This window comes from Petromyzon marinus, unplaced genomic scaffold, assembly GCF_048934315.1.
Source record: "Petromyzon marinus isolate PM22_M1 ecotype Great Lakes invasive population unplaced genomic scaffold, UKy_Petmar_22M1.pri1.0 PM_G_Scaffold_30, whole genome shotgun sequence".
NCBI lineage: Eukaryota > Metazoa > Chordata > Hyperoartia > Petromyzontiformes > Petromyzontidae > Petromyzon > Petromyzon marinus.
In genome coordinates this window covers 2,431,046-2,502,223 of record NW_027422873.1, presented here as the reverse complement: position 1 = coordinate 2,502,223, position 71,178 = coordinate 2,431,046, and the positions used below count along the sequence as shown (strand labels likewise).

Below are 71,178 nucleotides of genomic sequence, written 5' to 3'. Positions count from 1 at the left end.
TAAGTGTCTGTATGTAAGTGTTTGTATGTAAGTGTCTGTATGTAGGTGTGTCAGTATCTGTATGTAAGTGTCTGTATGTAAGTGTCTGTATGTAAGTGTCTCTATGTAAGTCTCAGTGTCTGTATGTCAGTGTGTGTTTGTAAGTGTCTGTATGTAAGTGTCTCTATGTAAGTCTCAGTGTCTGTATGTCAGTGTGTGTTTGTAAGTGTCTGTAAGTAAGTGTCTAAGTAAGTGTCTGTATGTAAGTGTCTGTATGTAAGTGTCTGTATATAAGTGTCTGTATGTAAGTGTCTGTATGTAAGTGTCTAAGTGTGTGTATGTAAGGGTCTGTATGTAAGTGTCTGTATGTAAGTGTCTGAATGTAAGTGTCTGTATGTAAGTATCTGTATGTAAGTGTCTGTATGTAAGTGTCTGTATGTTCGTGTCTTAGTGTCTGTATGTAAGTGTCTGTATGTAAGTGTCTGTATGTAAGTGTCTGTATGTAAGTGTCTCAGCGTCTGTATGTGTCTGTATGTAAGTGTCTGTATGTAAGTGTCTGTATGTAAGTGGCTGTATGTAAGTGTCCGTATGTAAGTGTCTGTATGTAAGTGTCTGTATGTGTCTGTATGTAAGTGTCTGTATGTAAGTGTCTGTATGTAAGTGTCTGTATGTAAGTGTCTGTATGTTAAGTGTCTGTATGTAAGTGTCTGTATGTAAGTATCTCAGTGTCTGTATGTAAGTTTCTGTATGTAAGTGTCTGTTTGTAAGTGTCTCAGTGTCTGTATGTAAGTGTCTGTATGTAAGTGTCTGTATGTAAGTGGCTGTATGTAAGTGGCTGTATGTAAGTGTCCGTATGTAAGTGTCTGTATGTAAGTGTCTGTATGTGTCTGTATGTAAGTGTCTGTATGTAAGTGTCTGTATGTAAGTGTCTGTATGTTAAGTGTCTGTATGTAAGTGTCTGTATGTAAGTATCTCAGTGTCTGTATGTAAGTTTCTGTATGTAAGTGTCTGTATGTAAGTGTCTGTATGTAAGTGTCTCAGTGTCTGTATGTAAGTGTCTGTATGTAAGTGTCTGTATGTAAGTATCTGTATGTAAATGTCTGTGTGTAAGTGTCTGTATGTAAGTGTCTTAGTGTCTGTATGTAAGTGTCTGTATGTAAGTGTCTGTATGTGTCTGTATGTAAGTGTCTGTATGCAAGTGTCTGTATGTAAGTGTCTGTATGTAAGTGGCTGTATGTAAGTGTCTGTAAGTGTCTGTATGTAAGTATCTGTATGTAAGTGTCTGTATGTAAGTTTCTGTATGTAAGTGTATGTTTGTAAGTGTCTGTATGTAAGTGTCTGTATGTAAGTGCCTGTTTGTAAGTGTCTTATGTAAGTGTGTGTATATAAGTGCATGTATGTAAGTGTCTGTATGTAAGTGTCTCAGTGTCTGTATGTAAGTGTCTGTATGTAAGTGTCTCAGTGTCTGTATGTAAGTGTCTGTATGTAAGCTTCTGTATGTAAGTGTCTGTAAGTAGTGGCTCTATGTAAGTGTCTCAGTGTCTGTATGTAAGTGTCTGTATGTAAGTGTCTCAGTGTCTGTATGTAAGTGTCTGTATGTAAGTGTCTGTATGTAAATGTCTCAGTGTCTGTATGTAAGTGTATGTAAGCGTCTGTATGTAAGTGTCTATGTAAGTGTCTCAGTGTCTGTATGTAAGTGTCTGTATGTAAGTGTCTGTATGTAAGTGTCTTAGTGTCTGTATGTAAGTGTCTGTATGTAATTGTCTGTGTGTAAGTGTCTTTATGTAAGAGTCTGTATGTAAGTGTCTGTATGTAAGTGTCTAAGTGTCTGTATGTAAGTGTCTTTATGTAAGAGTCTGTATGTAAGTGTCTATATGTAAGTGTCTAAGTGTGTGTATGTAAGGGTCTGTATGTAAGTGTCTGTATGTAAGTGTCTGTATGTAAGTGTCTGTATGTAAGTGTTTGTATGTAAGTGTCTGTATGTAAGTGTCTCAATGTCTGTTTGTGTCAGTATGTAAGTGTCTGTATGTAAGTGTCTATGTAAGTGTCTGTATGTAAGTGCCTCTATGTAAGTGTCTGTATGTAAGTGTCTGTATGTAAGTGTGTGTATGTAAGTGTCTGTATGTAAGTGTCTGTATGTAAGTGTCTCAGTATCTGTATGTAAATGTCTTTATGTAAGTTTCTGTATGTAAGTGTCTGTACATAAGTGTCTGTATGTAAGTCTCAGTGTCTGTATGTCAGTGTGTGTTTGTAAGTGTCTGTATGTAAGTGTCTGTATGTAGGTGTGTCAGTATCTGTATGTAAGTGTCTGTATGTAAGTGTCTGTATGTAAGTGTCTCTATGTAAGTCTCAGTGTCTGTATGTCAGTGTGTGTTTGTAAGTGTCTGTATGTAAGTGTCTCTATGTAAGTCTCAGTGTCTGTATGTCAGTGTGTGTTTGTAAGTGTCTGTAAGTAAGTGTCTAAGTAAGTGTCTGTATGTAAGTGTCTGTATGTAAGTGTCTGTATATAAGTGTCTGTATGTAAGTGTCTGTATGTAAGTGTCTAAGTGTGTGTATGTAAGGGTCTGTATGTAAGTGTCTGTATGTAAGTGTCTGAATGTAAGTGTCTGTATGTAAGTATCTGTATGTAAGTGTCTGTATGTAAGTGTCTGTATGTTCGTGTCTTAGTGTCTGTATGTAAGTGTCTGTATGTAAGTGTCTGTATGTAAGTGTCTGTATGTAAGTGTCTCAGCGTCTGTATGTGTCTGTATGTAAGTGTCTGTATGTAAGTGTCTGTATGTAAGTGGCTGTATGTAAGTGTCCGTATGTAAGTGTCTGTATGTAAGTGTCTGTATGTGTCTGTATGTAAGTGTCTGTATGTAAGTGTCTGTATGTAAGTGTCTGTATGTAAGTGTCTGTATGTTAAGTGTCTGTATGTAAGTGTCTGTATGTAAGTATCTCAGTGTCTGTATGTAAGTTTCTGTATGTAAGTGTCTGTTTGTAAGTGTCTCAGTGTCTGTATGTAAGTGTCTGTATGTAAGTGTCTGTATGTAAGTGGCTGTATGTAAGTGGCTGTATGTAAGTGTCCGTATGTAAGTGTCTGTATGTAAGTGTCTGTATGTAAGTGTCTGTATGTAAGTGTCTGTATGTAAGTGTCTGTATGTTAAGTGTCTGTATGTAAGTGTCTGTATGTAAGTATCTCAGTGTCTGTATGTAAGTTTCTGTATGTAAGTGTCTGTATGTAAGTGTCTGTATGTAAGTGTCTCAGTGTCTGTATGTAAGTGTCTGTATGTAAGTGTCTGTATGTAAGTATCTGTATGTAAATGTCTGTGTGTAAGTGTCTGTATGTAAGTGTCTTAGTGTCTGTATGTAAGTGTCTGTATGTAAGTGTCTGTATGTGTCTGTATGTAAGTGTCTGTATGCAAGTGTCTGTATGTAAGTGTCTGTATGTAAGTGGCTGTATGTAAGTGTCTGTAAGTGTCTGTATGTAAGTATCTGTATGTAAGTGTCTGTATGTAAGTTTCTGTATGTAAGTGTATGTTTGTAAGTGTCTGTATGTAAGTGTCTGTATGTAAGTGCCTGTTTGTAAGTGTCTTATGTAAGTGTGTGTATATAAGTGCATGTATGTAAGTGTCTGTATGTAAGTGTCTCAGTGTCTGTATGTAAGTGTCTGTATGTAAGTGTCTCAGTGTCTGTATGTAAGTGTCTGTATGTAAGCTTCTGTATGTAAGTGTCTGTAAGTAGTGGCTCTATGTAAGTGTCTCAGTGTCTGTATGTAAGTGTCTGTATGTAAGTGTCTCAGTGTCTGTATGTAAGTGTCTGTATGTAAGTGTCTGTATGTAAATGTCTCAGTGTCTGTATGTAAGTGTATGTAAGCGTCTGTATGTAAGTGTCTATGTAAGTGTCTCAGTGTCTGTATGTAAGTGTCTGTATGTAAGTGTCTGTATGTAAGTGTCTTAGTGTCTGTATGTAAGTGTCTGTATGTAATTGTCTGTGTGTAAGTGTCTTTATGTAAGAGTCTGTATGTAAGTGTCTGTATGTAAGTGTCTAAGTGTCTGTATGTAAGTGTCTTTATGTAAGAGTCTGTATGTAAGTGTCTATATGTAAGTGTCTAAGTGTGTGTATGTAAGGGTCTGTATGTAAGTGTCTGTATGTAAGTGTCTGTATGTAAGTGTCTGTATGTAAGTGTTTGTATGTAAGTGTCTGTATGTAAGTGTCTCAATGTCTGTTTGTGTCAGTATGTAAGTGTCTGTATGTAAGTGTCTATGTAAGTGTCTGTATGTAAGTGCCTCTATGTAAGTGTCTGTATGTAAGTGTCTGTATGTAAGTGTGTGTATGTAAGTGTCTGTATGTAAGTGTCTGTATGTAAGTGTCTCAGTATCTGTATGTAAATGTCTTTATGTAAGTTTCTGTATGTAAGTGTCTGTACGTAAGTGTCTGTATGTAAGTCTCAGTGTCTGTATGTCAGTGTGTGTTTGTAAGTGTCTGTATGTAAGTGTCTGTATGAAAGTGTCTGTATTTAAGTGTCTCAGTGTCTGTAAGTAAGTGTCTAAGTAAGTGTCTGTATGTAAGTGTCTGTATGTAAGTGTCTGTATGTTAAGTGTTTGTATGTAAGTGTCTGTATGTGAATATCTCAGTGTCTGTATGTAAGTGTCTGTATGTAAGTGTCTGTATGCAAGTGTCTCAGTGTCTGTATGTAAGTGTCTTTATGTAAGAGTCTGTATGTAAGTGTCTGTATGTAAGTGTCTAAGTGTCTGTATGTAAGTGTCTCTATGTAAGAGTCTGTATGTAAGTGTCTGTATGTAAGTGTCTAAGTGTCTGTATGTAAGGGTCTGTATGTAAGTGTCTATATGTAAGTGTCTGTATGTAAGTGTCTGTATGTAAGTGTCTGTATGTAAGTGTTTATATGTAAGTGTCTGTATGTAAGTGTCTCAGTGTCTGTTTGTAAGTGTCAGTATGTAAGTGTCTGTATGTAAGTGTCTATGTAAGTGTCTGTATGAAAGTGCCTGTATGTAAGTGTCTGTATGTAAGTGTCTGTATGTAAGTGTCTGTATGTAAGTGACTGTATGTAAGTGTGTGTATGTAAGTGTCTGTATGTAAGTGTCTGTATGTAAGTGTGTCAGTATCTGTATGTAAGTGTCTGTATGTAAGTGTCTGTATTTAAGTGTCTCTATGTAAGTCTCAGTGTCTGTATGTCAGTGTCTGTTTGTAAGTGTCTGTATGTAAGTGTCTGTATGTAAGTGTCTGTATTTAAGTGTCTCAGTGTCTGTAAGTAAGTGTCTAAGTAAGTGTCTGTATGTAAGTGTCTGTATGTAAGTGTCTGTATATAAGTGTCTGTATGTAAGTGTCTGTATGTAAGTGTCTAAGTGTGTGTATGTAAGGGTCTGTATGTAAGTGTCTGTATGTAAGCGTCTGTATGTAAGTGTCTATGTAAGTGTCTCAGTGTCTTTATGTAAGTGTCTGTATGTAAGTGTCTCAGTGTCTGTATGTAAGTGTCTCAGTGTCTGTATGTAAGTGTCTGTATGTAAGTGTCTCAGTGTCTGTATGTAAGTTTCTGTATGTAAGTGTCTGTATGTAAGTGTCTCAGTGTCTGTATGTAAGTGTCTGTATGTAAGTGTCTCAGTGTCTGTATGTAAGTGTCTGTATGTAAGTGTCTGTATGTAAATGTCTCAGTGTCTGTATGTAAGTGTATGTAAGCGTCTGTATGTAAGTGTCTATGTAAGTGTCTCAGTGTCTGTATGTAAGTGTCTGTATGTAAGTGTCTGTATGTAAGTGTCTTAGTGTCTGTATGTAAGTGTCTGTATGTAATTGTCTGTGTGTAAGTGTCTTTATGTAAGAGTCTGTATGTAAGTGTCTGTATGTAAGTGTCTAAGTGTCTGTATGTAAGTGTCTTTATGTAAGAGTCTGTATGTAAGTGTCTATATGTAAGTGTCTAAGTGTGTGTATGTAAGGGTCTGTATGTAAGTGTCTGTATGTAAGTGTCTGTATGTAAGTGTCTGTATGTAAGTGTTTGTATGTAAGTGTCTGTATGTAAGTGTCTCAATGTCTGTTTGTGTCAGTATGTAAGTGTCTGTATGTAAGTGTCTATGTAAGTGTCTGTATGTAAGTGCCTCTATGTAAGTGTCTGTATGTAAGTGTCTGTATGTAAGTGTGTGTATGTAAGTGTCTGTATGTAAGTGTCTGTATGTAAGTGTCTCAGTATCTGTATGTAAATGTCTTTATGTAAGTTTCTGTATGTAAGTGTCTGTACGTAAGTGTCTGTATGTAAGTCTCAGTGTCTGTATGTCAGTGTGTGTTTGTAAGTGTCTGTATGTAAGTGTCTGTATGAAAGTGTCTGTATTTAAGTGTCTCAGTGTCTGTAAGTAAGTGTCTAAGTAAGTGTCTGTATGTAAGTGTCTGTATGTAAGTGTCTGTATGTTAAGTGTTTGTATGTAAGTGTCTGTATGTGAATATCTCAGTGTCTGTATGTAAGTGTCTGTATGTAAGTGTCTGTATGCAAGTGTCTCAGTGTCTGTATGTAAGTGTCTTTATGTAAGAGTCTGTATGTAAGTGTCTGTATGTAAGTGTCTAAGTGTCTGTATGTAAGTGTCTCTATGTAAGAGTCTGTATGTAAGTGTCTGTATGTAAGTGTCTAAGTGTCTGTATGTAAGGGTCTGTATGTAAGTGTCTATATGTAAGTGTCTGTATGTAAGTGTCTGTATGTAAGTGTCTGTATGTAAGTGTTTATATGTAAGTGTCTGTATGTAAGTGTCTCAGTGTCTGTTTGTAAGTGTCAGTATGTAAGTGTCTGTATGTAAGTGTCTATGTAAGTGTCTGTATGAAAGTGCCTGTATGTAAGTGTCTGTATGTAAGTGTCTGTATGTAAGTGTCTGTATGTAAGTGACTGTATGTAAGTGTGTGTATGTAAGTGTCTGTATGTAAGTGTCTGTATGTAAGTGTGTCAGTATCTGTATGTAAGTGTCTGTATGTAAGTGTCTGTATTTAAGTGTCTCTATGTAAGTCTCAGTGTCTGTATGTCAGTGTCTGTTTGTAAGTGTCTGTATGTAAGTGTCTGTATGTAAGTGTCTGTATTTAAGTGTCTCAGTGTCTGTAAGTAAGTGTCTAAGTAAGTGTCTGTATGTAAGTGTCTGTATGTAAGTGTCTGTATATAAGTGTCTGTATGTAAGTGTCTGTATGTAAGTGTCTAAGTGTGTGTATGTAAGGGTCTGTATGTAAGTGTCTGTATGTAAGCGTCTGTATGTAAGTGTCTATGTAAGTGTCTCAGTGTCTTTATGTAAGTGTCTGTATGTAAGTGTCTCAGTGTCTGTATGTAAGTGTCTCAGTGTCTGTATGTAAGTGTCTGTATGTAAGTGTCTCAGTGTCTGTATGTAAGTTTCTGTATGTAAGTGTCTGTATGTAAGTGTCTCAGTGTCTGTATGGAAGTGTCTGTATGTAAGTGTCTCAGTGTCTGTATGTAAGTGTCTGTTTGTAAGTGTCTCAGTGTCTGTATGTAAGTGTCTGTTTGTAAGTGTCTGTATGTAAGTGTCTGTATGTAAGTGTATGTATGTAAGTGTCTCAGTGTCTGTATGTAAGTGTATGTAAGCGTCTGTATGTAAGTGTCTATGTAAGTGTCTCAGTGTCTGTATGTAAGTGTCTGTATGTAAGTGTCTGTATGTAAGTGTCTTAGTGTCTGTATGTAAGTGTCTGTATGTAATTGTCTGTATGTAAGTGTCTTTATGTAAGAGTCTTATGTAAGTGTCTGTATGTAAGTGTCTAAGTGTCTGTATGTAAGTGTCTTTATGTAAGAGTCTGTATGTCAGTGTCTGTATGTAAGTGTCTGTATGTAAGTGTCTGTATGTAAGTGTTTGTATGTAAGTGTCTGTATGTAAGTGTCTCAGTGTCTGTTTGTGTCAGTATGTAAGTGTCTGTATGTAAGTGTCTATGTAAGTGTCTGTATGTAAGTGCCTGTATGTAAGTGTGTGTATGTAAGTGTGTGTATGTAAGTGTCTGTATGTAAGTGTCTGTATGTAAGTGTCTCAGTATCTGTATGTAAATGTCTTTATGTAAGTGTCTGTATGTAAGTGTCTGTATGTAAGTGTCTGTATGTAAGTCTCAGCGTCTGTATGTCAGTGTGTGTTTGTAAGTGTCTGTATGTAAGTGTCTGTATGTAAGTGTCTCAGTGTCTGTATGTAAATGTCTGTATGTAAGTGTCTCAGTGTCTGTATGTAAGTGTCTGTATGTAAGCTTCTGTATGTAAGTGTTTGTATTTACGTGTCTCAGTGTCTGTAAGTAAATGTCTAAGTAAGTGTCTGTATGTAAGTGTCTGCATGTAAGTGTCTGTATGTAAGTGTCTAAGTGTCTGTATGTAAGGGTCTGTATGTAAGTGTCTATATGTAAGTGTCTGTATGTAAGTGTCTGTATGTAAGTGTCTGTATGTAAGTGTTTATATGTAAGTGTCTGTATGTAAGTGTCTCAGTGTCTGTTTGTAAGTGTCAGTATGTAAGTGTCTGTATGTAAGTGTCTATGTAAGTGTCTGTATGAAAGTGCCTGTATGTAAGTGTCTGTATGTAAGTGTCTGTATGTAAGTGTCTGTATGTAAGTGACTGTATGTAAGTGTGTGTATGTAAGTGTCTGTATGTAAGTGTCGGTATGTAAGTGTGTCAGTATCTGTTTGTAAGTGTCTGTATGTAAGTGTCTGTATTTAAGTGTCTCTATGTAAGTCTCAGTGTCTGTATGTCAGTGTCTGTTTGTAAGTGTCTGTATGTAAGTGTCTGTATGTAAGTGTCTGTATTTAAGTGTCTCAGTGTCTGTAAGTAAGTGTCTAAGTAAGTGTCTGTATGTAAGTTTCTGTATGTAAGTGTCTGTATATAAGTGTCTGTATGTAAGTGTCTGTATGTAAGTGTCTAAGTGTGTGTATGTAAGGGTCTGTATGTAAGTGTCTGTATGTAAGCGTCTGTATGTAAGTGTCTATGTAAGTGTCTCAGTGTCTTTATGTAAGTGTCTGTATGTAAGTGTCTCAGTGTCTGTATGTAAGTGTCTCAGTGTCTGTATGTAAGTGTCTGTATGTAAGTGTCTCCGTGTCTGTATGTAAGTTTCTGTATGTAAGTGTCTGTATGTAAGTGTCTCAGTGTCTGTATGGAAGTGTCTGTATGTAAGTGTCTCAGTGTCTGTATGTAAGTGTCTGTTTGTAAGTGTCTGTATGTAAGTGTCTGTATGTAAGTGTATGTATGTAAGTGTCTCAGTGTCTGTATGTAAGTGTATGTAAGCGTCTGTATGTAAGTGTCTATGTAAGTGTCTCAGTGTCTGTATGTAAGTGTCTGTATGTAAGTGTCTGTATGTAAGTGTCTTAGTGTCTGTATGTAAGTGTCTGTATGTAATTGTCTGTATGTAAGTGTCTTTATGTAAGAGTCTTATGTAAGTGTCTGTATGTAAGTGTCTAAGTGTCTGTATGTAAGTGTCTTTATGTAAGAGTCTGTATGTCAGTGTCTGTATGTAAGTGTCTGTATGTAAGTGTCTGTATGTAAGTGTTTGTATGTAAGTGTCTGTATGTAAGTGTCTCAGTGTCTGTTTGTGTCAGTATGTAAGTGTCTGTATGTAAGTGTCTATGTAAGTATCTGTATGTAAGTGCCTGTATGTAAGTGTGTGTATGTAAGTGTTTGTATGTAAGTGTCTGTATGTAAGTGTCTCAGTGTCTGTTTGTGTCAGTTTGTAAGTGTCTGTATGTAAGTGTCTGTATGTAAGTGTCTCAGTGTCTGTATGTAAATGTCTGTATGTAAGTGTCTCAGTGTCTGTATGTAAGTGTCTGTATGTAAGCTTCTGTATGTAAGTGTTTGTATTTACGTGTCTCAGTGTCTGTAAGTAAATGTCTAAGTAAGTGTCTGTATGTAAGTGTCTGTATGTAAGTGTCTGTATGTTAAGTGTTTGTATGTAAATGTCTGTATGTGAATATCTCAGTGTCTGTATGTAAGTGTCTGTATGTAAGTGTCTGTATGTAAGTGTCTCAGTGTCTGTATGTAAGTGTCTGTATGTAAGTGTCTTAGTGTCTGTATGTAAGTGTCTGTATGTAATTGTCTGTATGTAAGTGTCTTTATGTAAGAGTCTTATGTAAGTGTCTGTATGTAAGTGTCTAAGTGTCTGTATGTAAGTGTCTTTATGTAAGAGTCTGTATGTCAGTGTCTGTATGTAAGTGTCTGTATGTAAGTGTCTGTATGTAAGTGTTTGTATGTAAGTGTCTGTATGTAAGTGTCTCAGTGTCTGTTTGTGTCAGTATGTAAGTGTCTGTATGTAAGTGTCTATGTAAGTATCTGTATGTAAGTGCCTGTATGTAAGTGTGTGTATGTAAGTGTTTGTATGTAAGTGTCTGTATGTAAGTGTCTCAGTGTCTGTTTGTGTCAGTTTGTAAGTGTCTGTATGTAAGTGTCTGTATGTAAGTGTCTCAGTGTCTGTATGTAAATGTCTGTATGTAAGTGTCTCAGTGTCTGTATGTAAGTGTCTGTATGTAAGCTTCTGTATGTAAGTGTTTGTATTTACGTGTCTCAGTGTCTGTAAGTAAATGTCTAAGTAAGTGTCTGTATGTAAGTGTCTGTATGTAAGTGTCTGTATGTTAAGTGTTTGTATGTAAATGTCTGTATGTGAATATCTCAGTGTCTGTATGTAAGTGTCTGTATGTAAGTGTCTGTATGTAAGTGTCTCAGTGTCTGTATGTAAGTGTCTGTATGTAAGTGTCTGTAGGAGCCATCCCTTGACCGCACCCGGGCATCGATCAGCCTCCCATTATATCTGTACCATATGGAGATTCCCCCAGTACAGCTATTGAAGGCTACACGAACTACGTGGTCAAAATAGATGTTATATAATGTGGGAGCCAGAGGACATCCCTGTCGCACCCCAAGGTGTACAGGGAATGGCTCTGACTCCCGGCCACGTAGTTTTACCCGGGCCCGCTCACCATCATGAAGGTCCTTAATGATCGTGGTCAGGTACTCCAAAAGCACGAAGAACAACCCAGAGCCCAGGCCTACTGATGGTATCATAGGCCTTGACCAGGTCAATAAAGCAGAGATGTAGGTCTTGTTGGAATTCCCTACACCTCTGCTGTAGCAGACAGACAGAAAATATGGTATCTGTGCAGGACCGCCCTTTCCTGAAACCGCATTGGGGCTCCACAAGCCTCTCCTCAGCATGCCTGGCAAGGCGATGCTGAATAATCCTTGCCAGGACCTTTCCCGGCACACTGAGGAGTGAGATGCCCCTGTAGTTGTTACAGTCTGTGCGGTCCCCCTTCTTAAAGAGGGGGACGACCAGGGCATCCTTCCAATCCTGTGGAACCCGTCCAGCGGCCCAGACCGTTGTTATGATGTCATATAGGGCAGTCTGTGCACAAACGCCACCCTCCCTCAGCATTTCGCTTGGGAGATCATCTCTGCCCGCTGCCTTTCCTGGTCTCAGACTTCGGATCGCCTTCAGTACTTCCTCAACAGATGGCACCTCAGCCAGCCACTCACGGGGGGTGACTTCTTCCAATATTTGAGGCACCACAGCCTCAGCAGGGTCATCCTCACTTTGTGCCACGATTTTTTCCTGGCTGAGGGATTTTCCCTCCCCCAGGACCTCACAGAAATGCTCAGCAAATCTGCAAACCTGTTCCTGGGGGTCGGAGATTGGATCACCGTTTTTTCCCCTAATGATGGTAATAGGTGTGGCGCTGCAGGTTACTTTTTTTATGGAGTTAAATAGAGATTTGTGATCATGGGCCACTGAGGCAGACTCCATCTCCTCAGCAACCCGCGACCACCACCCATCCTTGCAGCGCCTCACGGCTCTCCGAACCTCCGAGCGAAGGCTGCGGTAAGCCTCCTCATTCTCTGACGTGGGATTCTGTAGCCGATGACAGTGGGCCTGTCACTTTTTCTCAACCATCCTGAACACCTCCTCTGTCAGCCAGGGTCTCTGTGGAGGTCTGGACCGCGTACCCAAAGCAGCCATTGCAGCTGCATGAGTCACAGTCCTAAACCTCGCCCATTTACCCTCGACATCAGGAGCAGTCGGGGACGATGCCAATCCCAGCCGCAAGCGATGATGAAATTCTCGCTTGCAACTTTCATCAGATAACTGAGACCAGGCCACTTTAGGTCGGAATGGGGTCCTGGGTGTACACCCACCACCGGAGTGGAAGAATGGCAGGCGCATCTTACAGATGACTAGTCGATGGTCAGAGGGCAGATGAGCTCCACGGTAGGTCCTGATGTCAAGGACATAGGCTCGCATCCGCTGGTCCGTCACTATGTAGTCCAGCAGATGTTCTTGCTTGGACCCGGCATGCATCCATGATGTTGTGTGGATGCGCCGATGCCGGAACAGCGTGTTGGTAATTACAAGCCCATGGGCTGCACAAAAATCTAGCAGCCTCCTACCGTTGTTATTGAGCTGATCTGGCCCATGCCCTCCAATCACTCCAGACCAGGTTCCAGTATCATGACACACACACACAGACACACACACACAGACACACACACAGACATACACACACACAGACACACACAGACACACACAGACACACAGACACACACAGACACACACAGACACACACACAGACACACACACAGACACACACACACACAGACACACACACAGACAACAACAACAACCGCCATTCGCCACTAAGTGGCGGTGACGTCACCACGACGCTTGTGCCAGGCTATGTGCACCCTGAGGCCACGTGAAGTGTCGAACGCCCGCTGGCAGGAGGTCACGGGGCAGACCCAGGTGCCACGGGTCGACTGACTGAGATGACTGGCTGATGCACCACCTGTGCCCCCTACTGTGCCAACCTGCTGTGCTTTAGCCACCCGGCGCTCCGCTCGTTGTTCTGAGCGTCGCTCCTCCGCCCTCCGTTGTTGTTGGAGGGCGACTACCTCCAACTGCCCAGTAGCGTCCTTCACGAGCCTCCTCCACAGATACCAACCTTGACACCGCTGGTACCAGTCATCGACAAGTCCACTCAGCTCCACGTCCTTCTGTACCACATCACTCCATCTCTTCTCTAGCCGGTGCCGCGCCCGTTTAGTCCCCTCGATCCGGCCGAACAAAAGCTGTTTCGGCATGCGGTGGCTGGGCATGCGGGCTACATGACCCAGCCATCGCAGCCTTGCCCGCCGGAGGAGCTCACCGATGGGACCTTGCCCAGATCTTTCAAGGATTTGTGAGCTCCTCACACAATCTAGTCTGGTTAAACCCAGGATGGATCGTAGGCAGGCCAGCCTAACTGTTTCTAACCGGTGAAGATGTTCCATTAGGGGGGTCCACGTTTCGCAAGCGTAGAGAAGGGAGGGAATGACCGTGGCCGAGAAGACCTGAAGCTTAGTACGGAGCGATAGACCAGGTAGCTTCCACACAGCGTCACGCAACCGATGAAAAGATATTGCTGCTCGACTGATTCGGAGTGAGACCTCTGCTGTTAAACTGGAGCCGGTCATAAGCACACTGCCCAGGTATGGGAAACTCATACTCTTTGGTTCTATTCGGTGAAGTCACGTAGGTAAAAAATAAATATGGGAATCTCTCCACTCCCTCCACAACTGCCCCATCACCGATTGGGAGTTGTGGGGGTGGAGTGTCCGATGGTACAAAATACCCAGGCAGGTGCTTAGTTTTGGTGGGGGTGATGGTAAGGCCCCATCTCTTAGTGGCACGCTCCAGTCTCAGCAGCCAGCATCTCCAATTCCTCCTCTGAATGAGCAGCAATTACCAAATCATCGGCATACATAACGTGGTTGAGCAATAGGGAGCCATCCCGTGACTGCACCTGGGCATCGATCAGCCTCCCTTATATCTGTACCAAATGGAGATTCCCCCGGTACAGCTATTGAAGGCTTCACGAACTACGTGGTCAAAATAGATGTTAAATAATGTGGGAGCCAGAGGACATCACTGTCGCACCCCGGCCACGAAGTTCTACCCTGGCCCGCTCACCATCATGAAGTTTCTTAATGATCATAAGCAGAGCGTTAGGGACTCCGAAAGCACTAAGAACAACCCAGAGCCCAGGCCTACTGATGGTATCATAGGCCTTGAGCAGGTCAAAAAAGCGGAGATGTGGAATTTCCTACACTTCTGCTGTAGCAGACCGATAGAAAATATGGCATCTTTGCAGGACCGCCCTTTCCTGAAACCGCAATGGGGCTCTGCAAGCCTCGCCTCAGCGTGCCTGACAAGGCGATGTTGAATAATCCTTGCCAGGACCTTTCCCGGCACACTGAGGCATGAGATGCCCCTGTAGTTGTTACAGTCCGTGCGTTCCCCCTTCTTAAAGAGGGGGACCACCAGGGCATCCTTCCAATCCTGCGGAACCCGTCCAGTGGTCCAGACTGCTGTTATGATGTCATATAGGGCAGTCTGTGCTCAAACGCCACCCTCCCTCAGCATTTTGCTTGGGAGATCATCTCTACCCAGTGCCTTTCCTGGTCTCAGACTCCGGATCGCCTTCAGTACTTCTTCAACAGATGGCACCTCAGCCAGCCACTCACAGGGGGTGACTTCCTCTTCTATGAGGCACCGCAGCCTCAGCAGGGTCATCCTCACTTTGTGCCACGATGTTTTCCAGGTTGGGGGATTTCCCCTCCCCCAGGACCTCCCAAAAATGCTCAGCAAATCTGCAAACCTGTTCCTGGGGGTCGGAGATTGGATCACCGTTCTTTCTCCTAATGATGGTAATAGGTGTGGCGCTGCAGGTTACTTTTTTGATGGAGTTAAATAGGAATTTGTGATCACAGGCCATTGGGGCAGACTCCATCTCCTCAGCAACCTGCAACCACCAACCATCCTTAAGGCGCCTCACGGCTCTACGAACCTCCGAGCGAAGGCTTCGGTAAGCCTCCTCATTCTCTGACATGGGATGTTGTAGATGATGAGAGTGGGCCTGTCACTTTTTCTCAGCCAGCCTGAACACCTCCTTTGTCAGCCAGGGTCTCTGAGGAGGTCTGGACCGTGTACCCAAAGAAGCCATTGCAGCTGCATAAGCCACAGTCCTAAACCTCGCCCATTTCCCCTCGACATGAGGAGGTTTGGGATGATGCCAACCCCAGCTGCAAGCGATGATTAAATTCTCGCTTGAAATTTTAATCAGCTAGCTGAGACAATGCCACTATGGGTTTGAATGGGGTCCTGGGTGTACACCCACCACCGGAGTGGAAGAATGGCAGGCACATCTTAAAGATGCCAAGTCGATGGTCAGTGGGCAGATCAGCTCCTGGTGTCAAGGACATGGGCCCGCATCCACTGTTCCATCACAATGTAGTCCAGCAGATGGTCTTGCTTGTGTAGTGACTGTGATTGTCACTGTGTGGTGCCGGGCTTACGAAACCGCAGCGGATAATGTCTTGGCATTATGTGTAGTCCGCTTACTGGGCGAAGTACCAGCCCTCACGGGGCTTGGGTGAGCGCTGTGCAGCGTGGAGGCACCATGTGCGGTGTGCGGTGCGGGCTCCCGGTGAGGGAGCGAGAGGGAGTGTCAGCCAGCCAGGGTTACGTTGGGGCATGATACGCTGGTTGGCCTGCCGACACGTAACCGGATGATATTGGAGGGGGGCCTCCGGTGGACGGGGGCCGCTGGGCGGTCACGTGGTATAGCAGAGCTCTTGGGGAGCCTTCGGGAAAGAGCCGGAGAGATCTGGAAGGTGGGCGGGGCGAGGGGCGGAGCCAACCCCAGCCCAGGCCGATATAACGGGGGCCCCGGGAGGGGCTCGGGGTTCTTCGTGTTACTGGTGATGAAGATCCACGTCGGGTTGAAGAAGCCTCTAGCCACGTGGTCCGGGACCCAGCTTGTGGTCTGGGCCGGGATAGCGAACCGTGTCTAGTTCTGCCGTAGCGTGGCTAGATGAGCATTCAACACCCAAGTGTAGGTTGTGTTATGTTACGTTGAGTTTCTGAATAAAGTGTTGCTCCCAAGACAACGTCTGCGACTCAGTTGAACTCGTTACACTTGGACCTGGCATGCATCCATGATGTTGTGTGGATGTGCCGATGCCGGAACAGCGTGTTGGTAATTACAAGCCCATGGGCTGCACAAAAATCTATCAGCCTCTTACCGTTGTTATTGAGCTGATCTGGCCCATGCCCTCCAATCACTCCAGACCAGGTGCTAGCATCATGACCAACTCGGGCATTGAAGTCACCCAACAAGATGACTCTATCCCGAAGGGCCACTTTAGCCAGTATCTTTGACAGGAGGTCATAGAAGCCATCTGACTCATCGGCCTTGCCTGCATCCTTCCAGATGTTCGTCTTCAGTGGGGGCATACATAACCACGACCACCACTCCTTGCCTCTGGTTGATGGGAAGGCGAGCCCAAAGTAGCCTGGGGATTACAGCATCCCACACCTGACCGCCACACTCCCACGCCCCCTTCATTCTTTTGTTCAGAAGAAGAGCCACTCCCTGTTGTTTGGCAGTCTCCTGCCCCGAGTAAAGGACTGTCCACCCCTCATGGTGGCAGGAGCCAGAGCCGGTCCCCTGGACCTCCTGAATACCATAGAGATGCAGGCGGTACCGGTCCAGCTCCCAACAAAAGAATGGAAGCCTCTCCTCCGCAATGAGCGTTCGAACATTCCACGTGGCCATCCGTAGAGGCTTTTTGTTGTTTCTGAAGAAGCCCCGAGGATAAAGATTCAATCTCCTCGCTCCGCCAAATGGGGTTTGGCCAGGAGACGTCATAGACGCCCGTACCCCTGGTGCCTCCGGCACAAACTTAATAAATGCATTACCTCGTATTTTAGTGGTAGTTAATTGAAAGTGGAGGGGTTACCAGTCCCTCGCACCGGTCCAAAGCCCCCTTTTGGCCATTGTGGTGGTAACAAATGCCATGAAGGGAAAGGCCAATCTAAATTGGCCCTCCCCCCACGGCACTGCCCACCACAATTTTGCCGTCCGGCACCTCGAGGAGGTAGGGGGTTGTTTTTGCCGGACAATACACACACACGGACATACATACACATACACATACATCCACACACGTGTACATACATACACATACATAAACAAAGACCCTCCATATAGCCTCAACAGACTGTAGGGGCAAGTGCTGTTAGCGAGCACCTATGAAGAGACCGGAACGGTACACGAGGGGGTTGGTGGCAAGCACAATGCCCGACCACCTTTGTCTGCTCAGTGGCGATGTTTACACACCACACCAGGTACTCAATTGAGGCTGAGTACACCTAGGGGAGGCCCAGGACCATTTCAGATAATCTTCACCGGTGTTGGCCACGAGCGGGAATTGAACCCGGGTCGCCGGGTTCGTAGCGCTAACCACTACTTTACCACTACCCATCTTGGTGTGGGGGTCACCTGAGTCTCGATGTTGTGCCCTTTGAGTGCCGAGCGGATGAAGTGCAGCACGCAGTCCACCAGCCCCTCGCACTGCCGCATGCTCAGCCGCCTGTCCGGGTCTGCCAAGCTCAACTCCCTGCAACGTCACCGCCGTGACGTGAACCCTGACGTCCCCGTCACGTCAACCACGACATTCCCGTCGCGTCCACCGCAACGTCCCCGTCACGTCTGTCTCGGCGCGCCTTACCGCAGGCACGCCAAGGCGTTGCAGAACGCCGCGGAAGGCGAGGCGGGCGAGCTGAGTGAGGAGGGTGAGACGGGCGAGCTGGGTGAGGACGGTGAGGAGGGTTTGTCTCCAACGTTGCTCCTCCAGCCGCTCTCTGGCACCAGCACGAGCTCCACCAGCGCCGGGAGGCAGAGCTCCACCAGCGCAGCCCTCAGAGGCTCGTGGCACGACAGGTTCCACAGCGTGCCTGGGGTAGGGGTGGCGAGGGTGGGTGGGTGGTGAGTGTGAGTGGTGAGTGTGGGTGGTGAGCATGGCGAGAGTGGTGAGCCTGGTGAGAGTGGTGAGCCTGGTGAGAGTAGTGAGCGTGGTGAGAGTGGTGAGCGTGACGAGCGTGGCGAGCATGGGTGGTGAGTGTGGGTGGTGAGCGTGGGTGGTGAGTGTGGGTGGCGAGAGTGGGTGGTGAGTGGTGAGTGTGGGTGGCGAGAGTGGGTGGTGAGTGTGGGTGGGTTGCTACCGGTGATCTTCTCCAGGGTGTGAGGGTTGTGAGTGCGTCCCAGCAGGCTGGCGAAGGCCGCGATGCCTCCATTGTTGCAGAGGGCCAATGCGCCAACATGGTTGGAGCTGAGGACTTGCAACACCTCACATGCATATGCACGCACCTGTGGGGGCACGGGGAGATGAGGAGATGCACAAACAACAACCGCCATACGCCACCAAGTGGCGGTGATGTCACCACGACGCTTGTGCCAGGCTATGTGCACCTTGAGGCCACGTGAAGTGTCGAACGCCCGCTGGCAGGTCAAGGGACAGACCCAGGTGCCACGGGTCGACTGACTGAGATGACTGGCTGATGCACCGCCTGTGCCCCCTCCTGTGCCAACCTGCTGTGCTTTAGCCACCCGGCGCTCCGCTCGTTGTTCTGAGCGTCGCTCCTCCGCCCTCCGTTGTTGTTGGAGGGCGACTGCCTCCAACTGCCCAGTAGCGTCCTTCACGAGCCTCCTCCACAGAGGCCGATTTTTACACCGCTGGTACCAGTCATCGGGAAGTCGACTCAGCTCCACATCCTCTTGTACCACGTCACTCCATCTCTTCTCTAGCCCGTGCCGCGCACAGACAAAGATACCCCGTATAGCCTTAACAGACTGTAGGGGCAAGTGCTGTTAGCGAGCGCCTTTAAAGGCCGGCACAGCACACGAGGGGGTGGGTGGCCAGCACCATGCCCGGCCGCCTTTGTCTCCCTAGCGGCGATGTTTACACATCCCTCCAGGTACTCATTTGAGGCTGAGTCGACCTACACACACACAGACACATATCCTTGTGCGCCCCACCCGTGGTCTCACCTGGTCGTCGTCCTCACGGTCAGTGAGCAGCGTGAGGAGTGAGCGCGGCGTCCCAGCCGCCCTCACCACTGCCACCGCCCACTCCTCGGGTTGCTCGCAACCACCACTGCCACCACGGCCACCACCCCCACCAACACCACCACCACCGCCACCACCACAAACACCACCACCCCCACCACCACCACCACCGCCACCAACACCACCACCGACAACACCACCACCACCAACGCCACCAACACCACCACCAATAACACCACCACCAACACCACCACCAACACCACAGCCAGCGGCGGTGGTGTTGGTGGTGGTGCAGCAGCAGCAGCAGCGTCTGAGAGCGCCCAGGAAGCCGAGCCACCAGCGGCACAGCGGGGAGCCAAGCGGCAGTGCGGCAGTAGCAGCAGGGACAGCAGCAGGAGCAGCAGCAGGGACAGCAGGGGCAGCGGCGGCAGGGGCAGCAGGGGCAGCGGCGGCAGGGGCAGCAGCAGCAGGGACAGCAGCAGCAGGGGCAGCAACAGCAGGGGCAGCAGCAGGGACAGCAGCAGGGACAGCAGGGACAGCAGCAGCAGGGACAGCAACAGCAGGGACAGCGGGGGCAGCAGGGGCAGCAGCAGCAGCAGGGACAGCAGCAGGGGCAGCAGGGACAGCAGGGACAGCAGGGACAGCAGCAGCAGGGGCAGCAGCAGCAGGGACAGCAGGGGCAGCAACAGGGGCAGCAGGGACAGCGGGGGCAGCAGGGACAGCAGGGGCAGCAGCAGCAGGGACAGCAGGGGCAGCAACAGCAGCAGGGACAGCAGAAGGGTCAGGGCGCAGAGCGTGAGACAGGAAGGCCGCGTTGGCCATGGTGGTGACAAAGTCCTCGTCCTGGGGGGGAGGGAGGGGGAGTGGGGGAGTGGTGAGTGTACTAGTGGTGAGTGTACTAGTGGTGAGTAGTGGTGAGTGTACTAGTGGTGAGTGGTGAGTGTACTAGTGGTGAGTAGTGGTGAGTGGTGAGTGTACTAGTGGTCAGTGTACTAGTGGTGAGTGGTGGGTGTACTAGTGGTGAGTAGTGGTGAGTGGTGAGTGTACTAGTGGTGAGTGTACTAGTGGTGAGTGTACTAGTGGTGAGTGGTGAGTGTACTAGTGGTGAGTGTACTAGTGGTGAGTGGTGAGTGTACTAGTGGTAAGTGTACTAGTGGTGAGTAGTGGTGAGTGGTGAGAGTACTAGTGGTGAGTGTACTAGTGGTGAGTAGTGGTGAGTGGTGAGTGTACTAGTGGTGAGTGTACTAGTGGTGAGTGGTGAGTAGTGGTGAGTGGTGGGTGTACTAGTGGTGAGTATACTAGTGGTGAGTGTACTAGTGGTGAGTAGTGGTGAGTGTACTAGTGGTGAGTAGTGGTGAGTGTACTAGTGGTGAGTGGTGAGTAGTGGTGAGTTTTGAGTAGTGGTGAGTGTACTAGTGGTGAGTGTACTAGTGGTGAGTGGTGAGTGTACTAGTGGTGAGTAGTGGTGAGTGTACTAGTGGTGAGTAGTGGTGAGTGGTGAGTAGTGGTGAGTGGTGAGTAGTGGTGAGTGTACTAGTGGTGAGTGTACTAGTGGTGAGTGTACTAGTGGTGAGTAGTGGTGAATGTATTAGTGGTGAGTGTACTAGTGGTGAGTGGTGAGTAGTGGTGAGTAGTGGTGAGTGTACTAGTGGTGAGTGGTGAGTAGTGGTGAGTGTTGAGTGTACTAGTGGTGAGTGTACTAGTGGTGGGTAGTGGTGAGTGGAGAGTAGTGGTGAGTGTACTAGTGGTGAGTGTACTAGTGGTGAGTGGTGAGTAGTGGTGAGTGTACTAGTGGTGAGTAGTGGTGAGTGTACTAGTGGTGAGTGTACTAGTGGTGAGTAGTGGTGAGTGTACTAGTGGTGAGTGGTGAGTGTACTAGTGGTGAGTGTACTAGTGGTGAGTGTACTAGTGGTGAGTAGTGGTGAGTGGTGAGTAGTGGTGAGTGGTGAGTGTACTAGTGGTGAGTGGTGAGTGTACTAGTGGTGAGTGTACTAGTGGTGAGTAGTGGTGAGTGGTGAGTGTACTAGTGGTGAGTAGTGGTGAGTGTACTAGTGGTGAGTGGTGAGTAGTGGTGAGTGTACTAGTGGTGAGTGTACTAGTGGTGAGTAGTGGTGAGTGTTGAGTGTAAACTCACCAGGCGATGCTGAACCCCCCAAACCCGGATCCAACTCCACACGACGAACCGGTTCCAAACACAAGTCGACAAGGTATTGATTCAGACTCTAAGTCGATTCCTCATGCAATTCAATGAGCAATCGAATTCTAATACAACTCTTCAATCCGATTCCCCGTGCAAGTCAATAGGAGTCGATTCTTAATGCGTTTAAAAAGGAGTCGACTCCTCACGAAACAATGTTGAGAATCAATTTATACGGTGGAGTCACGGAGGAAAAATAAAACAAAATAAAAGAAAACAATTAAATCACGACGTTTTGGAGGCAACACAAGTCTCCTTCTTCAGGTGGAACAGACACAGCGGTGTACTAGTGGTGAGTGGTGAGTAGTGGTGAGTGGTGAGTGTACTAGTGGTGAGTGTACTAGTGGTGAGTGTTGAGTGTACTAGTGGTGAGTAGTGGTGAGTGGTGAGTAGTGGTGAGTGGTGAGTGTACTAGTGGTGAGTGTACTAGTGGTGAGTAGTGGTGAGTGGTGAGTAGTGGTGAGTGGTGAGTGTACTAGTGGTGAGTAGTGGTGAGTGGTGAGTAGTGGTGAGTGGTGAGTGTACTAGTGGTGAGTGGTGAGTGTACTAGTGGTGAGTGTACTAGTGGTGAGTGTACTAGTGGTGAGTGTACTAGTGGTGAGTAGTGGTGAGTGTACTAGTGGTGAGTGTACTAGTGGTGAGTAGTGGTGAGTGGTGAGTAGTGGTGAGTGGTGAGTGTACTAATGGTGAGTGTACTAGTGGTGAGTAGTGGTGAGTGGTGAGTAGTGGTGAGTGTACTAGTGGTGAGTGTACTAGTGGTGATTGGTGAGTGTACTAGTGGTGAGTAGTGGTGAGTGGTGAGTAGTGGTGAGTGGTGAGTGTACTAGTGGTGAGTGTACTAGTGGTGAGTAGTGGTGAGTGGTGAGTAGTGGTGAGTGGTGAGTGTACTAGTGGTGAGTAGTGGTGAGTGGTGAGTAGTGGTGAGTGGTGAGTGTACTAGTGGTGAGTGGTGAGTGTACTAATGGTGAGTGTACTAGTGGTGAGTAGTGGTGAGTGGTGGGTGTACTAGTGGTGAGTGTACTAGTGGTGAGTGTACTAGTGGTGAGTAGTGGTGAGTGTACTAGTGGTGAGTGTACTAGTGGTGAGTAGTGGTGAGTGGTGAGTAGTGGTGAGTGGTGAGTGTACTAATGGTGAGTGTACTAGTGGTGAGTAGTGGTGAGTGGTGAGTAGTGGTGCGTGGTGAGTGTACTAGTGGTGAGTGTACTAGTGGTGAGTAGTGGTGAGTGGTGAGCAGTGGTGAGTGGTGAGTGTACTAGTGGTGAGTGGTGAGTGTACTAGTGGTGAGTGTACTAGTAGTGAGTAGTGGTGAGTGGTGAGTGTACTAGTGGTGAGTGTACTAGTGGTGAGTAGTGGTGAGTGGTGAGTAGTGGTGAGTGGTGAGTGTACTAGTGGTGAGTAGTGGTGAGTGGTGAGTAGTGGTGAGTGGTGAGTGTACTAGTGGTGAGTGGTGAGTGTACTAATGGTGAGTGTACTAGTGGTGAGTAGTGGTGAGTGGTGGGTGTACTAGTGGTGAGTGTACTAGTGGTGAGTGTACTAGTGGTGAGTAGTGGTGAGTGTACTAGTGGTGAGTGTACTAGTGGTGAGTAGTGGTGAGTGGTGAGTAGTGGTGAGTGGTGAGTGTACTAATGGTGAGTGTACTAGTGGTGAGTAGTGGTGAGTGGTGAGTAGTGGTGCGTGGTGAGTGTACTAGTGGTGAGTGTACTAGTCGTGAGTAGTGGTGAGTGGTGAGCAGTGGTGAGTGGTGAGTGTACTAGTGGTGAGTGGTGAGTGTACTAGTGGTGAGTGTACTAGTAGTGAGTAGTGGTGAGTGGTGAGTGTACTAGTGGTGAGTGTACTAGTGGTGAGTGTACTAGTGATGAGTGGTGAGTGTACTAGTGGTGAGTGGTGGGTGTACTAGTGGTGAGTGTACTAGTGGTGAGTGTTGAGTAGTGGTGAGTAGTGGTGAGTGTACTACTGGTGAGTGTACTAGTGGTGAGTGGTGAGTGTACTAGTGGTGAGTGGTGAGTAGTGGTGAGTGGTGAGTAGTGGTGAGTGTACTAGTGGTGAGTAGTGGTGAGTGTACTAGTGGTGAGTGGTGAGTAGTGGTGAGTGGTGAGTAGTGGTGAGTGTACTAGTGGTGAGTGTACTAGTGGTGAGTGTACTAGTGGTGAGTAGTGGTGAGTGTACTAGTGGGGGAGTGGTGAGTGTGCTAGTGGTGAGTGTACTAGTGGTGAGTGGTGAGTGTACTAGTGGTGAGTGTACTAGTGGTGAGTGTATTAGTGGTGAGTGTACTAGTGGTGAGTGGTGAGTAGTGGTGAGTAGTGGTGAGTGTACTAGTGGTGAGTGTACTAGTGGTGAGTAGTGGTGAGTAGTGGTGAGTGTACTAGTGGTGAGTGTTGAGTAGTGGTTAGTGTACTAGTGGTGAATGTACTAGTGGTGAGTGGTGAGTGTACTAGTGGTGAGTGTACTAGTGGTGAGTAGTGGTGAGTGTACTAGTGGTGAGTGGTGAGTGTACTAGTGGTGAGTGTACTAGTGGTGAGTAGTGGTGAGTAGTGGTGAGTGTACTAGTGGTGAGTGTACTAGTGGTGAGTGGTGGGTGTACTAGTGGTGAGTGTACTAGTGGTGAGTGGTGAGTGTACTAGTGGTGAGTGTACTAGTGGTGAGTGGTGAGTAGTGGTGAGTGGTGAGTGTACTAGTGGTGAGTAGTGGTGAGTGTACTAGTGAGTAGTGGTGAGTGTACTAGTGGTGAGTGTACTAGTGGTGAGTGTACTAGTGGTGAGTGTACTAGTGGTGAGTGGTGGGTGTACTAGTGGTGAGTGTACTAGTGGTGAGTGGTGAGTAGTGGTGAGTGTACTAGTGGTGAGTGGTGAGTAGTGGTAAGTGGTGAGTGTACTAGTGGTGAGTGTACTAGTGGTAAGTGGTGAGTAGTGGTAAGTGGTGAGTGTACTAGTGGTGAGTGTACTAGTGGTGAGTAGTGGTGAGTGTACTAGTGGTGAGTAGTGGTGAGTGTACTAGTGGTGCGTAGTGGTGAGTGTACTAGTGGTGAGTGTACTAGTGGCGAGTGTACTAGTGGTGAGTAGTGGTGAGTGTACTAGTGGTGAGTGTACTAGTGGTGAGTAGTGGTGAGTGTTGAGTGTAAACTCACCAGGCGATGCTGAACCCCCCAGACCCGGATCCAACTCCACACCACGAACCGGTTCCAAACACAAGTCGACAAGGAATTGATTCAGACGCTAAGTCGATTCCTCATGCAATTCAATGAGCAATCGATTTCTAATACAATCTATAATCCGATTCCCTGTGCAAGTCAATGGGAGTCGATTCTTAATGCGATTAAAAAGGAGTCGACTCCTCACGAAACAATGAGAATCAATTTGTACGGTGGAGTCACGGAGGTAAAATAAAATAAAACAAAAGAAAACAATTAAATCACAACGTTTCGGAGGCAACACAAGTCTCCTTCTTCAGGTGGAACAGACACACCGGAACATCAGTGTCAAGTGGACAGCTCAGTGACACAGAATTAGTAAAGTTGGACTACATGTTTATTTCTCGAAAGCATTTTGGCTGTAGACCAGTGTAACAAGTCAAAAATTTAACTGGAGGCTTTATTTCTTCCAGCACAAGACGCATGATATGGTAGCTGCAGTAAGCCACCCACCGCCGACACACACACACCCACGTGTATTTGTGGATGCACTAAGCCGACACACACACACACACCTGTACTTGTGGTTGCACTAAGTCCGACACACACACACACCTGTACTTGTGGATGCACTAAGTCCGACACACAAACACACACCTGTACTTGTGGATGCACTAAGTCCGACACACACACCGACCCATCTGTACTGGTGGATGCACTAAGTCTGACACACACACACACACCGACCCACTGTACTGGTGGATGCACTAAGTCCGACACACACACACCTGTACTTGTGGATGCGTTAAGTCCGACACACACACCGACCCACCTGTACTGGTGGGTGCACTAAGTCCAACACACACACACACCTGTACTTGTGGATGCACTAAGTCTGACACACACACACACACCTGTACTTGTGGATGCACTAAGTCCGACACACACACACACACCTGTACTTGTGGATGCACTTAGTCCGACACACACACACCTGTACTTGTGGATGCACTAAGTCCGACACACACACCTGTACTTGTGGATGCACTAAGTCCGACACACACACACCTGTACTGGTGGATTCACTAAGTCCGACACACTCACACACCGACCCACCTGTACTTGTGGATGCACTAAGTCCGACACACACACACACCTGTACTTGTGGATGCGTTAAGTCCGACACACACACAACGACCCACCTGTACTGGTGGATGTCCTCGAAGGACTTGGAGTTGTTGATGGCGAAGACGCAGAGGAAGTGCTGGCGGTCGGAGACTGAAATGGTGGCGGCTGAGGAGCTTGTTCACTAGCTCACTCCTTGTTTAAAAAATGTTGCTTTGAAGGTCTCGCTCTCAAAATAACGCTCCCAAATAATCAACAGATATTGGTAGTGTGCTGCTATCGACCGCCTAGTGGGAAGGATGTTGAAGCTGCGTCTGCACTGAGAGAGCTTTTTGGGCGCCTCCCTAAAGGTGAAATAGTTTTAGTGGGTGATCTAAATTGGAATTGGCTAAACCCGCCGGCCGTGGCCACACATTTTGCAGATGAATTTAATCTGTTTCAATTAATAAATGTCCCCACAAGACCCAACCTAAAATATTCGGGACAGTCAACTCTGCTTGACGTCCTATTGACATATGCCCCTCACAATTTCACACTGACTGGTGTTCTGGGTAATAACCTTAGTGATCACTCCTTCATTTTTGGAGTGAGATCATCAGCCAGACCCAAAGCCCCCCTAAATTGGTTGAAAAGCACTCTATGAGACACTTCAGCACTCAGGCATTTGCTAATGATGTGCTTCACTCGGATATTGACAAGGTCTGTGATATCCCCAACCTGATTACGGCTTGGGAGACTTTCAGGTACACGTTTCTCCAAATTCTTAACAAGCATGCTCCGTTGGTTAGATTTAAAACTAAATGCAACCGCCCACCATGGTTTGATCATTTGATTACAAAGCTAATGAAAACTAGGGACAAGGCTTGGGCATGTGCTGAGAAAAGTAATTTGGTCAATGACTGGCTAGAATACAGGATTTTAAGGAATAGATGCGTCAAAAAAAACGGCATGCAAAAAATGCCTACTTTTCCTCCACTCTCCTGGAATCACATGCAAATGCCAGGATTTTCTTGAAAACAAATATATCGAAAAGGCATCCAAAACAGACAATCTGCCCGTTGAGCTTAACCGAAATGGGGAATATTTTTCAGATCCCAAAAAAATAGTTGACAATTTTAACCTTCATTTTTCTGAAGCTGGTAATCTTTTTTTATAATGTATTGGGAGTCACCTCTGCTCATGCAAATTCCTACACCCCTGTCCAAACATTAAACGAATTTAGTTTCCAGACAATCCACGAAAGTAATGTTCTGAAACAACTGTCTTACCTCAAAGGGTCTTCCTCTTCCGGAGCAGATAGTATTCCCGTCTTTGCTCTACTAAATGTTGGTCACCTAATATACAAACCTATAGCCCATATTTTCAACCTGTCCATCAAAGAAGCAACAGTTCCTCTAGAATGGAAACATTCCTATGTCCGTCCACTTCACAAAGGGGGCCCTAAAGATGATCCAAATAACTACTGACCTATCTCAATTTTGTCCCCGTTGATGAAAATTTTTGAAAAATTATTGACCTACCAAATTAGCAGTTTCCTGTCCACCAACAATCTACTACATCTAAAACAATCTGGGTTCGGAAAAAAATACAGCACCACATCTGCTGCATTAGACTCTCTGAATCACATTTACAGTAGCCTTGATAATAAGCAGTACTGTACCTGTCTTTTTCTAGACCTGTCCAAAGCTTTTGATACAGTAGACCACAACACCCTGCTTAGTAAATTAAGTTGCCTCGGTTTTTCCGAAAACACAGTAAAATGGTTACAAAATTACCTCTTTTCTCGCACCCAAACTGTATTCACAGATGGTTGGAGGTCAAACAGTGTTAAGATAACAAAAGGGGTTCCACAGGGTTCCATCCTCGGCCCCCTTTTCTTCTCTCTTTATGTCAATGACTTGGGCACTGACCTGGATCATTCCAGGGTAAATCTTTTTGCAGATGACACAATAGTGATTACTGCTGGCCGCTCTCCGGATGACGTGATTGCTAAGCTACAGGGTGATTTCAACAAACTACAACATCAGCTAGTTGCTCTTAAACTAGTCCTGAATACCTACAAAACCAAGGTGCTATGCTTCTCACCAGGACTAAAGCAGAAAGTCATGTTTCCCCAATTACATTCCTTAAATAATTATAAAATAGAGCAAGTCAAGATCTATAAGTATCTTGGGGTCATCCTGGATTCAAAACTGAATTTTGAAGATCACATTGATTATATTGGTAAAAAGACACAAATAAAAATTGGTTTTCTGTATCGACACAAGCACTGCTTCCCCCCAATGTTCCGTTTGGAATTGATAAAAGCTACCATACTGCCTCTACTTGACTACTGTGACATCGTGTATAAATCAGCCCCAAGTACTGTACTGAAGAAGCTTGATTCCATCTATCACTCGGCCTTAAAATTTACATTGAACTGCACATATAGGACTCACCACTGTGATCTCTACATTGGGTCAAACTTAACGTCTCTTAATGTTCGACGGCTTGTGCACCAGATCTTATTTATTCACGAAGTACTTACAAAAAAATCCACAGACTACCTGCTGGATCTCCACTCTATTTCAAATAACAAATTTGACCTCAGGTCTTCGCTCATTTACCAGCTTCACATTCCCTATTGCCGTAGGAAGGGCCTTTGCTATTGATGCCCCCAGAGTCTGGAATGCTATTGCCAATAAACTGCAACTTGAATCGCTACCAATGAGATCTTCTCTCAAAACTGCTCTCGAGGAGTTGTACACCCCTAGCTGCCACTGCTATTCATTGGCATAACATAAAATAAAATGTTTCGCTCCGGATGACGCTGCAAAGTATTATCTGTATTTTGATTTAGCGTGCTGATCTTAAAGGTACATTGAGTAATTTGATACTCAGACCGATGCATCTGTTGTTGTGGAGTAACTCATGCAGCCAACTATGGCTCTAGGATTTGGTGTTACATGTTATTTATGTAGTTCATTGTAAAAATTCGGTCACAGTCCCTGTGATCACTGTTACGCTGCAATTATGGCTTTATTTTTTGGTGATTTGGAAAACGTTTTTAGGTTTGGACATGTTTGTTTTGTTGTAGTACGGAGTTAAACTGATGGCCTTAATCTAAGTTTTTGTGGTTGTTGTTTGACTTGCATCCCACTGGGATTTTTTGCACACAGCGTTGGTGTACGGCTAATTTTCAGGAATATTTTGCTGTTTTTTTCATGGATTTTCTGTTTGCACAGTCACATAGTCACTTTAAGATGTTTTTCTTGTTCGTGTTTTTGTTTTTTTTGTTTGTTGTGGTTGCACCCGATTCAAGAGCCGAATCGCTCACAGGGCTAAAATAAACTGAAAACTGAACTGGGCCTTCAAACCGTCACGGAGAGACGTGGGTGGAGGAGGGGCGGGGTTTGAAGGGGGCGTGGTGGAAGGAGGCGGGGCGGGGTGGAAGAGGGCGGGGCGGTGCAAGGGGGCGGGGTGTAAGGGGGCGGGGTGGGGGTGTAAGGGGCGGGGTGGACGGGGGGCAGGGTGGGCGGGGTGGGGAAATGCCCCTCGGTTTAAAAAAACGCCGCGTATTTCTATTGGTCGAGAAGCATGCACGTGACCCGCTTTATATTTCATGCAGTTCACATTCCTGGTTCTTTCGGTAAAGTCACGTAGATAGAAAATAAAAATTAAATAAAAAATTACTAAAATGAAACACAAAGCAAAAAACCCACGACGTTGAGCGGAAGAGAAACAAATCCCCCTCCCCCCACAATCCCGCCCACTTGGCGCTACCCAGAGTGCATTGCAGTGCCAGTGGCGTGTCCGTGAACACGTGGGGGATACGCCGTGAGTTGTTGCCATCATCATCAACACCATCATCATCATCAACAACACCACCATCATCATCAACATCACCATCATCATCAACACCATCCTCATCAACACCATCATCATCAACATCATCAACACCACCATCATCAACAACAACACCATCATCATCATCATAAACACCACCATCATTAACACCATCATCACCATCATCAACAACACCACCATCATCATCATCAACACCATCATCAACATCACCATCATCATCAACACCATCATCATCAACACCATCATCATCAACATCATCAACACCACCATCATCATCAACATCACCATCATCATCAACACCATCATCATCAACACCATCATCATCAACATCATCAACACCACCATCATCATCAACATCACCATCAACAACAACACCATCATAAACACCACCATCATTAACACCATCATCACCATCATCAACAACACCACCATCATCATCATCAACACCATCAACATCACCATCAACAACAACACCATCATCATAAACACCACCATCATCATCAACACCACCATCATCAACACCACCATCAACACCACCACCATCAACACCACCACCATCAACACCACCACCATCAACAAGACCATCATCATCAACACCACCAACATCATCAACACCACCACCATCAACAACACCACCACCATCAACACCACCACCATCAACACCACCATCAACAACACCACCATCATCACCATCATCAACACCACCACCAACACCATCATCATCATCGTCGTCGTCTCACGATCCGGGCCAAGTTCCCCCCTCCCCCCCCTCCTCCTGCCCGGCCCCACCAAGGCGGCCCCACCAGCCCCTCTCGTCGCCCGTAGCCAGAGCCGGCGACCATGGCCACTTGGGCGGCCTGCATGGGCGTCAGGATGAGCTTGCTCTCCATGGCGGGCATCCGCTACGAGGGCATCCTCTGTGACATCAACACGGACGACTCCACCGTCGTCTTGGCGAAAGGTTACGCACTGGGGGGTGGGGGTGGGTGGTTCACGGGATGACTGTGGACACCGCGAAGCTGCGGGTTAGGGGTTTAATGAAGCCGCTTGAGTCGTCCTAACAGGCGACTCGCTCGGGCAGCAGCAGCAGCAGGAGGAGGAGGAGGCCTTGGGACTGGGGAAAGTTTGCCAGGAGGAGGTGAACGTGTCGGCGACGTTGTCGCCTTCTGGACAGATTGGTGTGGGTGTCGTGGGGTCAATGTGTGGGGGGGGGGTATTAAAGAGGGGTTTGACCCTTTTCAGGACAATCAAACAGGAGGTGTTAAGATGCTCAAACGACAAATAAGATAGTCTTTGGTTTTTTTCGGTAAAGTCACGTAGGTGAAAAAAATCAATAAAATAAATGAAAAGAAATAAATGAAATCATGATTGTATTGGATTGCTGTATGTACTTTTGCGTTTTCAATTAACCTGGATTTGTAAGAGAGTCCTTAATCTCAGTGGGAATTGCCCAGAAATGTTTAAAATAACAGCCATTGATACGTCACGTGGGGGTCAGACATTTGTGACGATGTGTGACGAGGGGCGGTGGGGAGTTGAGAAATGTGACGTCACATCAAAATTCGCAACTTTAAATATAGACAACACGTTCTACTTATCTTGGTTATTTCGGTAAAGTCACGTAGAATGGAAATAAAATAATAAAAATAAAGCAATAACATTTAATTTTCAATAAAATTTTATTATGTTTTATTATTTACTTTATTTGATTTTTTAATAAAATGTTATTTTATTATGTTTTATTTTATTTCCATTCTACGTGACTTTACCGAAAGAACCAATAAGATGGGTCCCTGCAGTCACGAAAGCTTTAAATCAAAACGTTCTACTTAATTAAATAGACTTTTTAATAAATGTTTTCACCTACAACATCAGAGTGCAGCGCCACATTAAATACGCGCTACAATGATAATAGTTTAAAGAGATTTGAAGCATGTTTTATATATTTTTTTTGGGGGGGGGTGGCAAAAATCGTCCAAAATCGCGCGACGTCATTTATGGCCGGCGCCTCTAGCTGTACTGGGGCAAAGTTCTTCAACTCGTCACCCGCTTAATCACGAATGTTCTGAGGTTGTTGTTCTTGCTGGTTCTGGGTCGCAGTGGTTTCAAGTATTTTTCAACGAAGGTTATTGGGTGCACAGCCGTTTCAATACGGGCACACATTGTTTCGTCCATCTGTTTGCGTTTCTCCCTTGGCAACGGGACCTCGTTGGCTAAACGTTGATGTTTATAAGGGCAGGGGGTGACCAATAAGGGTTTGAATCGATCTGTAACAATCTAGGGGCACTGATAAGGGGTTGACAGCTATGTCAACACGAACGCGCGATTAACCCCGTTGACCTGAAAAAGTTCGTGGTTTCGGTGCGTGCGCGTGTTCAAGTTTCAAGTTTCATTTATTAGGTATACCCCTGTGAGCCATGCGGCTCTTAAGTCGGGTGCAACCGCAACAAACAACATTTGAACACAGAACATCTTAAAGCGACAACGCGTAACAGAAACATTCTGGAATAAACCAGCAAATATTCCACACAAAAAAAACTTATTAAAACGCTGTGTGCAAAAATCAAGTGTTGAAGCCGGGTCGGTAGTCACAGGGCAATGAGACGTGGCTGGTCATAGACGGCGCGTGACCCGGCCAAAGAGCCCGGCGGTGCCACATAAGGGGCCGTCCATAAATGACGTCACGTGATTCTGAACGATTTTTTTGACCCCCCCCGCCCTCAAATATGACGTCACAAAGCTCTGCCCCCTCCCCCCTCACCCCCCCCCCCCCCGCAAAAAAAAAAACACGCTTCAAATCGCTTTAAACTATTGTTGTCATTGTAGTGCGTATTTAATGTGCCGCTGCACTCTGATCTTGTAGGAGAAAACATTAAAAAGTCTAATTAAGTGGAACGTGTTGTCTATATTTAAAGTTGCGCATTTTGATGTGACGTCACATTTATCAAACTCCCCCCCCCCCCCAGTCGTCACACATCGTCACAAATGTCTGACCCCCCCCCCCCCCAGGTGCGTGACGTCATTTCTGGACGGCCCCAAAACAGTTAATTTGGAAATGTTCCAGATTCATTTTTGTCTTCATTCACAGATTTGGGCCAACGGCACCTGTCGGGATTAAATTGGCACAATGGAGAACTTCTTCTTTGCGACGGTGATGATAGCGATTTGTGATGTTGATACCCATAAACATTCAATACCTGCAGGCATATGGCTAATGGATGACAGGCTATTGGTTTTAATACAGCTAAGACGTAATAAAATAAAATACATATAAAATAAATTTCATTTATATTTTATTTAAATAAAAATAAAATAAATTTCATTTTGAGTTTATGTTTTATTTTTATTATTTTATTATTTCCCTTCTATGTGACTTTACCGAAAGAAACCAGAATATTTAATACAGCTTGTTGCAGGAAATAAATGAATCTCAATTTTTGGCTTGCAGAGTTGAGAAATGTGTGCAGCTCGAAACCCCGCGAGCTAGATTTGATTCCTGGCTACAGACAACGTCGTCGGTGGTGGCTTTGTATCCCAACACATTCTGGGCTTCGCGTAGGTAGACTGCCTTCAAGTGAAGTTACCTGGTGCGGTGTGTAAGTGAAAAAGATGATTAAATCAGCACTGGGGAGAATGAAGGTAGCTGAACCAGCTAGAAACTATTTTAAAGAATTGTTTAGGTTGCGGGTAAGGCCCACTTACTATATCGCTCTTTCAGAAGCGACCTGCCCACAAATGGTAGGTAACGCAATGAAGTGGCTTAGCGCGTGGGAACGTTTAGCCGCCAAATACTCTAAACGGATTCACAGATTTGGGCCAACGGCACCTGTCGGGATTAAATTGGCACAATGGAGAACTTCTTCTTTGCGACAGTGATGATAGGGATTTGTGATGTTGATACCCATAAACATTCAATACCTGCAGGCATATGGCTTATGGATGATGGGCTATTGGTTTTAATACAGCTAAGACATAATAAAATAAAATACATATAAAATAAATTTCATTTTAATTTTATTTAAATAAAAATAAAATAAATTTCATTTTTATTTTATTATGTTTTATTTTTATTATTTCCCTTTTACGTGACTTTACCGAAAGAAACAAGAATATTTAATATAGCTTGTTACAGGAAATAAATGAATCTCAATTTTTGGCTTGCATGGCTTGCAGAGTTGAGAAATGTGTGCAGCTCGGAACCCCGCGAGCTAGATTTGATTCCTGGCTACAGACAACGTCGTCGGTGGTGGCCTTGTATCCCAACACATTCTGGTTTTCGCGTAGGTAGACTGCCTTCAAGTGAAGTTACCTGGTGTGGTGTGTAAGTAAAAAAGATGATTAAATCAGCACTGGGGAGGATGAAGGTAGCTGAACCAGCTAGAAACTATTTTAAAGAATTGTTTAAGTTGCGGGTAAGGCCCACTTACTATATCGCTCTTTCAGAAGCGACCTGCCCACAAATGGTAGGTAACGCAACGAAGTGGCTTATCGAAGGACCTGGAGGGGGGGGGGGGATCCGCTCGACCCATGGGAAGAGAAAACCTCGCTGACTCCAAATATACAGCAGGTGTTGTCAGGGTTGGGATGAAACGCATGACCTTCGATATATACCAGGCGAGGTAGTTAAGTTCTCACCACAGTGGCGCCCAAAACCCACAACCACGCACTTGCTCCGACCTGCATAGGTGCTCTCGACCGTAACAACGCTTGACCAAACGGGTACGTGGAGGTCTGTACCGGCGGCGGGCGTCTTTGTGTGCGCGCAGTGTGCTTGCGCGGGACGGAGGGGCGCCCCGCCGACCGTCCCATTGCCCCTCGCGAGGAGGTCTTCGAACACATCGTCTTTCGCATCAGCGAGATCAAGGACTTGACCCCGTGCGAGTACATGCTGTCCGCTCTGCACCACGACGTGGCCATGGTGCAGGTGAGAGGTGCAGCCGCTCTTTACCATTAAACTATTTATTTATTGTACCATGTGAGGCCCACCGAGCTACTTAACTCTCTTTTCAGAAGCGACCCGGCCACAAATGATTTGCTCAACGAAGCGGCTTATCGCGTGGACATTTCCAGCAGCCAAATACTCCAAATGCACGTCGGTTCTAAAACGTGGAGGTAGAAACTGGATGACCCAGAGAAATCCACGTGACCACGGGGGAGGACGTTGAAAACTCCAAAAATATGCAGGCGTCGGGGGTCTGGATCAAACCCCACGACCTATTGTACTCCAGGCGAGGTAGTTAACATCTTGCCACTGCAGCAGTGCCATGGTTTAGGGGAGTGGTGGCACAGTGGTTGATGCGCTGCACCACAAACCCGCCTACGACCCACCGGGGTTTGATTCCCACTTACGGCCAACGCCAGGTGACGATTATCTGAAACGGTCCCGGGCTTTTCCTGAGGTCTATCCAATGAGCACCTGGTGCGATGTATAAACATCGCCACTGGGGAGAAGGCGGTCGGGCGTGGGTCTGGCTTCCCCACCTCCTCCGTGTGCTTTGCCGGCCTCGTAGTTGCTCGCACTGCACTTGCCCCGAACGTCCGTTAAGCCTTTAAGGGACATCTTTGGCAACATGTTGACAAAATGTGGAAAAAAAAGTCAACGCTGATCGGCCGCATTTCGGGCAAATTTTCCCTTCACGGCACTGGAATCGAGGAAGCCAGAGATGGTGGAGAATACGAGGTTGGAGACTGCACTTCACACTCGGGGGGCTTGATGAAAGTTGCATTTGAGAGTTACAATAGTTAGCTAACAGTGGTAGCTGTGGAGGGTTTTTACAGGTTGAGGAGGAGGAGATGGAAGAGGCTACCAAGATCCGAGCCCGGGTGCCAGCGTGCCAGTGGCTGAATTGCGCAACCCTTGGCACCTGATTGGCTCTCGGGTGATGACATCGCAATTATCCCTCCTCCTAAGACCGAAACGGGAGAATCTCTCATGGTAGCCTGATGACTTACAGAGGTTCTCTGTAAGCCATCTGGCTACCATGAGAGATTCGTTCATGAGGCTATCCACATATACAAACACAGAGACAATTTCAACCGAGAGGAAGGAATTCTGGCTTAGCAATCATTGGAAGGATTTGATAAACCATTCCGGGTCTTAATTGATTGTTCACGCTTACGGTGGCTTTCAGACCGCATCCATCATTTTCGTCTCCCCCCTCCTCTTTTCCGAACATAGATGGACTTGTCCATCTGAATAACTGCCAAATCGCTCTCCGTGGTGCTAATGTAAAAAAAAAACCCGCCACTTTTTTAAAAAAAATGTCTTGCTGTGGTTTTTACACCTGATGATGATTGCTTGTCTTGCAGTCGAAACGTCGTGAGAATTTTAAAGTTTTATATTTTTATTATTTTATTGTTTCCCTTCTACGTGGTGGTGACTTTACCGAAAGAACCAAGAAGGTGCATAAGAAGTTTGACATGCGTACGTCGTCCGTCGTGATTTGTTCTAATCGCTGCCTAACCCACCCTCACCCCCCGTCCAGTCCTCGCCGGGCACCCCGGGGGGGGGGCGCTGCTCGCTGCCACACGTGCGGTATCGGAGCGGCGGCGAGCTGCCACTCCGCGCCGGGCACGCCGACCGGACCCCCCCGCGGTGCCACGGGCGGCCACCCGAGCCACGCGCGGCACGACGCCTGGGCCACAGCGGTCGGGCACCGTCCCTTCGTGCAGCCTGCGTACGGAGGAGCTGCGGGTACGGGAGGGGGGGGGTGCGGTGTGCGGTAAACATCGGCACTGCAGGGCTGCACCTTTGCCCTCTTAATGCCACGTGGTTTCCGTTGCCCAGTGGCCTTGCCTCGGGTCGTTTTCGCCTTTTGCTCGTTTAGAGGCAACTGCGTGATTTCAATGCGATCTTAATTGAACGCAGTTGAGTTGCAGCTATCTTCATGGAATTATTTCCGTAAGCGCATGCAGGAAAATAAAAGGCTCTGTGTATAACAGCTCGATGATGATGATAATGCATAGTGCATGAGGACGAGCATTTTTGTTTTTACTTTGCGCTTGATGGTGATACCCAGTGATTGTATTTTAAATTGTCGCCTTTTCAGAATAACCCGTCATTTAAAGCGTTATTAGTTGGTGCCCTCTGTCAATGGACTGCTCGGCGAAGGCCACGCTGTCTTGTCATGCGGGGTGGGGTGGTTATTTGACCTGCCACGCTTCACTTGTGCGGTTGTGGTGAATGGGTAGGTGAGGAGCCAACCACCGATTTGGATATAATTCGCTCGTGATGTGGCTGAGAATCGAGTTATTTTTTGCGTCGTTGGGTTCGTAGTTGTTCGAGAGCCACTCTTCTACCACGAGATAATACAAATGTGGTGCTAAATGGGTTTTGTTGTTTGCAATAATGGCGTTTACCAAGAAAGCCGCTTTATTCAACGATCATTTGTGGCAAAGTGGCTTCTGAAAAAGTGCAAATATAGCTCGGTGTCTTGCCTGATAAAAAATAAAAACGTTTTAAAATTACCCCTCTTCCACAACTTAACCCAATTAAGATTTGCACCAACAAAATTTAATTGCGACTTCAAGGTCCTGCACGATGCATTTCTCCATGGCGATGATGAACGAAGACTTTCTTTTTTAAAATCTGTGGTTTTGTGAGAAACGAGGTTGCCAGAGGCAACTTGCTATATTGATCTCAATGAGGTGCTGTCGTGGTGCTGAGGTTGTGGCCACCCTGTTCACTGGCTGGGTATTGAGAGATGAGAGGATTTATGATCGGATCTCCACCAGCATCTCTTATCAAACACCTGACGCCCGATTTTGTAATGTCCAATGAGACGTCGTACGGAAATCTGATTGTTTTTTTGTTTTTTTTTCAACATTCTGGTTTGCCGAAAGCACATAAATTGGTGTGGTGCTCCAGGTGACAAATTTGATTTGTTGGGTGGCAGACGGTGTAGCAGAACATTGGCCATTGTAGAGCAGTACCCCAATTTACATTGGTGATGCGTTCCTGAAATGTGCGACGTAAATTGAAACAATTTTTTCCCAAAATACCGTACATCAATAATATATTTTGTCATCGAAAGCACAGTACATGTCGTCATGCGCGCGACACCACAGGGTAGTTTACAGGATAGGTGAAGCAAGAAGCGATGGGGATACAAGAAAGGATCGATGCTGTCACCGACGTAAATTGCGTTAGCGGTGTTCATAATAAAGCGACGACGTGAGAGGGGTGTAAGTTGTAAATTGATGTTGCTGTGTTACCCCACGATCGTCTCGCCCAGTGGTTCTTAATCCAGGGGTGCACGCACCCCTTGGGGGTTGCAAGATCCCCGTTCTGGGGATTTATTTCGAAGGTATATCATCGAAATACAGATTGCGCGCGGACCAAGTGCAACCGCTTTGTTTCATCAAACCCCCTACGTCTGTTGACGTTGCACGTTGTTTGTGAACGATTGAGAACCAAAGGGGTTGCAAGGCTGCGGCAAAGGTTACAAACAGCTACCGGTTTTAACGGAAGCATCGTGGATCCTCGCGCCGCCCGTGTTGGTGTAGCCGAGGCCTCCCTCTGCAGGCGGGAGGACGAGTCGTGAAGTCTGCCGTGGCTTGTGGACAAGAGCCCCGGTGACCCTCGTTCCACCGTCTCGTTTATTAATGTTAACCCCCCCCCACCCCCCCAATGTAATGCTGCCAGACCCATAAAAGTTGCGCGCAAACGCCCCTAACGACAAACGTGTGCTAATATTTTTATATTTTAAACCCGTGCGAAATAATCATTTTTGACGAAATATATGAATGGTGGTGCTATGGCAATTCTAGATTTGAAGCTTTCGTGACTGCTAGGATCCATACTCTTTGGTTCTATTGGGTAAAGTCACCACGTAGGTAAAAAATAAAATAACAAAAAATCATGACGTTTCGGCCACAACACAAGCGGCCTTCATCAGGTGAAGGGACGAGACTGTCTGGAGGACAGCGCTGGAGTGTCCTCCAGACAGTCTCGTCCCTTCACCTGATGAAGGCCGCTTGTGTTGTGGCCGAAACGTCGTGATTTTTGTTATTTTATTTTTTACCTACGTGGCTATGGCAATTGGTTGCATCAAGAGCAAATGAAAGCGGAGTTTCCGTTTCGTAAATGTCGGAGACGCAAACGGGGTGGTCGGCAAGCTCTGCGCTTGGCCGCCGAGTGATCTGTGCGGTTTTGACGGCCTCTCTCGAAGCGACGTAATAATGGCACGCTTGGCTACACTGGGATTTGTGTGCGGTGAGCCCCTCTGCCTGGTGACAACACAAACGTGTGACCTGCAGTCGTGAGGAACGATAGGGGGGGAGGTGTTGTGGTGGTAATGATGATGATGACACTGACACCACGATGGGTGATGGAGGGCTATGGCACTTGTGTCTTGCCCACACAGCTGTTGTAGAACGCCCCCCCCCCCGCCCCATAATACCAACAGCCGTTTTTCGCCACTAAGTGACGGTGACGTCACCACGGCGCCCGTGCCAGATGAGGTCGCGGGAGGGTCCCACGTGGCCCCCCCGACGGGTTGACGAACCGAGACGACCGGTGGGTGCGCGCCGGCTGTGCCCATCGCCCACAGGTGCGGCAGCGCCCACGGCCGGCGCGGCCGCTGCGCGCGTCAACGCCACGCCGCAGCAGCCGGCGAGGAAGAGCGGCACGGTGGATCGGGGGGTGCAGACGGCGCCCCGGCGGCGGCGGCGGTGGCGGAGGGCCCCCGTGAAGCAGATTGCAGGTACGGCTACGGGTGGTGTGGGTGGTGTTCGCCCTCCCCACCCGCCACCCCCCCATGCCGTCATTCATCTTTTCATCAAATTTGTAAGTTCGTTTTGAAGCAACGTGTCCCAATTTACAGTCGGCGTCTCGTACTGACGGAGACTAATTAATGCGTTTGCGTATTGAAGGCTCGCCGTGCACAGCTTCTGTGGACGCATTCATCGTGGGGCTTTGTAAATCGCGGTGGGAAGGCAAAAACCCCTTGCCACTTTTATCACTGACGTTGCCTCAAAGGCGACGCGGTGCATTAGCCTGGACTTTGGCAATGGCCTTTTGAACATGTGCAGAGGGCGGAGAGAATAACAGATTCTTGGCCGCTGGTGCCGACCTGAATACCGGGCAGCCGGTGCGCTATTTTTTTATGGTCGTGAATATTTACCCAGGAAATCTGGGTCGAAAGTAAGAGACTCACATTTGTCCATGAGGGTCCAGCAAAAGTTTTTTTTTCTTTGCAGCAGGGTGTACTCATTGATGCATTATTCCAATGGAGAAAGTTTGCAGGAAATGTTTCACATTTGGGGAGAACATGCAAACTTCCAAGTATACAGCAGGGGGTCGGGATAGAACCCACGAGCTCTTGCGTACCAGGCTAGGTAGTTAACATCTCACCACCGCGGCGTTGGTGGATCACAAACCGAGCTGCCGTTTATTTTTCTCTCCCCGCAGGCTCGAGCCGCCATGGGCGCCCCCAGAAGGCACAGGCCCTGAACCTGGGCGATGAGTTTCAGGCGGAGTTTGACTTTGAGAGCAGCAACGCGCAGCTGGACCGCGAGGAGCTGGACAAGGAGTTCCAGGACAACAAGGCCAAGCAAGGTGAAGGTGTCGGACCTTTTTTTTTAAAAGGAGCACTTTGAGGGACCCGGTTTCACACCACCACCACCACTCCTGTGGGATGTCTCCTTTTAGAATCAGAATATTTTTTTGTCCACTGGGGGATTTCGATGCGCTACAAAGGTTTTTTTGTCCACAGATGTTCAGTAGGGGCGGGTCAGAATGTAACAACATACAATACAAAAACACGATGGGAGTGCACAGTCTATAGGTCAAGTGAACATATCGCTTGAAAAAATAAAAATCAACTAATCTTGTCTTACCAGGTAAAGATCACTGAGCTATTCGCTTTTTCAGAAGCGACCAGGTCACAAATGATAGCTCAACGAAGTAGCTTATGTGGACATTTATATTAGGCCCTTTTTTTCATACGAGTTAGAGTAATCATGAGGAATGATAACTTGAGAAACTCTCTGCATTTGACAGCCTTTAGTAAGCTTGGCTGTCACTGCACTTGTGGGTGAGGGCCTCGCATCACTCTGGTCAGGTGTGGGTTGCAGAAAGAGTGGAGCTTGGACAATGTACAGCATGGATGTGCAGTGCAACAGTGGATTTGTCTTACACCGCCTCTCTTGTGCCAACAAATTATTAGGCGGCTGTGGGGGGGGGGCTACCTTGCCTCGTGGGTTTCACCAAAACCCTGACCATTGTATATTTGGAGTTTGCATGCGTCTCTCTCCCCGTGGTAGTGTGGATTTTTCTCTGGGTCGGTTGAACATGTAGGCTTTTGCGACCAATATCATCCATGATAGATTTTTTTTTGGGTTGGATCACGATCTAACCCAAAAAAACCTGTTTTCTATGAGTCATCCGGTTTTTCCCTCCACATTTTAGAATCAACGTGCACTTATTGGAGTTTACCTGCCAGAAATTTTCATGTAATAAGCCACTTCGTTGAGCTATCATTTGTGGCCAGGTCTCTTCTGAAAAAGAGCCATATAGCTTGATGGGCCTGAAATATAATGCAAAGTTTATGGTCGTATTGTTTTAGCCCTGACTCGCATTGGTGAATGGTTGTATTTTAACAAATGGTAAAAACATTTGGAGAATCCCCTGTACTAAATGTTGGTCCCTTTAGGACCATGATGCACTTTTGACAATTTTTGTTCACGAGGAGCAATCTCCACGAGCGTCCATCACGGTGGCCTGTTGCCACTGCTGCCACGGCGTCTTCTGTTGAAAAGTTTGGTTCAACAAATCTGTACCGTCGCCCCCCTCTAGTGGCTCACCTCAGCCATCGCTATGAGGGAGACGAAGGTGGCCGGGCATGGTGCTAGGCCCACCCATGCCTTCGTGTGCCGTGCCGGCCTCGGGGTGCCACTCACTAAGAGCACTTGCCCCGATAGTCTGAAGCGAAATGGGGTGGGGATCTTTGTCTTTAATTGTCCAGGCCATCCCTTAATTAGTTTCTGACATTGACATCTCCCTTTGTGCTGCAGACATGCAGAGGGGTCCCAGCAGGAGCTCTGCCGTGTTTCCTGACAAATGCTTCTACGACAAAACAAGATGCTTCTTTGATAACATTTCCAAAGATGGCGGCAGGTAATGGCATTTCTGCCACTTGTGATTTTTAATTGGGTCTCCTTGCTCATCGCGGGGTTGATGGTCTCGGACGGGCCGTGGTGGCGGCACACCTTTATATACAGCGCCTGGAGGAGGCAAAGGGTTGGTGGTTCACAATCTTCTGCCATGTGCACCGACTTGCCAGGAGGTAGCAGTACAGCATGTTGATTCATCTCCATCTGTACGGAGATGGGGTTGCTGTTCCCCCCCCATTCACTCTCCCACCTTTGCACGTGTGGGTTTTCTTTGGTTTCGTCCCTCGTGTAATAAAAACTCACAAATGGAGTTGGCCTAACCATCCTAATATAGGATGACAGATCTCGGGCAATTGTTGGTGCCGTTGCTGGCTGCCTTCTCACTCGTATGCGGTTGACTACGCCTCCTGAATATCTGGAAACTTTGGGGCGTTGCAAATGTGTGACGTTAACTTTAATTACTCTGCGCAGAAAATGCACGCCGCGTGAATTGCGGTGTTGCGCTTGATTCGGGAAAAAATCCTAACTCGAAAATAAGAGGAAGAACCGTGTAATTATTTGACTGGGCACGAGGCGAACATTTCTCTAAAACGCAGGATGGTGTGGAACCGTGCAGGGAACCTCTAATGTAGGGTTTAGCGTTCACTCGAGCAATTCTGTAGTACCGTGATCTATCGTCATCCACAGGCCACTCTTCAACATGGTGTGGGGTGAGCCACTGCTCGGAGCGTCAGACAGAGTCGTTGTCGCGTAACAACAAAACTATTCGCGGTGCAAATCTAGTGGCTGCTCTGATTTATAATACTGCGGGCGCATTAACCGTAGGGATGTACGCCTGCTGCTTGGCAGGGAACATTCAAAGAATCCCGTGACGTGTTTTACAAGTGGCAGGCATTTTTCGTGTGCCGGTGTAAAAACTGCGATATTTGCCAAAATGAAAATGAGTGACTTACTGTGGCCCTTCTGCCAGTAGTAGTGGCACGAGCAAGAAGTTGTAGCACTGCATCTTTATCTCCTCCCTCCACCTCCAATACCAACACGCGCCATTCACTGCTCAGTGAAGGTACACGTGGAATGTCGAAGGCTCGCTGACAGGAGGTCATGGGACAGACCCCAGGTGGCCATGGATAGACTGAGATGACTGGCAAGATGCACCAGCTGTGCTCACAACCCCCGCCACCCCTTCCTTCCATCTTGTAAGGAACTGCCGCGTGACGTTGGCGGAGGAGCAGCGCTTGAACATGCAGACGTTCGGGGAGAACCTCCCGGCCGCGCGCAATCGCCGCTTCTGGCACAGTTGGGGCCACGCGTCCTGGCTCAACCGCCGGACCCTGTGGGGTGGGGACGGGCGGCCGGGCATGCCCAAAGCAGGGGTGCGGTCTCCTCTGCCGGCCAAGGTGCAGGCCTAGACAGATGATGATGATGAGGATGAGGAGGAGGAGCACGTGCAGGTAAGGGCAGCTCCCGCTCCTGCACTCCCGTTAAGCTGCAAAACAAAAATATCGAGAATCTGCTCGTGCCTCCCTGAGGAAGTCACGTGACTTGTGTGGCCATCCCTGCTGAATCCCTTACCCTCTGCCCCCAACCCCCCCCCCCCCCTGTGAAAATACCCTGCTCCGTGGAGGATGATAGAGAGACCCTTTTAAGGTATTGTCTCTGATCCCATTTTTCCATTTGTCTCCTCTACCCCTTTCTATTCCTCTTCCCATTCATTACGTCCTTGACTCTACTCGCCTTCTCGTGGTTGTAGCCATGGGTACACTTCTAGATTTAAAGCTTTCGTGACTGCAAGGATCCATACTCTTTGGTTCTATTCGGTAAAGTCACGTAGGTAAAAAATAAAACAACAAAATCACGACGTTTCGGCCACAACACAAGCGGCCTTCATCGGGTGAAGGGATCAGGCTGTCTCGAGGACAGCGCTGGAGTGAAACACAGCCACGCTCAGACCGCGACCTTTAAGCTGTGTGCGAGGAAACAAGGTGCCTTGACAAAGGAATTAGCATAAAAATTAGCATTTGATTGGCCGACTTAGCATAGAGGTGGTGTACGTGCGGGTGAACATGCCGTTTGGCGGGGGGGGGGGGGGGACTTTACCTATTGATAGTGTGAAAGGGGAATTTTTAAGAGCTGCGAAAGTTCGGGGTACCACTACTTGAAAAATATACTGTACCATTGAAAATTAGTTTAATGTTTAGTTCGATTTAGAACATCTTTCCAATGGTTGCTTAATTTGAAACCATCTTCTCGGTGAAGGGATCAGGCTGTCTCGAGGACAGCGCTGGAGTGACTTTACCGAATAGAACCAAAGAGTATGGGTACACTACCGCATTTGCTCACATAATATAATTTGCGTATTATATCGTGAACAACTTCTCAATCATCATTTATATAAAATCTTAAACATGACTAGATTTTTTTATCGATCAATTGCATGCCAAATTTAATGCTTTTGTACGATCTGACCTGCTGGAGGGCTACATGTGTAGTGGCCTTATTGACGTCGGAGACTGTTTACTTGAGGCAACACGTATTTATTACAGACACTTCTGTTACAGTTGCGAGTCTTATACTTGAAGAGGTAATGGCCTCTTCACCCGTACTTTATAGAGGGAAACGTTCCCCGAGCTTTAGCCCACGCTAGCTCCCTGGTTCCCTCTATCCTGTTCCTCTCCCGGGAGGCTATCTGACCTGGCCCAGCTTCGGCGCAGGTCCCGATCACCAGCCAGACGAGTCCGGCCCTCAGAGGGACATCGGCCCTCGCGGCTCCGGTGTCGCACCCTGGCTTGCTTTGCCCGGCCCTCAGAAGGTCAGCGAATCAAAGGAGTTCCAGGGTCTGGCTAGTCAATCTTCGTTCTTCACTGGCTCTTCATCTTGCTTGAGTTGAACTGCCTCTCAGCTCCCCGGGTCCCACCTTTTATACTGTCTCTCACTGAGGGGCGGGGCTGGGAGTGATCACAGCATCCCCCACAGCCCCCCAGGGTGGTGACCGTAGCGGACGTGTTTGTGGCCACCGTTATACAACCGCGTGTCACCCTCCCGTAACACCTCTACACGTGTTTGGAAGATCAAGAGGTACAAGAATGGTTATGGCCAAGATTGGTACAGGTTTTCTTCAAGTGTCAGAATGTCCTCTTGACGATTCTATTTGGATGCCACGGTGGCTAGGAGATGTTAACTCACTTTGCCTGGTATGCAGCAGGAGGTCTGGGGTTCCATCCCAACCCCGACGCCTGCTGCATATTTGGAGTTTGCAAGTTCTCCCCGTGGTCATGTGGATTTTTCTCCGGGTCCTCTGTTTTTTTTCCCTCCCACGTTTTTAAAAGCATGCGTTTTAGAGTATTTTGCTGCTATAAATGTCTACACGATAAGCCACTTCGTTGAGCTATCCATTTGTGGTGGCTGTCTCGGCCTCACTACGCTGCGTTGCATCACTGTCCGAGTAGTAAACCTTCAGAGCCAGGGTGACCATCCGACTCCAACATATTTAACGAATAGAACGACATAAAACTCATGGGAAAACACAGCACAAAATAGAGCATCTGTTAATACTTGCAATATCAATATAATTAATTGACACTGCAGCATCATAACATTGTCTTGGACAACATGAATCTCAATCATAGGTCCTGGATGGACCAGGTACCTACATTAGCACTGAATAGCTCTACAACAAGAGAATAAGCTACTATGTTCAATAAGGTCACTTTGTGTAATCACCATACTGCAGCCCAAATGTACAGCGCTGCTGCACATAACACTGAACTGTAGACGAGATACATCTTCATCCTTGCTCTCAAGAATGCATTAAAGTTACATGGGCACAAGTCTGGCTCGACTTATCTAATTACAAACAACTATTCACAATAATGCAAGTGGCAGGCTTCGTTGTTAACCAGGCCTCCATATTTATCGTAACAATTTAACAGCATTATAAAGGCATTTACAGCATTATAACGGCAATCCTAACATAACAGGAGTCCCAGTAATTATAAGAACACGAGGGGGTTTGGTGGCCAGCAGCACGCCCTGTCGCCTTTATCTCCCCAGTGGCGATGTTGACACCCAAGCAGTTACTCGTTTGGTGGCCGTGAGCGGGAATCGAACTCGGGTCGCCGGGTTCGTAGCGCAGCGTAGCGCTAACCACTACACTGCAATGCGTTACGCTTCCACATGCGAGGGTCACGTGACAGATTTGACGCCACAGCTCACTTGCCGTGCAAAAAAAATATGCATTATTGAGCTCCCCGCCCCCCCCCCCCCTAAAAAAAGTGTATTTTTTTTCATTTTTGCGTGGTGTACAGTCTGGTAAGTACCCACATGGCCAATTTCCAGTTGGTTGCAAGTCGGGAAGTACGCTAAACATTTTGAACAGGCACACATTCACAACTTTGCCTTTTATATATGGAGATAAACTAACTTGCAGACAATGATTCTTAAAGTCCCACAATGAGCAGATGCTCCCGTCTTCGCTGAGATGCTAATTGTGCCTCCATTTTGTACTCTTTGTAATGACTGACACCCCTGCCTTGCCTCGTCGCTTCGAGACCCTTAACGCGTCACTTCCAGGTCACGTGACCAAACTCGACACCATCATATCAGGAAGTTCCTGTGTAAACACAGCCCCATATCTGCCGTGGGGCAGAACAGTGGCCATGTCTCTCCGGAAAGAGCGCTGCATAGCTCCGTGGGCCTTACCTGGTAAAATACAAATGTAGAGTAGTTTCTTTCAAATGGAGTTGGTTGGCAACGCTCTCGTGCCCAATTTTAGAGATTGACGAAGGGAATTGGATGGTTTGGAGAGGCACCTTGTCACCAAATCTTGGCCTAAATCGGGACCACGCAAACCAAATTCTCCAAATGAGAATGGAGCCCTTTGTGGGGTCGACGATGATCTGTTGGTTTTGCTTCTTGATGTCGGCAATGCTTGCTTTTGTTGTTGCAGGTTGCAGAGAACTTCCTCCCAGAGTGTACATATATTGGGGGTTTGCTTGATTTAAAAAGTTAAAATTTGTTGGGTCTGAAGAAACGTTACGTAGAGGGGTAGTGCAAGGACTGTATGTGGGTTGTGTTAATTGATATGCGATTCTTTTAATGTCTATGGTGTGTAAATAAGATACACACCTCGTTTAGTTGAACACTTTACACATTTATAATTGTAAGTATAGTTTTAAACTTTAGTCTAATGGGTGTGGTAAAACATTTCTGTAAAGTCGGACTTAACTTTAAAGCTTTAATTGTCTCCTAAAATTGGTTATTTTGTGCGACCGGTCTTAAGCTGTAATGAGCATGGACATGACAATTTAATTGAGTTTTGTTTGTATTTCACAAGGCAGCATTAAATGTTGCAGAATTTATATTGGTGCATTCGCTGTGGTGAAATGGCCGGCAAATAATTAAGTTGGCCAACTGTTAGCTTTACAACATTGCTTCGTTGAATTTTTACTGCATTGCTTTAGATTCCTGTAAACTTTGTCCGTAATGTAGTACAATGCATGGCTTTAACAGGATCGGGGATGGTGGGAGGGGGGGGGGGGTTGCTGTATTTGAAAAAAGTAAAGTGCATTTCAATAAATTGAGGCATCTGTTCCAGCTTGAGGGCCGATTTTGAAAATTGAATCTGTGCTTGGTATGTTATGCAGCGTGATGTGGCAGCCCAGCCCCAGCCTGCCAAGGTGCCACCTCGGCCGGCTGGGCAATCTAGGCGAGGCCGGGGGCTCTGCACGAGACTAGGCCTCACCACGGTACTCTGAGTAAGAAGTTAACTGCAATAGAGTCGGTATATACTACTGTTGAGTCGGTAGATACTGCTGCAGAGTAGATGCTACTTTAGAGTAATTAAATACTGTTATAGAGTAAGCAGACACTGCTATAGTCAGCTGATAATACTATAGTCAATAGATATGACTATCGATTCCATAGATACCGTGGTGCCACAGCAACGGAGCAACTCCGCAGGCGCCACCATCCCCTCGCACCCCTCCACACGAACGTACGCACACTCCCACTAAACACACACACACACTCACGTAGGGTCTCGAAGGGGGAGGCCTGGCCCACGGGCTTTCATCCGAAGGGCCCCTAGCAGGGATGTCCCCCGGTTTCCCATTGCCAGGAGATTGGCTGACCCCCCCCCCCCCAGGCCGGATTACACGGCGGCCCCCCCTAAAATCAGCTTTAAAAAGTCGCAGGAGCGCATAGTGCTTTACAGACTGGCCGCAATGAAGCGCACGCAACACGGGAGATGGGGCCTCGAGGGCAGAACACTCCGCTGGCAGCGCAGACGTGGAGGTGGGAGGGAAGTTCCTAGCCACGCCGCGGGGTGGGGAGGACCGGGTAGGGAGGACCGGGTGGGGAGGAGGGGGTGGGGAGGAGGGGTGCGTAGACAATGGGTCAAGGCGCAACGGAAAGTCACGCTCCAGGTAAGGGCGGGAACATCGGTTTAAAATCAAAATGTAGGCGCTCGATTGGTCTGCGCAGGATAACACCACGTGACCCTGGATCTTCGGATTCCCAGGGCGTCAAAGGGAGGGAGGTGAAAAAACGTTCAGGTGGTTCTCCAGCCATCCAGCCACCCCAGTCTGACTCCCGGCCGCTCGCGGCGTCCGAGGGACGCTGGCGAGCGCCGCTACGACTCTACCCCAGGCGGAGACCTCTTGGATCATCGTCCCTCCGACTCCCGCAGCTTCCGTGCGACACCGTGAGTGCATCTGCGAGTTGAGAAGTAGAGTGTGGGGGGTACACCCAGGGATTGAATAGGGATAGGCTACACGCTGCTCGTGGAATATTTACTACAGGGCCGCACAGGGTTTTCTTTAGACGCGTCATTAATAAACTTCAGTTCAGAAGATCGGTGCGGTGCGATTTCTGCGTGCGCGTGTGGGCGAACTTCGGCGTGGTATCTGTGATTTTTGAGTGGAGCGACTGCGTGCGGGGGGCGGGGTGCGTGAGAGAGCGAGCGCGGGGCTGCAGGGTGTCGGCGCGGGGTTGGTGTGTGAGGTGCGCATCTGTAGTGGATTCGAATTAGGTGCACACACAACTTCTTGGGAGGCAACACTTATTTATTAATGAACACAAACAGTTAGCTCTTACATTACGCATAGGGTGGTGACCACCGACTTACTCTAGCTAACACACACTTCTCAGATACCCTAGGGAGGTACAGCCTCCTGTCTTGGCGGGACTTACAACACGTCTACTGCTATCCTAGAGTCCTCCGGCTGGGACCTACACACGGATCTCTTCTTGGCGTCTTCACGATGCATCTTTATTCTTGATACGGGCAGCCTCGAAGCTCGTGAGGAGGCTGCTTATATGGGCCTCGGCGTGCCCGGGCTCCGCCCCGGCCACGCCTCCCTTCGAGAACCCTCTCGAAGCCCCCCCCCCCCCTGCTGTCCACATGCCCCCCAAGGTGCCCCCTAGGCCCCCGGCCCCCACTGGGGTCCAGTCACGTGTCCAGCCGGGGTCACAGAGAGGGCCACGACCTCACACCACCCTCGTGGCCTCCCGAGTCCAGAACCGGCCCTGACGTCATTCCCGCCTCCAGCCGGGATGACGTCATGTGTGTGTGTGTAGACCGGCGTAGTAGTGACGCTCCCCCGCATAGTGACGTCACACGTGTGCGTGTGTACGCAGTAGTGACGCTACCATCACTACACATCTATTAACGTCTATACGACCGCAACTGGTTACACGGGGTATCGCGCGGTGTGTGTGTGTGTGTAGAAGACGCGCGTCTGCAGCGCAGCGTGAGCGATTAAGGTGGGGTTCGGGGTGCGCTAAATCCACTCCACCGCTGTGCGCGTAGATCGCCATCTCTACGACCCGCTACGGTTTACGTGAGGGTTTCGGCGTGGTGTGTGAGACGCGCATCTGCAGCGCCGTGCGAGTGATTTGAGCGCGGTGCGCGTGAGGCGCTCCGTGTACTGCAGCACACGGAGCGGCCGTGCTCGCGTGCGTGTTGTTGCACAGCGCGCTTAACGCAGCGCGTTCGCACAGTAGCATTCACGTTAACGGTGAGGCGTTGCCCCATAGCCTGGTCCCAGCCGTTCCTTTCCCGCTTGCATTAGCACCTGTGCACAGCGGATTAAGGCTTATCCACGGTGGGGGGGGGGGGTGTGCATATTTGTAGTGTTCGATTTCACTCGGACAACTTTTGTCTTTCTTCGAACACCACTTTATTTACAACTCTCCACATGCCCTCAATATTTCACAGTATCCATGTCGCCACGGCTCGCTCGCCGTGCTTCACTCGACTCGCTCGCCACCTTTGTCTCTCCACTCCCCACGATTATTGCGCTTACTCCGCCGCTAACTTCTTCGTCTCCGCTCTCCGCTATCACCGTCACTATGCTCTCTCCACTGCTAACTGCTTCGTCTCTGTTCAGCTCCGCTATCGCTACGCTCTCGCCACTGCTGGCTGCTTCTCTTCTTCAGCTCCGCTATCGCTACGCTGTTTCCCAGCTCCGTCTCCAACTCTGTCTCTCCAACTCTGTCCCTCCAACTCTGTCGCCAAGTTCTCTACCCTTCAATTCCCCGCTGCTGACTCCAAGCTCTCCAACTTCAACAACCTCGCTCCAATTCCCGACTTCCCAATTTATCCCCGCTCTCATTACTCCCCAATTAATTAGTCCGTGCCCCAACGACGCTCTGCGTCGTTCGCACCTGTTTCTTACCCAGACCTTTAGGCGCCACTCTAGCCTTAACAACAGCTCCAGCCAATCACAGCCATCCTTGGCTCTCCCAGCTTAATTGCCCTAACATAACCTGCACTGTATTTGCCTTCGCTACAGGCTGACCCAACATAACCCGTACTGTCTGTGTTATCATGTAATCACGCTGTTTGCACTACACACCTTCCTACTCCACTACATATTCATACTGCCGCCAGTTATTTTCAGTTAGCATTGCGGGCACGCGGATTAGGCCTTAATCCCAGGAGATGCGCGCGTGTTACTGACACAGCAGCAGCCGATTTCTTTGTTTAGCGCTCGGCGTGCGCGGGAGAACACCGGCAGCGGTGAGCCGGCCGTGTAGAGATGTCCCTTGGAGCTGGTGCGGGGGGGGGGTGATCACTCGATCGGCGGGGGCCCGGCGAGAGGTGGCCAACGAGGAGGAGGAGGGGGGAGTTGAGGGGGTGGATGTCGCGCCCTGCCTGCTCACGGGGAGTGGGGAGGTGGGCGTCTGCCCCCACAAACGATGCTGTGCCAACTCCCTTCACGGTGGGCGTCAATCGACGATGAGCCACGCGACCCCCCCTGGCTCGCCGGGAGATGACGACATGGCAACGAGGCGTGGACTCCGCCTGTTGCCTCTCCACGGGGAGGCGAATCCCCATCACCTCCCCGATGTTGCACCGCACACTCGGCTTTAGGGTGCGAAAGAAGTTTCGACGTGACATGGGGGACTCACAGACGACCCGTAGACTCATAGACTCACCCATGGGTGTCTGTTGTGTGTGGGTGTCTGTTGTGTGTGGGTGTCTGTTGTGTGTGGGTGTCTGTTGTGAGTTTATGGGTGAATCTATGAGTCTACGGGTCGTCTGTGAGTCCCCCATGTTACATTGAATCTTCTTTCGCACCCTACACGCGTAAATATACACATGTAAATAAAATGGTCCGCACCTAGAGAATAAAATGTTTATTGCCAAAATAATCCTGCGGACCCACCCGAAGTGAGACCTGGGCTGGAGGGCCCACCGTGGGCTCCCTGGATGCGCTGATTGGAGCTCTCCTGCGCGTCTCACTTCATTTTGATGAATTCTTGCTCCAAAGGTATCATTGCCTTGTGACGGACGCCTTTTAAGGGACGTACGAAAGGCGTGCCCGTTGTGTAGATCAGGAAGCCGATTCACTGGAGGAGCAGCGCTTGACGTCACCTTGCGGGTGCCCCTTTCTCTGACGCGGGGCCACACGCCATGCATTGCCGTGACGTCGATAACACACGGCGTGAAATAATGGAAAACAACAGCAAAGGTGGCAAACAAAATAAACGTTCTGATATTATTTTAATGTGACCATCACTAAAGGATTCGTGTACGACGGTGTTTTACCTTACTTGTTGGCTGTGTCGGGTGGTGGCGGGTTCAACGACATTTAGATATTTACGCGATCTAACCCACACACCTCTGTTATGGATGAACTGCATCGTTTTGCAAGTCGTCAGAGTGGACGAAACGTTTGCAGCTTGACGTTAATTGCAAGACAATTCACACAGGGTGACTGTAGCAGTGTGACACACAGGGTGACTAGCAGTGTGACACAGGGTGACTGTAGCTGTGTGTCACGTGACTGTAGCTGTGTGTCACACAGGGTGACTGTAACTGTGTGTCACGTGACTGTAGCTGTGTGTCACACAGGGTGACTGTAGCTGTGTGTCACACAGGGTAACTGTAGCTGTGTGTCACAGCTACAGTCACCCTGTCAGACTGGACGAAACGCAAACGTTTCGTCCAGTCTGACGACTTGCAAAACGAAGCAGTTCATCCATAACAGAGGTGTGTGGTTTAGATCGCGTAAATATTAAAATGTGTCGTTAAACCCACTACCACCCGACACAGCCAACTAATAAGGTGAAACACCGTCGTACCCGAATCCCTTAGTGATGGTCACATTAAAATATCAGAACGTTTATTTTGTTTGCCACCTTTGCTGTTGTTTTCCCTTATTTCACGCCGTTTGTGTTATCGACGTCACGGCAACGCGTGGCGCGTGGCCCCGCGTCAGAGAAAGGGGCACCCGCAAGGTGACGTCAAGCGCCGCTCCTCCAGTGAATCGGCTTCCTGATCTACACAACGGGCACGCCTTTCGTACGTCCCTTAAAAGGCGTCCGTCGCAAGTCAATGAAACCTTTGGAGCAAGAATGAATCAAAATGAAGTGAGACGCGCAGGAGAGCTCCATTCAGCGCATCCAGGGAGCCCACGGTGGGCCCTCCAGCCCAGGTCTCACTTCGGGTGGGTCCGCAGGATTATTTTGGCAAGAAACATTTTATTCTCTAGGTGCGGACCATTTTATTTCCATGTGCATATTTACGCGTGCGTGAATTGTACCTTCAATATTTTTTTGTAAATGCTTTGTATATGTTTACGCGTATATATGGTAAGCGGTGCAAAGATCCACCGGACCAATGTGAATTTGGATCGGGTAGATATGTAGCGTTCGATTTCACTCGGACAACTTTTGTCTTTCTTCGAACACCGCTTTATTTACAACTCTCCTCAATATTCCACGGTGTCCATGTCGCCACGTACACGATGTGTGCGCGCAAACACAGTACCATGTATACACGGAATACACATGCAGGATGTTTACAATGATTATGAATGTAATGTCTTACACAGCACAAGTTCCACGGTACTGTTGAGTCCTTGTCGTACTTCCCAAAGCCACATTTACTACACCGTCATCAGCAGCTATGATCGATCCACTGCTGGGTGAAGGCCTAAGGTTAGAAAGCAAACATTTATTCCGTGGTGTATCCCCCAACCCTCTGCCCCCATCCCAACTCACCAGGCAAATTCAATGAATTGTCACAATTCAGGGTCGCGAATTGATTAAATAATCCATTCTTCTTTTATATATAAAATTGCGGTGAATGTATCGGCCACTAGTGGCTGCTGCGAGGGTTACACGATCCCATGACATGCAACATACGTATACGATTTCACCAAAACAAATATTATTCTTACATGTGCACGCACACACGATGATGCATCGTGAGGTTAATAATTCAACATGAATCAGTGCATCATCTCTAAGAGACCGTTGTTTTAGTCACGTTTGAGGAGCTGAAGAACGTCTATGAAAGCAAATCTCAGCAATCTCTCCAATGGACTTGGCGGTCCCGCTGTGGTTAGAAATGGAATGTTTATGTCAGCAGTGGCAGGTAGTGTGCTCCTCAACACACTGTGGTGCTCACTTCAGGCTTTACTCTGAAACATTTTTTCCAACACCAACTTCTCTCTCTCTCTCTCTGCCCCCATCATGTTAATCCGCTGTTCTTTTACGTCGATCAACTGCGGGATGAATGCCTCCCCATGCCGAGCAGTCCGTGTGCGTTATTTGAACACATTTCATCGCGCCGGTCAGTGCGGGTTGGTGAGAATGGAGGTGCGTATGAAGTGGGAGCGTAGAAGAACGCTACAACAATGAACTTTCCTGTACTGCCTTCTCCTACCACACCGCATTGCCCCTGCCCTCTTGTACACGGTGGTTACTCATCCATGCACTAGCCGGGCTCAAACCTGCTTAGCTTCTGAGTGTTTTGATGACCTGGTGCATTCCGAGAAAATTGGTCACACGCCCTCGAGGCGTTCTGTCACCAAGAACACGATTTTTTATGTTGAGCCCCACAAGTCATCACAGTCAGCCAATTTTTGCAGTCCTCTCTTTCTCTCCTTCTTTCCTCCCACTGCTCGACTTTGAAATAAACAAAAAACTAAACTCTGAACTATTTTTCATTTCACCAGGAAAGGTCCCACTGAGCTACACACAGGCAGATATTTTTGTCAGAAGCGAGCAACCTGGCCACACATTATAGCTCAGCGAAGTGTGCTTATGTTGTGTGTGGTGGACATTTATAGCAGCCAAATATTCCAAATGCATGTTTCAAAAATGCGGAGGGAAATCCGGACCACGGGGAGAAACTGCAAACACCAAATATAAACATAAAATACCCCTCGTCACTTTTCTTAAGTTCTTATTACCTTGCTTATTGCAGGAAGTGTGTTGACGCTTCTCTTTTGCACTGTTTGTTGCTGGCTCATTGACATTTTGAGCACAAGGCAGGATTGTGACCACAGGCTTACCCCTGCCTTGAATGTCACACGTGCACGTACAACAAATCATGACTCTGGCTCAGATCAAGAACCGCGTTCCACTCCCATCAACCACAGCTCCCATCAGAGTGCTGTTTGTGCCTGGCCGCCTCGCGTGTTGGGCCTCTACTTAGCAACTGTTTGCACGCAAAATTTACAGGCAGAAACCATCGCTTTTATGATTTTATTATTTTTAATGTTCAATTTATTATTTTTATTTGAAAATGTTATTTTATTATTTTTATTTTCTATCTTCCTGACTTTACCGCAAAGAACCAAGAATATTGTAATACATTTACACTGTCAATTTTAGCTGTACATTGTGAATACGAAGTGTATATGGTATATTTATATGTTTTATATAACTTAACACAATCAGCCATAGATCGGCGGGGTCGTGGTTCAAGTGCGGGGTCAGCGGTCGGCAGGAAGCGCGCGGCGGGGTCAGAGGTCAGCAGGAAGCGCGCGGCGGGGTCAGAGGTCAGCAGGAAGCACGTGGTGCTGGCGGCAACGCGGCCCAGTTCAGTTCCATGTATTTGGTATAACCCTGTGAGCCATTCAGCTTTTGAATCGGGTACGGCCCTTCCCTCTGCTGCTGCCCTCTGCTACTGCTGCTGCCCTCTGCTGCTGCTGCCCTCTGCTGCTGCTGCCCTCTGTTGCTGCTGCCCTCTGCTGCTGCTACTGCTGCTGCCCTCTGCTGCTACTGCTGCTGCCCTCTGCTGCTGCTGCCCTCTGTGCTGCTGCCCTCTGTTGCTACTGCTGCCCTCTGCTACTGCTGCCCTCTGCTGCTGCTGCCCTCTGTGCTGCTGCTGCTGCCCTCTGCTACTGCTGCCCTCTGCTGCTGCTGCCCTCTGTACTGCTGCCCTCTGTTGCTACTGCTGCCCTCTGCTACTGCTGCCCTCTGCTACTGCTGCTGCCCTCTGTGCTGCTGCTGCCGCCGGTGCCCGCGGGCTGCATTGAGCTTCGCGTGCGAGCCGAAGGGCGACGCGAAGCGGCGCTTCTACGGAGAGGAACAGCAGCAGGAGGAGCACAGCGCCCTCGACTGGCAGGTGCGGTGGTGGCGGCCTGGGGTCGTGTTAGTGCTGGCTATGGTGGTGGTTGTGGTGGTGGTAGTTGTGGTTGTGGTGGCTATGGTGGTGGCTGTGGTGGTGGTAGTGGTGGCTATGGTGGTGGTTGTCGTAGTGGTGGTTGTAGTGGTTGTGGTGGTGGTGGCTATGGTGGTGGTTGTGGTGGCTATGGTGGTGGTTGTGGTGGTGGTGGTGGTGGTGGTTGTGGCTCTGGTTGTGGTGGTGGTGGTTGTGGTGGCTATGGTGGTGGTTGTGGTGGCTGTGGTGGTGGCTGTGGTGGTGGTGGTTGTGGTGGCTGTGGTGGTGGCTGTGGTGGTTGTGGTGGTGGCTGTGGTGGTGGTGGTTGTGGTGGCTGTGGTGGTGGTTATGGTGGTGGTGGTGGCTGTGGTGGTGGCTGTGGTGGTGGTGGTTGTGGTGGCTGTGGTGGTGGCTGTGGTGGTTGTGGCTGTGGTGGTGGTGGTTGTAGTGGCTGTGGTGGTGGTGGCTCTGGTTGTGGTGGTGGCTGTGGTGGTGGTGGTTGCGGCTCTGGTTGTGGTGGTGGCTGTGTAATTGGTTGACAATATTTTGTATTTCTCTCAATTTCAATAGATTTTATAATTAGTATTGGCCAGTATTAAGACTAAAATAACACCAAAGAAATATGTTGATGTTTGCGTAAAACGAATTATTATTGGCCACGACTATTTAGATCATCTGTTGAAATTGAGAGAAATAAAAAACAATTTCACCGTTCTGACAGCTGCAGGATCAGTGCTGCTGGGAGCGTATTGTTTAGCAATACATTTAACGCATGCTTATATCCAGGTTATCGTATGGTTACTCTTTGGTTCTTTCGGTAAAGTCACGTATGTAAAAATAAAATAAAACAAAAATAAAAACTAAATTAAATCACGACGTTTCAGGCGCAACACAAGCGTCAAATATTGCATTCACTTGCAGAGAGTTGTACCTGTACATATCCGCCCTGAGGCCAATACAGTCTTTTGATTTTGGAGAGCTTTTGTTTTTCTGTGAGGTTTACCTGAAATGGAATTGTGTAAAGTGTTGTGCATTTTTAACGCGAAGCTCTCTGTGTGTGTGTTTTTACGTAAATGTAATCACAGGCCGAGCGATATCAGACTTTTCGTCCTGAGACGGCGGTCTAGAGATTTGATCCAGACGTCTTGTCTCCTTGCACGCCTCGAAAGATGATGAAGCTACGCCTCCCGGTCCTGTTCCTCTCGCTGCTGCTGCTCAGCGTCTCATTGCTGCTGAGCATCTGGTACATGTACAGCTGGACGGGCTTCCTCGTTCGCGACCTCGATGCACTCGGCAACTCGTCCGTCTTCAGGCCAAAGCCGGGGTCTGCTTCCGATAAGATCAACCACGTGACACTGTGCGGGCAACGGGGAGCGCTGCAGAACACGTCGATGATGCGCGTGCGCGACACCAAGATATTCTTGGTGTCGGCGTACCACGACCAGCGCGAGGCCGGTCAGAGCACACGCATCATCGGCATCGCCAACCGGTATGAGCCGGACGTGCTCTCCTGCCACTTCTGCTGCCGAGGGCACTCGGAGATCCTGACGGTCACCGCCAGCGCCTACGTCCACTTGGATCACTTTGACTTCACGTACGGCACGGCTGACTTCCTGTGCACGGAGCCGCTGGACTGCGAGCCGGGACACGTGTCCGTCCAGCGCATGCGCACAATACCGGACGAGGAGGAGGCCGAGTGGGTCTTCATGCCCGTGCGAAATCGGCTCTACATGCCCCCCACCTTCACACAGGAATTCAGCGTCTGCATCTCCACGCTCTTCGGGAACTACAGCAACGTCCTGCAGTTCGTGCAGGCGATCGAAATGTACCGCATCTTGGGTGCGGGCCGCGTGACGGTATACAACACAAGCTGCAGCTCTGAGCTGAACAAAGTGCTCCTCTACTACATCAAGACCGGCCTCGTCGAGGTCGTTCAGTGGCCCATCACGGACTACGTGTGGGTGTCCAGAGGGTGGCACTACCCCGAGCACCCAGGTGAGCTGCACTACTATGGCCAGATAGCGGCGCTGAACGACTGCGTGTATCGGCACATGTACAGCACGCGCTACCTGGTCCTCACGGACATCGACGAAGTGATCATCCCTTTGAAGCACACAAACTGGAAGGACCTCACGCGGTACTTGAACGACAAGTACGGCGCCGACATTTACACATTCGAAAACCACGTGTTTCCCTACACGGTATCGGAAGAGTTTGGGTCAAAGTTCCAGGCGTGGAACGCCATCCCGGGCGTCAACATCATGCGCCACATTAGACGGGAGCCAAACCTGCCGGAGGTCTTCAACCCGACCAAGATGATCCTGAACCCACGCGCGGTGCTGCAGACGTCGGTGCACAGTACGCTCAACGCGCTGGGCATCTCGCAGACGGTGCCCGGAGACACCGCGATCACGCACCACTACCGATCGCCCAAGCAGCCCGACCTGCCGCTCGACTCGCTGGTCGTGGACCTCACGCTGTGGAGATACAATGCCACTCTGATCAGAAATGTCAACAAGGTCCTCAACAGGGTCTTCTGGAATGAGTAGGCACAACGGGCGGCGGTGGCGGCGGTGGCGTTGATTGTCATCTTGCGTTTTTTGCGGTCTTGTAATTTGAGTTAAACACCGGTGTTTGTGAGTTTTCCGTTTGCGAATGTGGTCAATGTATGGGACATTTATTTGCTAATCTTATGATTGCGTTTACAGTTAAAATTTGTTATCTTAATTTTTTTCTGCATTTTAATCCACCAGGGCACAATAGGGTTTGTATTGGTATGTCTTATGGAAGCTAGGGAAGTTAACATTGGTTTATTTTAAACCAATCCTAATTATTTCTATTGCTTTTGGGAGTACCACTCAAAATGTTTTCAGGTTAAAACATTTAAAATGTGGCACAAATTTATTTAAATAAATGTTCAGTGTGCATGTTCTACCAGTCTCTAATGAGCTTATTGTTTTCACGACTCATGTCCACGGAGGATAGTCAAATCCCAGAGTGTCAGGATTTTAAAAAGTAAATCCTGTGGTGATAAAAAAAATGCACATACGATATTAAACTTTGAATTTGAGTGATAATTTGAGTGTTTTGGGCTAAATGAGCTAGTAAAGACTCACATTAAACATTACAATAGATTCAGTAGGAATATATTTATACATCCAAATGTATATAGTTGTATATTTGAATATGTAACAACACCAGCTGTTGATACATACAGCTCATTTTAAATTATAAAGCCATGTTAATGTATTCCTAAACAATACATGGAGTTGACATTTCTGAATTGTTGCATTAGATAGTTTCACGATGGATTATTCAGCAGAAATCATCATTATCACGTACTATCAATCTTGCAAACCAGTTTTAAACATATACAGCAAAATGCTATTACTATTCTTTATCTACATATATAATATCACAGATCTGTCCTTCTGTCATTCTGTGACTGTGATTAACGCCTCCGGATTGGTTTAAGTGCGTCACGTGACCCCGAGCAAACAGCCAACCAGAGGTGCGCCCCCCCCAAACATGTATGCCCCCGGATTGGTTTAAGTGTGTCAAGTGACCGCGAGCAACCATCCAAGCAGAGATGAGCCCCTCCCCAACATGTACGCCCCCCGATGCTGCCCTGAGGCAGAGCCGTGCTCGGGCCGCTGCTGCCCCGAGGGAGATGGGTGAGGAGACATGTGAGTGACAGGAGAAGGGTGAGTGAGAGTGAGGAGAAGGTGAGTGAGAGTGAGGAGAAGGGTGAGAGTGAGAAGGGTGACAGTGAGAATGGTGAGAGTGAGGAGAAGGGTGAGTGACAGGAGAAGAGTGACAGGAGAAGAGTGAGTGAGCGTGAGGAGAAGGGTGAGTGACAGGAGGAGGGTGAGGAGAAGAGTGAGTGAGAGTGGAGAATATATGTAATTTGTACGTGTTTATCTTAGGGATGATCCTTCGGTAGAATACTTCAATACAAAACTTCCATAAATCGTTAACAAGTTTATATGCTTAACCCAGATATCATGGCACTTATGTATTTGTAACGAGAGTGCGCCACCTACAGGACGACCGGGGGGTTATTGCAGACACGTGCTATGTTGTCTCACATCTAATCAGTAAGGGGGATCCCATCTGGGTGAAAGGTAAATGGGTAGAGCTAGCGGGAAGCCTCGAGAGCCCTCTAGAATGTTCCGAGAGGGGCGTGGCTAGAGCCAGAGCTTAGCACCGCCGAGAGGGATATAAGCAGAAGCAGCAGAGGACTCTGGGTCGTCGGTGTGTGAAGAGCCCGGGTCCGAACGTCGTCACCACCTGCGCTACCACCCATCGGCCACGTGGCGGGCTCCACCAGCTGAGCCTCCCCTCTCTCCGACACGCCGTCAGCCAGCGGCGAGACGGAGAGAGAGCGAGTGCCACGGCGGCGGGAGGCAAAGCGTGCGCCGCCGTCCAGAGAGCAAGAGAGAAGCCAGCCGCGAAGGGAGACACGTGCTGTACTGCAACTTGAGAATAAATACAACTGAAGTTTAACCCAGGTCGGAGACGCTGATTACATATTGATAAGTGAATGTTAATAAAACATGCAACTAGTCGTATTCAAAACCTTCTGTATTGTCATGTAACAATGTATCCTTTCACAAAAGTTAACATTTAAAATCATGACGTTTAACAATATTCACATGCAGCGGGTTGGCATTTTTACGTTTCAACTTTCCAGGCACTCGGTTTGTTAATTCAGAGAGTGAAACAGCAAGGGACATTCTCATCTCTTTGTCCTGTGTTTGCCCTCGGGTGCAGTGAGTTTATGGTGTTTTGCCATGGGTCCTCCCTTGCTCTCTCAGAAATTCCCTGAGTCACTCCTTGCCCATGGAAGAGTTATTCCTTTATGGCCTTTCATTAACGTTTCACCTTTTGCTACATGAGTTAGGTTTATTCCTGAGAAGCGAAATATTCGACGGCTTTAAGGCCCTCCTCAGCTCTGGTTATTCTCATCATGCCCATCTGATCAATGTCTCTTGTATTATGTTTACCCGTTTCTCATTATAGTGCTGTTTTGGCTTCGTCATCTGGTTTTCCCAAGCTTCAGCATGCAGGGAACGCATATTTGTCTCCAAGGAGCCATGATATAAAAAATAGACAATATTACACAATAACATTTTTTTTGGAAGAGGCATATATACAACAGGTGTGGGAGCATGGCGCTGAGGTTTAGGAAACTGTAAGTCCCAGGCTTCTATGGTCTGGCTTTCCCATAAACAAAACGCGAGGAATGGTAATGGTGGTTGCTTACGCCTCAACCGACTATTAACACCAGTGGAGGGATGGTGGCAAGGCTGGTGAGTCAGATGCCTTCTAAGACCTGTCACAAGTACTAGCTAAAGTCGCCCCTTGGGATGGAGTCATCCTGTCGGATGACTTTAATACCTGAGTGGGTCATGTCACTGGCACCTGGGCCAGAGTGATTGGAAGGCATCGGCCAAAACAGCTCAATAATAACGGTAGGAGGCTGCTAGACTTCTATGCAGCACATTGGGCTTACCAACACGCTGTTCCGGCATCGGCACATCCACACAGCATCATGAATGCACACTGGGTCCAAGCAGGAACATCTGCTGGACTATATAGTAACAGAACACCGAATGCGAGCCCATGTCCTTGACACCAGGACCTACTGTTGAGGTGATCTGCCCGCTGACCATATGCTTGACATCTGTAAGATTTTCCATTCCGGTGGTGGGTGTCCATCTAGGACACCATTCAAAGCCACAGTGGCCTGGTCTCAGCTAGCTGATGAAAGTTGCAAGTTAGAATGTCATCATCTCTTGCAGGAGAATACAAGTTAGGAAGCAGTAAAGTCAGAACACAGATCAGAACATTTAATTAAATGACTGCGTGTTGTCTTGGTGTGGTCTGGGACTGTTTTGTTGGTGTTTTACTGCCTTGCCCTAGCTTGCGTTCGGTATTGATACATCGGCAGGCATGTATGTACTCATTTAATTTGTACTTAGATACTATATTTATATTCGTACATTTTTAGTGACTTGCATTACTTTTTTCTATTTTGTACTCCTAACAAAATTGTATTGCTTGTTGTAACTTGATCCGCCCCTGCTGGACATTTGTGAAAAAGACCAGAAACCTTCACATTACAGGCATCGCAGAGTCCAATTCCAGTTGTCTCCAGACACTCAGACCGCCACACGCAAGCCCGCACTTTGTTGAAGGAATTGGTTCCCAGAGAGTTGGCTGCAACAATCCAATGCAACCGATTTAACGGGGTTCAGGAGTTACATGAGGTGCATCCGAAGTCAACGCTACATATTGACAGAAATAATTGAATCACGCTCTATTGGGGGGCAGTGGTGCACCAGAATGGGTCTGGGATCGATTCCAGACTCGTGTGTTTTTTTGGGTGGGGTTGGCATGTACTCCCCTTGTTCTGCATGAGGGTGAGTGAGCGTGTGAGTGGAGTTGGAATGTACTCCCCTTGTTCTGCATGAGGGTGAGTGAGCGTGTGAGTGAGTGGAGTTGGAATGTACTCCCCTTGTTCTGCATGAGGGTGAGTGAGCTTATGAGTGAGTGGAGTTGGAATGTACTTCCCTTGTTCTGCATGAGGGTGAGTGAGTGAGTGGAGTTGGAATGTACTCCCCTTGTTCTGCATGAGGGTGAGTGAGCGTGTGAGTGAGTGGAGTTGGAATGTACTCCCCTTGTTCTGCATGAGGGTGAGTGAGCGTATGAGTGAGTGGAGTATGAATGTACTCCCCTTGTTCTGCATAAGGGTGAGTGAGCGTGTCAGTGAGTGGAGTTGGAATGTACTCCCCTTGTTCTGCATGAGGGTGAGCGTGTGAGTGAGTGTAGTTGGAATGTACTCCCCTTGTTCTGCATGAGGGTGAGTGAGCGTGTGAGTGGATTTAGAATGTACCGTGGCGAGGCCCTAATCCGCTGTGTACCAATGCTAATGATAAGGAAAAAGGGATAGCTGCGGCAGGACTCTGGGTGCACGCCTCGCCGCTAAGGCTGTTTTTACTATGCACACGCTGTGTAAGTGCGCGCGATTGCCAGCAAGCGGGCCCCACGCCGAAACCTTGCAGCACCGCGCACACCTTCTCATGCACACCTTCTCATGCACACCGTCTCCCCACAAAAATCACAGACTCCACGCCGAGGCTCTACCCACACACACAGAAATGAACTAAAGTTTATTAACGGCACAAAAACCCGCTACCTGGAGGGGGAATATTTCGTGAGGAGAACCTAGCCTAACTCAGCCTATGCCCCCAGTTACACAAACGTCCTACCATGTACCTCGTAGCTGTACTCACGGCATCGCACGGACGCTATGAGAGTCAGAGGGAGAAGGACGAGCGAAACCCTTGCCTATCGCTGCCTCATAGCAGCACTTGCTGGCATCACATGGATGCTGCGAGCGGCTCGAGGAGGCAGGACGGCAGGCAGTGGGTCTGGATTGCCCGGAGGTTGAAGACAACTGCCCCAATCGTCCCGGGGCTCCCACCTTCATTCTCTAAACTTAAAAGGCCCAAGGTGGAATTGTACCGCGCGGCCAATCGCGCGCTTAACCTGCGCCGTCTAAATGGAGGGCCACGGGGTCTGCTGCTGCTCACCCATTGTCCTCCCGTGCTCATTAATTCTAACCCACTGGTCTGCTCTTCTGGCCAATTATTCCACACTCCGCCTATCCCAAGGTCGTGAGTAACTCATCGCGGTTGGTCCAGTGAACCTTTCCCTTCTGCGCCCATAAAATCTTCAGCCAATTTAGGGGCACCGCAATGTAACCTGTCCTGTGGGGGGCTGGCCAATCTCCTGGCACCGGGAAACCGTGGGACTCTCCCTCTAGGCGCCCTTTATATTAAAACCCGATGTGCCAGGAAACCCCCCGTCAGGACACTACTAGGGGGGTGGCGCTGTGTGCGGGTTGTGCGCTTAGTCGGGGGCCGGGAGGGGATTGTGGTATTTGCGGAGTTGCTCCGTGGTCGTGGCACCACAACTGAGATGACTGGCCAATGCACCACCTGTGCCCCCTACAGTGTACACACACACTGTTTGTACACACACACAGTGTACACACACAGTGTACACACACACAGTTTGTACACACACACAGAGTGTACACACACTGTACACACACACAGTGTACACACACACAGTTTGTACACACAGTTTGTACACACACAGTGTACACACAGTTTGTACACACACACACAGTGTACACACACACAGCTTGTACACACACAGTGTGCACACAGTTTGTACACACACACAGTGTACACACACACAGTTTGTACACACACACACAGAGTGTACACACACACATACAGTTTGTACACACACACAGTGTACACACACACAGTTTGTACACACACACATACAGTGTACACACACACAGTTTGTACACACACACAGTGTACACACACAGTTTGTACACACACACAGTTTGTACACACACACAGTGTACACACACACACAGTTTGTACACACAGTTTTAACACACACAGTTTGTACACACACAGTTTGTACACACAGTGTACACACACACAGTTTGTACACAGTGTACACACACACAGTTTGAACACACACACAGCGTACACACACAGTTTGTACACACACAGTGTATACACACACACAGTGTACACACACACACAGTTTGTACACACACACAGTGTACACACATACAGTTTGTACACATACAGTGCACACATACACAGTTTGTACACACACACAGTGTACACACACAGTTTGTACACACACACAGTGTACACGCACACAGTTTGTACACACACAGTGTACACACATACAGTTTGTACACACACAGTGCACACATACACAGTTTGTACGCACACACAGTTTGTACACACACACACAGTGTACACACATACAGTTTGTACACACACAGTGCACACATACAGTTTGTACACACACAGAGTGTACACACACAGTGTACACACACACAGTTTGTACACACACAGTTTGTACACACACAGTGTACACACACAGTGTACACACACACAGTGTACACACACACAGTTTGTACACACACAGTTTGTACACACACAGTGTACACACACACAGTTTGAACACACACACAATGTACACACACAGTGTACACACACACAGTGTACACACACACACAGTTTGAACACACAGTTTGAACACACACAGTTTGTACACACACACACAGTTTGAACACACACACAGTTTGTACACACAATAATATCCACGTTCTTGTTGAGCTTACGCACCCAAGGGGTCTCTGTTGAAGAGAGGGAGCAATGGAAAATTAATCTAAATAAACAAACTCGAACTCCGCTCTGTGACGTCACCACTCAGCATTATCTCATCGGCGTGAAACGCCAGGCGGCGGTGTCCTTCGCAAGTAACGTCATGTCACCGAGGTATTCGGTGCGCTCTTGAGCGTGACGTCACCTCCGCTTGGTCACTGTCGAAATCTGTTCCGGTACAATCCTTATTTGGGTAAAGCTACGCCCAGTGACTGGCGGATCATTAACATCCTCGACAAATGGACCAAACTAGTTAGCATAATTTATTCAGTTGTAGAGACTCATTGTGGGAGGAGAGTATTGTCTCCCGGAAGTGACGTCATGTCACCTGCTGCCGCGTGACGTCGCGAGGTAACAGGGAGTTGCCTCCGCCCGTGCACTGACATCTGAGGTGAGAAATTCGCATCGCGGTTGTCGTGGTGGTGGTGGTTGTTGTTGTTGTGGTGGTTGTTGTTGTTTACCAAGGTAGATCCTCCCTCTCTCTCTCGTAAGGATGCCAATTGAGTAGCAGCGAGCATGGGAATCGATGTCCAGGTTGGAACTTTACAACGCGGGGCCTAGCCACGCGGGGCCTTGCCTCCTGCCCTCGCCTGATTGCATTCACTTTAATTATCTCGCTTAAGTTTCATTTGTTTTCACCCGGCTCGCCACTTTGTAACTTTGTTTTCCTCTAAATATTCACGCAGTTTTTTTATATTTTACCAGGCCAAGCCCGCTTGAGCTGCTATACCGCTCTTGTTATCAGAAGCGACCTGCCCACAACAACACAAGGTGAGGCTTTGTCAACGTGTGTGAATGTTTTGACTTAAAACTTTGGTGACTGCAGGAATTAATATTCTTGGTTCTTTCGGTAAAGTCAAGTAGATAGAAAATAAAATAACAGATTATAAATTAAATGAAAAATTGAAAATAAAGCAAAAAACCCACGAGGTTTCGATCGCAACACAAGTGGTCTTTATCTTATTGAATTTAATCTGTTATTTTTATTTTCTATCTACGTGACTTTACTGAAAGAACCAACAATACGTGCGTCAATGTATCTATCGGTCAAAGACGCTAAGCGCATGCCGCTGTTGACTCTGAATGTGTGGAGGGGAACACCTTCACCACGGGGAGAGACAGAGACACGGATAGCCTCGGCTATGTTTATGATCCTCGATTCATTACTTGGTGGAGTGAGGAAGAATTAATGCTGAGCAGATGAAGGTGGCCAGGCATGGTTCTGGTCACACCACCACCTGTTTACTCATGGCAGTGTGTGACAGTGTCAAGTTTGTGTTTGCAGTAAAGTCTATTAACTCTGTTGAACACGGAGGTTATATCAAAACAATAGTTTATTTTTGTTTTCCTCTGGAACTCTTACTAAGAATGGAAACGGAGTTTACACAGCACACACATTCAGCTGAAGTCGGAACTGTTCATCCCCAGCATTCAAGGACATCTGAGCTTGGATTCACACCTCTAAGTTGCGATTGAACATTAATTCATGCATTTCTGCATAACACAGATAGTATTGTTTTCAACACCCTTTGCTATGTCAGCTGAATTTTGCTTTCATAAATATTCCTTTTGTAGTCAGACAGCCGAAATTGTGTGCTTAGAGTTTTGGGTTAACATTCATCTTGAAGATATGAAGCCTTCCAGGCATATTAATGACATCTGCCCTCTCATTGTGTGCCCTAACAGCCCGTGGAGAGAAACCCTTCAGGTGCACTCTGTGCGTGAAGGCGTTTGCACGTTCATCAAATCTGATGAATTTGGGAAACTTTTTCACTACATCATGAATATATTAATAAGTATAGACGTGTAAGTCACGTGTGCATTCCTCTGTGCCTGACGTGTAGATGGTGTGGATATTCTTTGTTTCTGTCTGCAGCTGACGCTTCCTCTGCAGAATTGTTCTGATGGAGCAAAGGCAGTCAGCGCAGCTCGGTACGACAAGTGAACAATGCGACCAGCGTGCATACAGCACGGACTGGACTGGAAATTTGACACGGCACCAGAGAACTCGCACAGGAGAGAAACCCTTCAAATGTACTGTGTGTAACAAGGCATTTGCATGGCCATCAGTTCTTCAGACCCACCAGAGAACACACACGGGAGAGAAACCCTTCAGGTGCACGATGTGCGGGATGGCGTTTGCACAGTCATGTAATCTTGTAAAACACCAGAGAACACACACGGGAGAGAAACCCTTCAAGTGCAGTGTGTGTGGGAAGGCATTTTCACATTTATTTATTCTTAAAAAACACCAGAGAACACACACAGGAGAGAAACCCTTCAATTGCACTGCGTGTGGGAAGACATTTTCAGATTCATCTACTCTTAAAAAACACCAGAGAACACACACAGGAGAGAAACCCTTCAAGTGCAGTGTGTGCGTGAAGGCATTTGCACAGTCATCTGATCTTGTAAAACACCAGAGAACACACACGGGAGAGAAACCCTTCAGGTGCACGATGTGCGGGATGGCGTTTGCACAGTCATGTAATCTTGTAACACACCAGAGAACACACACGGGAGAGAAACCCTTCAATTGCACTGTGTGTGGGAAGACATTTTCATATTCATCTCATCTTCAAAGACACCAGAGAACACACACGGGAGAGAAACCCTTCAATTGCACTGTGTGTGGGAAGACATTTTCATATTCATCTCATCTTCAAAGACACCAGAGAACACACACGGGAGAGAAACCCTTCAAGTGCAGTGTGTGTGGGAAGACATTTGCAGATTCATTTGCTCTTAAAACACACCAGAGAACACACACGGGAGAGAAACCCTTCAAGTGCAGTGTGTGTGGGAAGGCATTTTCACATTTATCTACTCTTAAAAAACACCAGAGAACACACACAGGAGAGAAACCCTTCAAGTGCAGTGTGTGTGGGAAGACATTTTCAGATTTATCTACTCTTAAAAAACACCAGAGAACACACACAGGAGAGAAACCCTTCAAGTGCAGTGTGTGCGTGAAGGCATTTGCACAGTCATCTGATCTTGTAAAACACCAGAGAACACACACAGGAGAGAAACCCTTCAGGTGCACGATGTGCGGGATGGCGTTTGCACAGTCATGTAATCTTGTAACACACCAGAGAACACACACAGGAGAGAAACCCTTCAAGTGCAGTGTGTGTGGGAAGACATTTGCAGATTCATTTGCTCTTAAAACACACCAGAGAACACACACGGAAGAGAAACCCTTCAAGTGCAGTGTGTGGGAAGGCGTTTTCACATTTATCTACTCTTAAAAAACACCAGAGAACACACAGGAGAGAAACCCTTCAAGTGCAGTGTGTGTGGGAAGACATTTTCAGATTTATCTAATCTTAAAAAAGACCAGAGATCACACACAGGAGAGAAACCCTTCAAGTGCAGTGTGTGCGTGAAGGCATTTGCACAGTCATCTGATCTTGTAACACACCAGAGAACACACACAGGAGAAAAACCCTTCAGGTGCACGATGTGCGGGATGGCGTTTGCACAGTCATCTACTCTTGTAACACACCAGAGAACACACAGAGGAGAGAAACCCTTCAATTGCACTGTGTGTGGGAAGACATTTTCAGATTCATCTACTCTTAAAACACACCAGAGAACACACACGGGAGAGAAACCCTTCAGGTGCAGTGTGTGGGAAGACATTTTCACATTCATCTACTCTTAAAAAGCACCAGAGAACACACATGGGAGAGAAACCCTTCAGGTGCAGTGTGTGTCGGAAGACATTTTCAGGTTCATTTGCTCTTAAAACACACCAGAGAACACACACAGGAGAGAAACCCTTCAAGTGCAGTGTGTGTGGAAAGGCATTTTCAGATTCATCTCATCTTCAGACACCAGAGAACACACACGGGAGAGAAACCCTTCAATTGCACTGTGTGTGGGAAGACATTTTCATATTCATCTCATCTTCAAAGACACCAGAGAACACACGGGAGAGAAACCCTTCAAGTGCAGTGTGTGTGGGAAGACATTTGCAGATTCATTTGCTCTTAAAACACACCAGAGAACACACACGGGAGAGAAACCCTTCAAGTGCAGTGTGTGTGGGAAGGCATTTTCACATTTATCTACTCTTAAAAAAACACCAGAGAACACACACAGGAGAGAAACCCTTCAAGTGCAGTGTGTGCGTGAAGGCATTTGCACAGTCATCTGATCTTGTAAAACACCAGAGAACACACACGGGAGAGAAACCCTTCAGGTGCACGATGTGCGGGATGGCGTTTGCACAGTCATGTAATCTTGTAACACCAGAGAACACACACAGGAGAGAAACCCTTCAGTTGCACTGTGTGTGGGAAGACATTTTCATATTCATCTCATCTTCAAAGACACCAGAGAACACACACGGGAGAGAAACCCTTCAAGTGCAGTGTGTGTGGGAAGACATTTGCACAGTCATCTGATCTTGTAAAACACCAGAGAACACACACGGGAGAGAAACCCTTCAGGTGCACGATGTGCGGGATGGCGTTTGCACAGTCATGTAATCTTGTAACACACCAGAGAACACACACGGGAGAGAAACCCTTCAATTGCACTGTGTGTGGGAAGACATTTTCATATTCATCTCATCTTCAAAGACACCAGAGAACACACACGGGAGAGAAACCCTTCAATTGCACTGTGTGTGGGAAGACATTTTCATATTCATCTCATCTTCAAAGACACCAGAGAACACACACGGGAGAGAAACCCTTCAAGTGCAGTGTGTGTGGGAAGACATTTGCAGATTCATTTGCTCTTAAAACACACCAGAGAACACACACGGGAGAGAAACCCTTCAAGTGCAGTGTGTGTGGGAAGGCATTTTCACATTTATCTACTCTTAAAAAACACCAGAGAACACACACAGGAGAGAAACCCTTCAAGTGCAGTGTGTGTGGGAAGACATTTTCAGATTTATCTACTCTTAAAAAACACCAGAGAACACACACAGGAGAGAAACCCTTCAAGTGCAGTGTGTGCGTGAAGGCATTTGCACAGTCATCTGATCTTGTAAAACACCAGAGAACACACACAGGAGAGAAACCCTTCAGGTGCACGATGTGCGGGATGGCGTTTGCACAGTCATGTAATCTTGTAACACACCAGAGAACACACACAGGAGAGAAACCCTTCAAGTGCAGTGTGTGTGGGAAGACATTTGCAGATTCATTTGCTCTTAAAACACACCAGAGAACACACACGGAAGAGAAACCCTTCAAGTGCAGTGTGTGGGAAGGCGTTTTCACATTTATCTACTCTTAAAAAACACCAGAGAACACACAGGAGAGAAACCCTTCAAGTGCAGTGTGTGTGGGAAGACATTTTCAGATTTATCTAATCTTAAAAAAGACCAGAGATCACACACAGGAGAGAAACCCTTCAAGTGCAGTGTGTGCGTGAAGGCATTTGCACAGTCATCTGATCTTGTAACACACCAGAGAACACACACAGGAGAAAAACCCTTCAGGTGCACGATGTGCGGGATGGCGTTTGCACAGTCATCTACTCTTGTAACACACCAGAGAACACACAGAGGAGAGAAACCCTTCAATTGCACTGTGTGTGGGAAGACATTTTCAGATTCATCTACTCTTAAAACACACCAGAGAACACACACGGGAGAGAAACCCTTCAGGTGCAGTGTGTGGGAAGACATTTTCACATTCATCTACTCTTAAAAAGCACCAGAGAACACACATGGGAGAGAAACCCTTCAGGTGCAGTGTGTGTCGGAAGACATTTTCAGGTTCATTTGCTCTTAAAACACACCAGAGAACACACACAGGAGAGAAACCCTTCAAGTGCAGTGTGTGTGGAAAGGCATTTTCAGATTCATCTCATCTTCAGACACCAGAGAACACACACGGGAGAGAAACCCTTCAATTGCACTGTGTGTGGGAAGACATTTTCATATTCATCTCATCTTCAAAGACACCAGAGAACACACGGGAGAGAAACCCTTCAAGTGCAGTGTGTGTGGGAAGACATTTGCAGATTCATTTGCTCTTAAAACACACCAGAGAACACACACGGGAGAGAAACCCTTCAAGTGCAGTGTGTGTGGGAAGGCATTTTCACATTTATCTACTCTTAAAAAAACACCAGAGAACACACACAGGAGAGAAACCCTTCAAGTGCAGTGTGTGCGTGAAGGCATTTGCACAGTCATCTGATCTTGTAAAACACCAGAGAACACACACGGGAGAGAAACCCTTCAGGTGCACGATGTGCGGGATGGCGTTTGCACAGTCATGTAATCTTGTAACACCAGAGAACACACACAGGAGAGAAACCCTTCAGTTGCACTGTGTGTGGGAAGACATTTTCATATTCATCTCATCTTCAAAGACACCAGAGAACACACACGGGAGAGAAACCCTTCAAGTGCAGTGTGTGTGGGAAGACATTTGCAGATTCATTTGCTCTTAAAACACACCAGAGAACACACGGGAGAGAAACCCTTCAAGTGCAGTGTGTGGGAAGGCATTTTCACATTTATCTACTCTTAAAAAACACCAGAGAACACACAGGAGAGAAACCCTTCAAGTGCAGTGTGTGTGGGAAGACATTTTCAGATTTATCTAATCTTAAGACCAGAGATCACACACAGGAGAGAAACCCTTCAAGTGCAGTGTGTGCGTGAAGGCATTTGCACAGTCATCTGATCTTGTAACACACCAGAGAACACACACAGGAGAAAAACCCTTCAGGTGCACGATGTGCGGGATGGCGTTTGCACAGTCATCTACTCTTGTA

General features: G+C 47.6%; 2 protein-coding genes and 1 long non-coding RNA gene across 3 annotated transcripts; 2 read left to right on the top strand and 1 right to left on the bottom strand.

Annotated features, from left to right (window-relative positions):
- Positions 1 to 17,515: 17,515 nt before the first annotated feature.
- On the bottom strand, positions 17,516 to 18,970 carry LOC142915365 (uncharacterized). The gene is made up of 3 exons (XR_012935911.1): positions 18,830 to 18,970; positions 18,004 to 18,148; positions 17,516 to 17,736 (listed from the first exon to the last, which is right to left on the bottom strand). It is a non-coding gene; the product is annotated as an uncharacterized LOC142915365 (long non-coding RNA).
- A 13,299-nt stretch (positions 18,971 to 32,269) lies between these two features.
- LOC142915384 (protein LSM14 homolog B-like) lies at positions 32,270 to 46,859 on the top strand. The gene is made up of 8 exons (XM_076061216.1): positions 32,270 to 32,309; positions 33,909 to 34,032; positions 35,628 to 35,836; positions 38,694 to 38,846; positions 39,554 to 39,700; positions 41,158 to 41,260; positions 42,458 to 42,707; positions 46,202 to 46,859. Exons 1-7 carry the CDS (start codon positions 32,270 to 32,272, stop codon positions 42,663 to 42,665), a joined length of 984 nt encoding a protein of 327 aa, XP_075917331.1. The 3' UTR covers positions 42,666 to 42,707; positions 46,202 to 46,859.
- A 7,686-nt stretch (positions 46,860 to 54,545) lies between these two features.
- LOC142915401 (beta-1,4-galactosyltransferase galt-1-like) lies at positions 54,546 to 58,088 on the top strand. The gene is made up of 2 exons (XM_076061235.1): positions 54,546 to 55,120; positions 56,242 to 58,088. The coding sequence occupies exon 2, from the start codon at positions 56,326 to 56,328 to the stop codon at positions 57,703 to 57,705; it is 1,380 nt and encodes a 459-aa protein (XP_075917350.1). The 5' UTR covers positions 54,546 to 55,120; positions 56,242 to 56,325; the 3' UTR covers positions 57,706 to 58,088.
- The last annotated feature ends 13,090 nt before the right edge of the window (positions 58,089 to 71,178 follow it).

What these genes read in the sequence shown, in the direction of transcription:
- LOC142915384 (XM_076061216.1), top strand. Translation starts at nt 32,270, where the DNA reads ATGGAGAACTTCTTCTTTGCGACGGTGATGATAGCGATTT. An exon ending in GACGGTGATGATAGCGATTT is followed by an intron (nt 32,310 to 33,908) that starts GTGATGTTGATA and finishes GTGTGCGCGCAG; the next exon opens with TGTGCTTGCGCGGGACGGAG. An exon ending in ACCCCGTGCGAGTACATGCT is followed by an intron (nt 34,033 to 35,627) that starts GTCCGCTCTGCA and finishes CCCCCCGTCCAG; the next exon opens with TCCTCGCCGGGCACCCCGGG.
- LOC142915401 (XM_076061235.1), top strand. Translation starts at nt 56,326, where the DNA reads ATGATGAAGCTACGCCTCCCGGTCCTGTTCCTCTCGCTGCTGCTGCTC.